At 38.9% G+C, this 72,089-nt stretch overlaps 1 protein-coding gene and 1 pseudogene across 13 annotated transcripts; both read right to left on the bottom strand.

Annotated features, from left to right (window-relative positions):
• Positions 1-18,702: 18,702 nt before the first annotated feature.
• Positions 18,703-69,017, bottom strand: PHF6 (PHD finger protein 6). 13 transcript variants are annotated; one of them, XM_072744152.1, is made up of 12 exons: positions 68,756-68,944; positions 64,615-64,798; positions 64,286-64,387; positions 50,244-50,377; positions 49,928-49,971; positions 36,396-36,565; positions 36,094-36,237; positions 33,868-33,972; positions 32,985-33,092; positions 31,181-31,314; positions 22,176-22,305; positions 18,703-21,851 (listed from the first exon to the last, which is right to left on the bottom strand). In XM_072744152.1, the coding sequence occupies exons 2-11, from the start codon at positions 64,750-64,752 to the stop codon at positions 22,176-22,178; spliced, it is 1,209 nt and encodes a 402-aa protein (XP_072600253.1). In that variant the 5' UTR covers positions 64,753-64,798; positions 68,756-68,944; the 3' UTR covers positions 18,703-21,851. The 13 variants fall into 13 exon arrangements, with proteins under 13 accessions (XP_072600253.1, XP_072600254.1, XP_072600255.1 ...); XM_072744153.1 differs by having other exon boundaries at positions 18,703-20,817; XM_072744154.1 differs by having other exon boundaries at positions 36,396-36,562; positions 68,756-68,937.
• Positions 35,483-35,625, bottom strand: LOC112907873 (small nucleolar RNA U3; annotated as a pseudogene).
• Positions 69,018-72,089: the final 3,072 nt, after the last annotated feature.

The following is a 72,089-nucleotide window of genomic DNA, read 5'->3' as shown; positions in this document are numbered from 1 at the left end:
GTTTATTGCAAATAGTGCTGCTGTGAACATTTCATACCTATTTTGTACATAAACACATGAATGCATTTCTATTGGATATAGACTTTGAGGTTCATATCAGCACATTTTTATTACTTATCCTTTTAACAAACATTGTGTTCCACTAGGAGTTAGAGCACTTCCAGTTATATGTTGGGCCCCTGGCACATGTGGACTCAGCTACATTTGTTTCTCTCTTTTTTATGTTTTAAAGATTTAATTTATTTATTCACGAGAGACACAGTTAGAGAGAGGCAGAGACATAGGCAGAGAACCAGGCTCCATGCAGGGAGCCCGATAATGGGACTCAATCCTGGGCCTCCAGGAGCATGCCCTGAGCCAAAGGCAGATGCCCAACCACCAAGCCACGCAGGTGTCCCTCTCTCTCTTTTTTTTAAAGTAAGTTCCATGCCCAGCCTGGAGCTGAAGGTGGGTCTTGAACTCAGGACCCTGAGATCAGGAGTTGGACACTTAAAACAAATGAGCCACTCAGGTACACATCCAGCCCCCACCCCCACCCCCACCCCCACCCCGCCTACCACATTTGTTTCTAAATTAGGTAATCCAACACTTCAGAGCCCTTCTGGCTTGTTTGTGGCTTGCAGTTTCTTCTTTCTCCAACCCCTGTGGTAGCACATACTCCTGAATTCTCAGGGGTTTGAAATAAACAGTGATAGCCTGCTAACTGTAAAGACAAATAGTACTATTATTTCCATCCTGTTACTCTATGACAGCTTGGAGCTTTTATTTGTGTTTAAGATTTAAAACGGCAAATAGTGCAACTTGCAAGATGTAATACTTCCGTTTGGTAAGTGAAAATCCGGTTCACAGATGAAATATATTGCTGAATTTGGACAATATATTTAAAATCAAAATGTTATTTTTTTAATTTAAAAAATTATTTATTCATGAGAGACACAGAGAGGCAGAGACATAGGCAGAGGGAGAAGCAGGTTCCCTGCATGGAGCCTGATACAGGACTCGATCCCAGGACCCTGGCATCATGACTTGAGCTGAAGGCAGATGCTCAACTGCTGAGCCGCCCAGGTGTCCCTGAAATATGTTATTTTAAAATTGTTGGGGCACCTGGCTGGCTCAGTCAGTAGAGCATGTGACTCTTGATCTCAGGGTTGAGAGTTAAGCCCCACATTGGGTATGGAGACTACTTTTTAAAAAATTGAAAAATTAAAATTATAATTGTCTTAAGTCCTAAAAAGAAATCAAGAAAATAGCTATTACTATTACAGGAAATAAAATTTTCATATAGACAAAATCATTTTGTCTTTTTTTTTGAGAGAGTGTGCAGGTGCACACCAGGAGAGGTGGGGGGAAGAGGGATAAGGAGAGAGCATCTCAAGAAGGCTCCACACACCCAGCGCAGAGTCCAACTCCAGGCTTGAACTCACAACCCTGAAATCATGACATGAGCTGAAATCGAGATTCAGATGCTTAACTGCTTGAGCCACCCAAGTGCCCCAATTTTGTCATTTTTTTAATTAAAAATTATTCTGTGTGTCAAATATGCTAAGTATGCCACTGTTTTACTAGAATATTTGCATGCAGGAAGAGAGAAGGAAAGCATGGGTGTAACCCAGGATTCCCCTTTCTCACTCTTGCCTTTCCAGAAACAATTTTGTAGTCTACTTGTTTAGACTTAATGAGGAATTATTTACATACCACAACCAATTTTGAGTGTATTTCTGCTCCACGTTTCTTTTTTTAAAAGATTTTATTTATTTATTCATGAGAGACAGAGAGAGAGAGGGGCAGAGACACAGGCAGAAGGAGGAGAAGCAGGCTCCATGCAGGGAGCCCAATGCAGGACTTGATCCCAGGAATCCGGGATCATGCCCTGAGCCAAAGGCAGATACTCAACTGCTGAGCTACCCAGGCGTTCCTAAATGTTGAATTTTTCAAAAAGACTTTTCTTTATTCATTTGTCAGAGAGAGAGAGAGAGAGAGAGAGAGAGAGAGAGCACAAACGGGGAATGGCAAACAGAGGGAGAAGCAGACTCCCTGCTGAGCAGGGAGCCCGATGCGGGACTCGATCCCAGGACTCTGGGATCATGACCAGAGCGGAAGGCAGATGCTTAACCAACTGAGCTACCCCAGGCATCCCTCTAAGTGTTAAATTTTTAAATTAAATTTAGAGTAGCCTTCCTAGTGATCTTGGATGTTCCACCTTCATCAGAATACATTTCTCTAAGCTTTGCTTTGACTCCATGAACTGCATGAAAACTGAACCAGTATTGGAATCAACGAAAGTGACAGTTAATTTTATGTGTCACCTTGGCTGGGCCACAATACCCAGATATCTGAACAAACATTATTCTGACTGTTTCTGTGAAGGTGTGTTTTTGGGTGAGATTAACATTTAAATCAGTGGACTTTGACTACAGCAGATTACCCTCCACAATGTGGATGGGCCTCCTCCAATCATTTGAAGGCCTGAATAGAGCAAAGGCTGACCTCCGCTTAGCAAGGAGGAATTTTGCCAGCAGACCGCCTTCGGACTGGAACTGCAACTCCTCCGGCAGTGTCCAGCCAGCCGGCCTCCCCCATCAGATTTTGGACTCATCAAGCCTCCACAAACGTGTAAGCCAATTCCTTAAAATAAATCTCTCTCGCTGTCTTTCGTTTTCTCCCCTCCTTCTCTATCTCCTCCCCTCCCCCTCCCCTCTGTCTCTGGCTCATACAGATATGGGGTTCTGTTTCTCCGGAGAGCGCTAATACAACTGATTTTCTATTTGAAACATCTAATGATATAGATGGCATCATATAACTGACATCATTTAACTGTGAAGCCCTGCAAATAGAGCTACTTATTTAAAGCTCTCACTTCACTTTTTGTCGTGTACAGGACACTTGATCGCTTCTCGGCCTTTTGGCTAAGATCAAGTGTGGTACAGGACACTTGAAATCAAAATGAGCAAATGAATGTTGAAGAAAAGTCAGTTGATCTAAACAAGCCATTCACAGAGCAATACGTATATACCCGCTCTGCAGCTGCACCCCATTAAATCATCATCTTTGGGCACAGCCTCCTTAAAATAACTACAAACCTGTGAGGTTGATGCTGAAACTGTCTCTGCAAATTTATGCCTCTGGTTTTCCTGTGGTCAGTGATAGCCACGTGCTCCGTGCGCATGGATGATAAAGCGTTGCCAACTGTTTTGTTCATGTTACACAGTCCTGATCAATGTCTTGAGTAACAAATATGGCATTTAATTTTGCATTAATCTTGCACTTTAGTTTTTGAACTCATGTGCCGAAAAGGGTGAATTGCAAATTTGTACGAAAAAAAGGTATTGTAGATTTGCACCATATAATGAATGACATAACCACGGTACTGAGAGCATTCAGGTGACTTACTCTGTTCTATGGCAGGACACCTCAGTCTCTGTTTCCTTAATATACTTTATGTACATGTAAAGACGTAATTCGCTACGTCCACTGGCCTACCAACTCGTGGCCAGGCAGCTTCCTGTATCTCGTAGGCTTTGGCATGGGCACAAATGGCCGGCATACCCTTCTGGAACCCCCAAGTGTTCAGCAAAGGGGCACACAGTGGTGAATGTTCCCTCTCGTCCCTGCCTGGGACAAGCATGAGTCGGTTGTCTTTAACTTCTAAGGTCTGAGTGCACTCTGTTATCGATGAACACCCAGCATGCTGTCCTTGAGAGGGTTACATACTATTTGGAAAAGATTAGAGAAAGGGAGAAGGGTTATCACTGGTTGCCATTTAGGTCTAACTGTATTAAAGTGAGAATTTGCTTCTTTCCGTATGTACTGCACAGGCTGGTAGGCAAAGAAGACCGAGGCAGAAGCTGGAATTAAAAGGTGGTGGTCCCACAGACCCATCCTGGCTTATGTCGATTCAGTTATGAATACTTACCCTGGGTGGGAAAACAAAACCTCTCAGACAAATGGTGAACTGGATAAGTTGCTGCAATAACAATCCCAGGCAAACTGGAATGTATAGCTCCCCCAGAGTGCTGTAGGGCTGGCGGCGGGGGGACTGTTGATGGCAGCTCTCCACTATGGTGTCCCAACTTCTCACCCTGATTTCCTTCCTCTCTGGGCATCCTGGACCACCTTGCCTATCATAACTGTGCTTCAGGCCCATGGGAGACTTCCCATTCCCTGATCAGCCGCTCTGCCCCCGGCTTCCCTCATTTCCCACTTCGCTCAGGATCCCACCTGAACCACTCTCACCAACTGCTGGAAGTCCTTTGTGCCCTTCCACCTCTGCTTTGCCCAGATGGCAGAGCCACGCCTGTTCTATCTACCCCGCCTAGGCACTGGAGAAAATCCCACAACCGTGGAGACTGGTCCCTCCATAGATTCATGGGCTCAGGTCTCGACTGGGCCCTAACACCCCCTTCACAATCCTTCACGAGTCCTTGTTCAGCATCCTGTCTTACTCCTCTCAGGAATGTTCTGAATGTCCCTGTTCAACTTCATCATCCTCACTCTAGAGGGGTTGACTCAACCCAATAGCTCATGAAGAGAGTGGAAGAAACAGGAAGCACATCAGTCCCTGCCATACACGTCTACACTGTGTCTCTTCTCTCCTCCAGGCCCAGAGCTGAGGATCCCCTCGTCTGACCAGCAGACCCGTCTGTGGCCTGCAATCCATCACCTGTGGTACTGGTCTCTGTCAAATATCTACTCTTATTCTCCCATAGCGTTTGTACCTCCTTCTTTCTAGTCTTTCCCTTCAGGCCCATAAAGACCCAAGTTTCTTTTATCCTAGAAATAAGTAAGCAAATGAATAATTGAGTGAATGAATGAACGCATTTAAAGTCCTCTCTTGATGTCATAGCTCATGTTCTCAGAAAAATTTCCAGGAGGTTCTGAGAAAAATTTGATTTTGTAAAATATTTTATGACAGGAATGTCAAAATGGCAAGTTAACTGCTGTTGTTAAGTCGTGCATGCTGGCTTTAGTTTGGAACAAAGAAATGAGTTTATAACAAGTAAGGCCAGGTGCTAGTATAGGACCATGTATTCTTTTCTTTTTTTAAAGATTCTATTTATTTATTCATTAGAGACACAGAGAGGCAGAGACATAGGCAGAGGGAGAAGAAGGCTCCCTGCAGGGAGCCTGATGCCGGACTTGATCCCAGGATCTGGGATCACAGCCCAAACCAAAGGCAGATGCTCAACCATTGAGCCACCCAGGTGCCCCTAGGACCATGTATTCTTATCGAATTCTTTTAAAATTCTGTATCTATTCATCTGAAAGTTGTCAGCCACCAATCACCCAGAGTTTCCCTCATTCAATCTCTATGCTAACTAACGTTCCATGTCTCTATCAGGGTCTTCTTTTTTTTTTTTTTTTTTTTTTTCAGGGTCTTCTTAATGACCATTAAACTATGATTTGCAGAGCTTAATTTTCTAGCAACTACCTACTGTCCTTGTCTTACATCTTTTATAGCCTTCTGATATTATTGCAAATGGTCTTTTATATAGACCGATTTCTAAAACTCTCAAAATCCCACATGGCTAATGGAAGTTGCTTTCTGCTTCCTTAGGATTTTAAAAAATAAACTGTTTAATTAGAAAGATTCTTTCTTTGGGGTGCCTGAGTGGCTCAGTCAGTTAAGCATCAGACTTTTAGTTTCTACTCAGGTCGTGGTTTTGGGGTCGTGGCATCAAGCCCCGCATTGGGCTCCATAGTCTGCTGAGATTCTCTCCCCCTCTGCTCCTCCCCTGCTCTCTCTCCCTCTTAAATAAATACAATCTTTAAAAAAAAATTTTTCAGCCTACAGTGGTTTTTATCAGGGCATAACGCCATTGTAAGTGGAGCAAGATGTGTATACCCTTCCCCAGTGTTAACATTTAATATAACCACACCTAGTACAATGATCAAAATCAGGAAATTAACACTGATACAAAATTATTAACCAATCTATGATCTTTATCTAAATTTAATCAATTGTCCCATTACTGTTCTTTTTGTGAACCAAGATCTGATCTGGGAGTAAGTGTTGTATTTCCTTAAATCTCCTTTACCTCTTTATTCCTGGAACAATTCCTATCTTTGTTATGACCTTCACATTTTCAAAGGGCACTGGCTAGTTATTCTGTAGAATTTCCCTCCGTTCGGGCTTGTCTAATGTTACCACACCATGGAGTTTCAAGTGTTCCATTTTGGGCCAGAAACACAGCAGTCATAATGGTGTGTTTTTATATATATATTTTTAAATGATTTTTTAAAATTTTTTATTTATTTATGATAGTCACAGAGAGAGAGAGAGGGAGAGAGAGAGAGAGAGGCAGAGACACAGGCAGAGGGAGAAGCAGGCTCCATGCACCGGAAGCCCGACGTGGGATTCGATCCCGGGTCTCCAGGATCGCGCCCTGGGCCAAAGGCAGGCGCCAAACCGCTGCGCCACCCAGGGTTCCCTGTTTTTATATTAGGAAGAGCATGTTTGTCAATTTGTCCCATTATTGATGCTACTTTGGATTGATTACTTAAGGCAGTATCTGCCACATTGCTTCACTACATACTCGTTTCCTCTTTGTAATTAATAAGGATTATTAGGCATGCTAGTTTGAGACCCTAAATATTCTGTTCCTCATCAGATTTTCACTGACTGATTCTAGCATCCATGCTGATTTCTGACTGTAACAATTATTACTGGGGTGTTTGTCTAATCTTGCTTTTTCCATTAACATCATTCCTTCTTCACTTGTTATTTGGAATGCTACTGTAATAAAGAGCTTTGCCTTCTCCTTACTCATTAGTTTTAAAATTATTTAAATCGCCATGGACTCAGGAACTTTATCCTGTAGGTAATGAACCATCAGTAACATTAATTACATTTTGCCCAAATTGCCCAAAATTTGGCTATTGGGAGTCCCTCCATGTTGGCTCCTGTGTCTTTGTAGCTATTTCCCATTTCCCTTTGTAGTTATTATCATTCTTTTTTTTTTAAGATTTTTCATTTTTTTATTCAGAGAGAGAGACGGAGGCAGAGACACAGGCAGAGGGAGAAGCAGGCTCCACGCAGGGAGCGCAATGTGGGACTTGATCCCGGGACTCCAGGATCACGCCCTGGGCCGAAGGCAGGCACTAAACCGCTGAGCCACCCAGGGATCCCCAATTTCCCTATCATTCTTTTAGCACTTCCTTAATTTCTGGCACCACAAGATACTCCAGGCTTATCTTGTACTTTTCCGGTCCTAGCCTTACAATTGGCTGTTTTTTCCAAAAAGCACTGGTTCCTTTCATTGGAGAGTAGTATTAGAAGTAATAGAAATTATTAGTATTAGCAGTATTAGAAACCAAGCTCTGGGCATTACGTTATAACATTCAAATCATGATATGAAAATCCAACAGTGTCTTATAATAAGCTTAAGAGTAATTTTATTTTAAAAACTAAGGTTTAGGGCAGCCCGGGTGGCTCAGCGGTTTGGCGCCACCTTCAGCCCAGGGCGTCGTCCTGGAGACCCGGGATCAAGTCCCACATTGGGCTCCCTGTGTGGAGCCTGCTTCTCCCTCTGCCTGTGTCTCTGCCTCTCTCTCTCTCTCTCTCTGATGAATAAATAAATAAAATCTTAAAAAAAAAACACTAAGGTTTAGGGGCACCTGGCTGGCTCAGTCGGCGGAGTATGCAACTCTTGATCTTTGTTTGAGCCCCACAAAGAGATTACTTGCAAAAAAGGGGAGGGATTTTTTAAAAAATTAAAAATAAGGCTTAAAGCTTAAATAATGCCACCTATCATATTCAGTACGTGTATGTATGTTTAAATTTATATATCTAAATATGTGTATATTGAGGTATATTTAATTTTTTCTTTTTTGTTTTTTTAAGATTATTTATTTATTTATTTATTCATTCATTCATTCATTCATTCATTCATTCATCAGAGACACACACAGAGAGGCAGAGACAGAGGTAGAGAGAGAAGCAGGCTCCCTGCAGGGAGCCCAATTGAGATTCTATCCAGGGACCCCAGGATCATGCCCTGAGTCGAAGGCAGATGCTCAACCACTGAGCCACCCAGGAGTCCCTTGAATTCTTTTTTGGAAAGAGAACTTTATGCATAATAAAATTCAAGTTGACTTACTTTCTGCATAGAGAGTTGTTGCCTTACCCAGCTTAAATATAGACTCTTAAAAAGGTTGGCTAACTCTCATGTTCCTGTATTGCATTTGAGTGTTTCTGCTATAGACAAATGTAGAAAAATCAGCAAATAAAACAAGATTTTATAAGGGTTCTTTGCTTCTACAGAAAGTAGAAGTCCCTAAGGTTAGGTTATCACCTGTTGGGGTTTTTGGAAAGCACTGTTACTCTGGTTATAGAGACTGGCATACTGACCTCTTTTTCCCCGCCAAGTTTTTATTTAAAGTCCAGTTAGTTAACATACAGTGTAGTGTTAGTTTCAGGTATAGAATTTAGTGATTCATCACTTATGTACAACATCCGGTGTGCTCATCACAAGTGCCCTCCTTCATCCCCATCACCCATTTCACCCCCCTGGCCCCCACCCCCACCCGACATCTCTTTCTAATGTTGCTCTTTTCGGATCAGGTTGCAAATTCAGAATAATAAAACTGATGAGAGGAGCACGTGGGTGGCTCTGGTTGAGCACCCGCCTTCGGCTCAGGGTGTGATGCTGGGGTCCTGGGATTGAGTACCTCACTGGGCTCCCCACGGGGAGCCTGCTTCTCCCTCTGCCTATGTCTCTGCCTCTGTGTGTGTGTGTGTGTCTCCTGAGTAATAATAAAAACCCACGATGAGATATTTTACCCCCAAACCATCCTTAGCACTCTCCTGGATGGCCGTTCGCACCAAAGGTTTGCTCTCTCTTCCTGACTCACGTTGTGGGCTCACAAGCAAAGGTGGGGAGGGGTGTTAGAGAAATAATGAGGTATAATAGGTATGCTTCACATATTTTCAATGAGACTAAGAGCAAACTGTCTCATGGTTTAGGCTCACAATACAGGGAAAGTTGTCAAGTCAAAGACAAGCTCAAGTTACTTTATGTTACTTTTTATTACTATAGGAAATTCTCTTTGCAAGCATCATGGTGATTGAGATTCACATTTATGTGTGTAAGGGCTAATGACGTGACCATTATCAAACTGACTTCTAATGACTTTTCTTGCCCAGTTTAAAATAGTTCTGTTATTTGAGAGCGATTATAGCACACACTATACAGGACAGATTTTAACACCCTGAAGATTTACCCAAGGCCTTCTCTGTTCATAAAATGTGCTTGCCTCAGGATTATCATACACTGGTAATTACAAGCAGGTCGGTTCACTTGTATACTGTTCCCTAATAAGGTATTCCATTCCCCTCCATTCTGATACTTTTGCTCACTGTAAGAAAGAAATTGAACAATTTGGATAGTCTCTGCTCTCCATTCATGCTTGCCTAAAGGTCCCTGCTATGACTTAGATAGAGCTGTGCTATCCAGCAGTACCCGCTGTACCCACACGTGGCTATTTAAATCTAAGTTTAAATGAACTACAATTAAATAAAAAATTGGGCTCCTCAGTCCTACTAGCCACATTGTAAATGCTCAATAGCTACTTGTAGCTAGTGACTACTGTATTAGACCAGATGGACATAGCACATTTCCACCACCGCAGAAAGTTCTGTAGAATAGCCCTGGGCTAGAGAGTGGGACTTGCGGAGAGAATAACAAAACACAGTCCCAGAGCTTGGTAGGAAGGGCTCTACTGGAAGCTGGTTTCTCTGGAAGCTGATACTGCTACCAGGTGCATAAAACTGACAGACTGGGGGCGCCCGGGTGGCTCAGTCACTTAAGGGTCTGGCTTCGGCTCAGGTCATGATCTCAAGGTCCTGGGACGGAGCCCAGCTTCGGGCTCCATGCTCAGCGGGGAGGCAGCTTCTCCCTCTCCCTCTCCCTCTGCCTGCTGCTCCCTCTGCTCCTTCTGCTCCTGCACATGGTCTCTGTCAAATAAAATTGTAAAAAAAGAAAACCTGGCAAGGTCAGAATCAAAGCAGGATAGAGACAGGAGTGAGCTGAGCAAGGACGTAGCCTCAGGTAAAGTCTAGCCCTGGCCTGACTCAACAGGGGAAAAACTCGCAGTAGTCCTGTCTTGAGACAGAGGACAAGGACTTTGTATCTTAGAATCACTGGCTACCTGGGAAGAGGGACAATGGAGCCTCCCAGGCTCCCATAAGGCAATGGCAAGTAAAAAAAAAAAGAAAGAAAGAAAAGAAAAAGGCAATGGCAAGTAACTAGAGAAGGTCGCAGGTGGAAACTGCATACCAAACAAAGGTGCGATGAGGGCTCTAGCTGGTCATGGGAGCTGGATAGGATACCAGCAGCATCCACCACATCCAGGTCCGCAGCTACCAGTGAAAATGAGTTATCATAGGACTTTTAGAAACATTTTCCTAATATAGGAATCAAGTTGAAAGGAATATTATATTATTGTGAATATAAATAACTTTAATAATGATTTTGTGTGCTACATAATTAAAACTATGTCTAATTTCCACCATTTGTTAGAAATTTAAAAGGCAATTGCTCAGGCAACAAATTAATTGAATTTTTATTCATTTTCGCTGGTAGCTATCTAGTAATAATTTGACTCGAGGTAACATTCTGAAATTTACATGAATATATAGAAATGTTTCTACTCAGCCTTGGGTGTGGACTTTTAAAGGTATATTATCTGATGCATGGTTGTAAAAATTATTTAGCAATTGTATTTTATCTCTATTTTGCTATCTCTCAATATTCTTAAGTGTCTTTGGGGAGTTGAAATTAGCATAAAACTAGATTAATAAGCATCTAATTTTATATGATCTACGAGAATTGCCTGGAATATATGCCTGTAACACATATAATATAGAGATGGTAATTATATATAAAGTGAGTGTTGACCTCAAGATGATTTCAAAAACCTCAAGAACTTGTGTTTACATCTCCCTTCCCCCTGAGAAAATTGTGGAAATTTAGATAAGAATAGCAAACACTTAAGTTCCACTTCCACTGGAGAAATTTAAACATCGTATATTTGAAGATAATCAGGGATTATTGTTAAAAACTGAGTAGTTCAGGGGTGCCTGGGTGGCTCAGTCAAGTGAGCATCTGACTCTTGATTTTGGCTCAGGTCATGATCTCAGGGTCCTGAGATGGAGCCCCACATGGGCTCCACTCTCAGCAGGGAATCTGCTTGGGATTCTCTCCGTCTCCCTCTGCCCCTGCCCCCCCCCATTCAATCTCTCTCTCTCAAGCCTTTAAAAAAAGAAATTTATCTTAAGGATATAATCAGACAAGGGCAGAAAGCTCTATGTATAAGAATGTTCATCTCAGCATTATTTATTTTCAAACATTTGTTACCCATGCTTCCTATAGGAAAAAAAGGAAATGTTACTTCAGCAAAATGAAAAAAGAACCTAAGATGGACGGAGACCCTGAAATACAAACAAAACAGTGGCAGCTGAAGGGTGACAACAGCCCAAAAGATCGATTTCCGATAATAGGGTGTGTTCAGGCAGAAAAGGTTGGGAGTCACCCTAGGTGTTGGGGAGGGAGATAGTTCTCTCTGGGCCACCTGATCAAAATATCGTTCACACTCTTTCCTCCAGATGTATTTGCTTAGTGGCCTTCCTCTCTAGGCTACTTGATCCAAATATAGCTCATGCTCCTTCCACCAGAGTGTGGTTCCTCTCCTGTCTCCATACCCTTGGGAAGGATTTCTCATGGCTTACTCCTGTTCCCTGAGTTTGGACTTTCTTCAGGCTCCCTTAATAATGGCTGCTACTTCTGCTGGTGTGCCTACCTTTAATTTTTTTTTTCAAAATTATAGAAAAGTTGCAAGAATAGTACAAAGAACTCCTGCATATCATCCACCAAGATTCATCAACATGTGATATCTTGCTCCATTTGCTTTATCTCTTTACACACACACACACACACACACACACACTTCTTTTTCTGAACCAGGTAAAAGGCAGACATAACACCTTTATTCCTAAACACTTCAGTATATATTTTCTAAGAATAAGAGTATTCTCTTATAACCACAATTACCAAATCAGGAAATTAACATTGACCTAATAATGTCTAATCTTCAGTCCCTATTTACATTTAGTCATTAGTCCCCAGAATGTCCTCCTGCACAGCAAGAATTCTGTTTTGCGGAACCAGTTCCCAATTCAGGGTTACACATTACTTTTAGTTGTCACGTATTTTTATCACCCTTAATGTGAAATAGTTCTTCGGCTTTTCTTGGATCTTCGAGACATTCAGGACAAGTACAGGCCAGTTGTTCTGTAGAATATCCTTTAATCTGAGGCTCTCTGCTGTTTCTTCATCATTATATCAGCACTGTTTCCAACAGCAAAATAATAGCAACAACAAAACCTGGAAACTTAAGTATCTAATGATAGGGAAATGGTCAAACTCTAGGATACATCCACAAAATGGACTAATGCAACCATTACGAGTGACAGTTTATTTACTGAACTGTGAAGATATTTCTGATTTGTAGGTGAAAAAGGCAGAGTACAACTTACTAGGTATAATATGCACCCCTTTTATATAATTACATATATGCACAGAAATGTTTGAAGATTTTACAAAAAATATAATGGTGGCCTTATGGTTCATAAGATGATGGGAGATTTGAAATTTTTTTTACTTCTCTGTATTTTCTAACTTTGGTTCAATGAGCATCAATTCATATATGACTAGTGAAAATATAAAACGTTTTTCCAAGTTGACTTGATAGATTTACCTTTATAGCTGAAGGATCATGGAAGTCCTTCCATCAGCTAGTCCCCTTACCACACCTGATCCTTCAGGGATGTTACAGTCAAGAAGGCAAAGAAATAAGAAGTGAAGAGTACCCACAGGATTTGGCAAAGGCCACCCGTGGACTTTGCTGGAACAGTTTCCGTGTAGTTGAGAAAGTGGAGAGGTGTGAACAGAAGTGAGTGCAGTGAAGCTGAGGAATGGGTAATAAAAATACAGATGCAGAGACATCAAGTGGGGACTCAACTTTCAAGAAAATTATGTGAGAAGAGGAGAGAAACAGGGTACAACTAGAAGGAAACACAGGAGCAAGGGCCAGCGTGTCAGGGGATGGGAGAGTCTTGAGTCTGTTCTCTCCTTTGATCCTCACAAGTCTATGCAATGAGTACTATTTTTACAGGCATTTTCAAGATGAGATCATGGAGGTGGAGATTCAGTAACTTCAGGATTACATAGGATCCGAGCCAAGGCCACCAAAACCCAGAGTCCATATGCTTATGTTCGTAACAGTTTGTAAGGATAAAAGGAAAGACAAGTTAAAAGGATTGAAGACTGATATGGAGAACCTGGGAACAAACACCAATATTTGTGCGGCACCAGGCCACATGGGTTGCAATCTCCTCTGGCAGGTCACCTTCCCCAGATGGAACAGTAGAAGGAACTCTAGGCACAGGGGAAGGTAAAAGGGTGGATGAGAATTGAGAGAAGTGGCAAGTTGAGGCCAGTGATGTCTAGAGGTAGTGGAGGTGATTAACCATCTCATGCAGGTTGAATAGTAAAGGAAGTGAGGGCAAGAACTGCCCCATGAAGAAAACCAAGGAACGAAGAGTCTGAGGAACATGGGTCCAGAGTGGAAACAGGAGTCAGGATTCCGGGCAAAAGGTGAAAGAGAAAAACCAACAAACACCGAGGAAAATCACAAGTTTATCAGCAGTAAGAATGGAGAGGATGGACCCAAAAGACAGAATAACAGATTAGCAAGCTGACATGGAGATGTAAGCAGACCCATCGTTAGCCCCATCACCTGACAAAGAGAGAAAATCCAGGTCAGGACAGTTCAGTTTGGGATTCATGCTTGAGTAGCCAGCAGACTGGGTAAAAATGTCCAGGAGCGTAGCTGAAACTACCCAGTGGGTGGAGCCGAGTGTGGATAAGGATGGGGACTCATCAGCAGAACACACAGCTGACAGCTGTAGCAGCAGATTACGGCTGAGCGAGAACAATCCAAGATGGAAAGACCAGAAGGCTGCGGACCACTTACATCGGGGCTGGGGAGAAGAGTCAGGAAAGGAGTCGTCTTGAAGGGGTGGTAGAGACCATGGGAAGTCAGGTAAGTGAGTTCCCAGGAGGGCATCAAAGGAAGAAAAGAATAAAGCGCAAAGTGTTCCAAGTTTTGTGGCGATCTTTCTAGGATGTGCCCTAGAGTTGGCTGCACTTCCGAGTTTCATGGAATGAAGTGACCCCAGTTATGAAATGCCGTAAAGGCTGCCGAAAACTTCTCTCTCCTACCCTGCCTCTTCCCAAGTGAGAAAGGACATCTGCCAAGCCTTCCCCTTAAGCCACATATGTTTTCTTTAACCCCTCTCCCTGTGTCCCCACCCCCAGCCCCCGCGTACTGGATAGCTGCCCTAAGCGGTCTGGGCACACGGAATAGGTTGAAATGCTTAAGAACAACTCTTCTAAGGGAGGTCCGGAAAGAGTGCTGTATTTGAGGATAATGCCAAAATTCCAGCTCTCTGATCTGCAAACTTTCAGAAATTGCTTATCTTTTGTGCTTGCTCTCTAACCGAGAACATATGAAACCAGGGTCCCGATAATGATTGCTTCCTGGTAATACTAAATCAATACTAAATATAGAACATAAGCCTATTTGGGCTTAAGGATCAGGAACATTTGAAAATAAGCCTTTGTGTTAAATTGTCTGGCTAACCTCCGAAATGAACATAACAGCGGTCTCCATGACCACTGAAGTTCAAAGTTGCAAAAAAGAACTAATGGAGTCGTGGTGTTGTCTTACCCCTCTTTACAGACTTTGTTATTTCATAAACATATGAGAAATGAGTGTAGAGAAACATGATCAAAGGTTGGGTTATTGGTAAAACATTAAAGAATTCTTTTTGTAAGGTTATACATCTGACTTAAATCTTCTTAAATAAAATGGTTGTTTGGCTAATGTCATACATACCTAATTAGCAAAAACTATGATTTTGAGAATTAGAAAAAACTAGTTTTCAGGTGGTATCAATCATCCTTGACTACATTCAATTTATTCTTTACGTAGAAACTGGCAGGTTGAATGACCAGCATAACTGAATATCTGTGTTATTTTTTATCAACAGTTTATTTTTAGATATGCAGGTAACTTGCTTGAAATTCTTAGAGAACAATAATTTTTTAGCAAATGAGTTAAAAGCATGATATATACATCAGTCAGTTTTTCTGGTTTGTCTTACATTTTATTCATACAAGGATAAAACAACTAGTTGAAAAGTGAAAAGTTCAAATGGTTTCATCTTGTTTTTACATAACTGACGGGTGGTTAGACACATTCACGGTTTGGGGAGTAAGAACCATCACAATAGATAAAGGCCATAGGAATTCTTCAACAAAACAGTACACGACCCCTTCAAGTGCACTGAACTGAGCCACGTATGACCCTGGACACACAGAGAAGTAGATCCATCTGGCAACAAGGAGCAGCTATGAACAATCTGTCACTTTTCAGAAAGTAGGAGGAAGGGAAATGATTCACCAATTACTACTGTTGCTAACATGTATGAAACAAAAACTTTTGACTTCATTGTTTCACAAATGAGATATGGCGTCCAGTTTCCCCCAAATAATCCATATGCTTCCTTGAGATATAGTCTAGATGGGCTTTATGACAAAATGAAAACCCTATAATTTTCTATAGAGCATGTATCATGTTTTTTAAAGAAGATACCATAATTCTTTCCGTTAAAAGGCACTTCTTTGGAGCGGAAAAACAGGGAAGCTTAATCCCCATAGAGTGAACTTTTCAATTGGTGAATATTTTTTGGATGGCAATTTTTATTAAAACTTTAAATGTATATACCTTTTACTTAGTTCCACTTCTGAAAATTTAGCCTAAGAAATGACCTGCATAAGAACCTGTGAGACCAGACAGAACAATTCCAGTTCATCCATACACTGCCATGGAATGGAGCTGCTGAACAGAAGGCAGGGAATCTAGTTGTTCTGACACCTTACAGTGTTGTTCAAGTGAAAACGACAGGTACAGAACTGCATGCAGAACATGATCCTATTTATGCTAAAAAGTATGTAAGTTATATATGTACACAAGCAATTTAGAAGGATATATGTCAAATACAGGGGAGTAGGCTTGTGGAGAAAGGGGGAGTTTCACATTTTGCCCTATACATCTTTGTATGTTTTAATTTTGTACAATGACCATGAATTACTTTTTTAAAATTGAGGTGGAATTCATGTAATATAAAACTCACCCTTTCAACGTGTATAATTCATGGCTTTTAGTATATTTACAAAGTTGTGTAGCCATCACTGCTACCTAATTCCAGCCATTTGCATCACCCCAAAAAAGAAACCCTGTACCTGCTAACAGTCCCTCCCCTGGGCCCCCTGTCTGTAGCCCCTGGCAATCACTAACCTGCATTCTGGCTCTATTGATTTGCTACTTCTGGGCATTTCATGTAAAGGGCATCAAACAGGGGCGCCTGGGTGGCTCCATCAGTTAGGTGTCTGCCTTTGGCTCAGGTCATGATCTCGGGGTCCTGGGATGGAGCCTCACACATGTTGGCGGGGGTAGTCCCTGCTCAGTGAGGAGTCTGCTTCTCCCTCTGCTCCTCCCCACTCTCGTACATGCTCTCTCTTTCTCTCTTTCATAAATAGATAAAATCTTAAAAGGGGGGGAGGCATCATACAAGATGTAATCCTTGGTGCCTGGTTTCTTAGCATTAAGTTTCCATGGTTCATCTAGGTTGTAGCAGGGATCAGTACTTCAGTTCTTTATATGGCTATGTATGACTTCAATAAATTCAAAAAATCTGTAAATAGCTCTGATTTAAGAAAGACACTCAGAAAAAGAAAAACCTCATGCTTCTTTACAAATAACTTTGTAGAAACTCAGTAGCTCTAAATCCAATGTCCATATTAAAGCACGGTTTATTTCTATTATTCTGCTCCTAACACTCCCTTGAATATGCACGCCCTCAGGTCCCATTCCAAAGATTTGCCCTTTCAAACAGCTTTTGTTTCCATGTAAGTCTGTTTATGAGATTAGCATTCACAGAGCAGAGCTAGTTACCTCTTTGCCCAGATGCATCTTCTTCCCTATCTCCCGGGCACTGCCCCCACCTCCAATACAAAAACGCATTTATAGCGACACAGAGATAGAGACAAAGGCATAATTTGGATGTTTATGGACCTCCTATCTTTTGACAAAGATCCAGGTCTCAATGAGTTCAGTACACTGACCATGGGCAGAACATGTCTGCTACAGTGTAACACTCTAAATGTTCTCAGTAACTTTCGTAACTGGCATTTTATAGTTTTCATCTTTTTTATTTATTAGAGAGAGTACGGGGGAGAAAAGCAGAAAGGGAAAGAGAGAGACAAGCAGACACCATGGTGAGATAGAGCCGGATGTGGGGCTGGATCTCATGACCTGAGCCGAAGCCAAGAGCTGGATGCTTAACCGACTGAGCCACCCGGGTACCCCTAGTTTTCACTTTCTGAATAAAAATCAAGAATCCATTTTTGCCTTACGTCCTTAATTTCCAGATACCTCATTATCTAAACTAGGCAAAATTATGTAACATAAGTTGATGTATAAAGCAGCATTATCTCTATAGCCAAGGACTCTAATATATAAATAAAGAGGGTTTTCCCTTAAAAATATGGACTGGCCCTTGCTGGCCATAGAATTTTCCTAGGAAATTCTACCAGGTTTAAACTTTGGAATGACCTCAGCAACTGCTGATGACTAGAGCTGGAAAAAGAAAACAAAACTCTCCCCAAAGCCCCCAGCTGTCAGTAATTCCAATTAGCTAAAGAAAACAACATAACCCCCTTCTCCATATCTTTCTGGTAGTCATTAAAATGAAGCTAAATAATGGCTGGCTCAGTTGGTAGAGTGTGCGACTCCTGATCTTGGGGTTGTGAGTTCGAGCCCCACCTTTGGTGTAGAGATTACTTAAAAATAAAATCTTTTTTTTAAATCAAAATGCAACTAAATAATGGACTTTAAACACACACACTCACACACAGGTGCATGTGTGCCCAGCACAACTAGGTAACATTTGCGGTGAGGCACACCATCCCATAGTTCCAACATTAATCAGAACCTATTACATAATTTTTTTCTTCTCGAGTAGAATGCAGGTGAGGACTTGTGTGTATGGAATGAGCACATTCCACTAATCAAATATTCTGATTTCTGCCCTGGATACGACTACCTCAATCTATAAGCAGTGTACTAGAAGTAAGCTGTCCATGACAAAGGGAGGACATTTAGATCTATAAAGTGGAATCCCTTCACAAGAATATTAATCCTCACCCTTATTACCAACCAGATAAACCATAGTAGGAGTTTTGGTTTATTTTCAAAATCACCTTCTGGCTAGGTTCCAGAGGACCCAACTTAAGCCAAAGGTAGCCGAATCATGTAATGATAAAAAAAACCAAGGTGTAACGCAGTTCTGCTGTACTTGAAAGATTGCTAGTTCTCTCCATGATGCAACCTTTATGTTGTGAGACCTTGAACTGGACTCAAACTCACTCTTTGTTCTCTCTCATACTTGTTTAATGACAAGTTACTAAACAAACTAGGCATTTCATTTGAAGTGAAGCAAGACTAAAGGGAACACAATCTTACTACCGCTACAGATAAGCTTCATTACACCCTTTCACAAAAAAGACATACATACAAACATGAAAGTCGTAACTCATTTATTGAATGAATAGTATATGCAAGAATACCAATAAAAGGAAACTAATACTACAAACTACAATTTTGAAAATAAAGCCAATATAACAGGAACAAAATATACATAACATGAGAGGAATGTTTGATTTTGACCCATAATGCATTCCTTATCTTTACAATTAACCTAAATGTCTGTTAGAACAAAACTGTATACCTTGGTCTAACCTTTAGTGCTTTTCAAAAAAGCAACAACATTCTAGAACACTTTTCGTTTTCTTTGAGATATTTAAGATTCACACATTTGTTCAAGTACATAGATTCTGATTCAACAGTAGATCTACATAGCTTGTTATTCTCTTAATATCTTGAGTAGCATGTACTCCTGAGCAAGTACTATCTGAAATTCTAAAATTGCTGATCTTTGAAATAAAATGTATTTCCATTGTGGGTTTTTAATAAATTGAGATGAAAGTAAAATTCACACCCCCACCGCCCTCCCCCAAGGAACAAATAGTTCTTATTAAAGTATAGAAACTCAAGTCTATCTTTCTACTCTAAAGAACATTTCTTACTAACAGTTCTGGTAAGGCAATAAATGCTCCAGAATAATCTTCAATATACGCTTGCAAAGATTACACTGTTGAATATCAGTAACGAAAACAAAACAAAAAAAAGGGGGGGGGGAGGAAAGAAAGAAAAGACGCTTCAAAATTTCAAGCTAAAATATGCGTCAAAGACAGTCATGGCAGTATTTTTTGAAATGATGTACATGTTATATACTTAGCAAATAATGTCATGCTTATTAAAACTACAGTTAAGGACTTAAGAGATGAACAGTAAATACACTGCTGAGGTCCATTTTTCTAAATATTCATACCACAATGTCATTACTACCCAGAAGATGATGATGCTACTTGGGAACATAAGTACTGTACAATTTTTACATTGTAAGGCACTTTTTACTCAGCATGTGACGAAAACATGGATGGAGAATCAAAGTATGAGAGGTTTACAACCAAAGGTGATATTTTATGTGACTTCAGTTTACATTTCAACTTTTGATGAAAGACTGTTTAGCCCATCACACCACAGTGAGAAAAAATAGGTAGCCAGCCACTTATTCTAGCCAACCAAAAGGTAAAGTGCTATTCTGGTTGCTAGTGGCAGAAAAAGGGTTGAAGACACCCATACAAAGTTATACACTTGATTACATGACAAATCCATCAACTGACAGGTATAGTATTTGAAGTCCATGATATGATCATTGGCTGGCCACTATTACCCTGGCACCTTCCATTTTTCCTAAAAACATCATTACAGTAGTTGTCCAAAAATGAAGGTGCTCTATTGTTCCATGGGTAAGTCTATGGCACACAATGTAAAAATGATCAAGACACAGTGATTCAAAGATTTTAAAATAACAGGTTTCAAGCTGTCGTAAGGAAATAAAGTACAGATCCTTTGGGAAAAGTCACATAGCTTGGTAAACAAACATCTAGATCTGTCGTTGCACTTCAAGTCATGGTGAATTTTGAAAATTCATCACATACACACACACACAAAAAAAACCAATGGCATATTTAGAGCAAAAAGAGAAAAACGTATAGGGCAACCCCACTAAAGCTAGTTTCCTTCTAAAAATAATAAAAGATGGTTAAAATAAAGCAATCATGAGTCCCTTGATTTAAATGAACGTGTGAATACACACTTGACAAATGTGACCTTAAGGGACTAGCAGTTAAAAAAAATCAGTCATTGAGCACAGTGTAATTTTCCACCTGTTACATTTTAAAAATGCTTCTCCATAAGCTGCAGAATATCTTGATGTACAGTCAAGTTAACATATTATTTCTTATTTGCTAATTTGCTTTAATGTGGTAGGTTAACGAAGAATTCAGAAATCAGAATCCCTACCCTTGGTATTGAGGTGCTATGGTAATATTAGGCAGACCACAACTAAAGTTTTTTGGTTTTGCCATAAAGAAATATATAAATGTGCTTCAGCAGGTAAGTGGAAGAAAATATCCCTAGCAAAAATGCCAGTGTGAAAATCCTTTCTAAACAGCTGGGTTCTTAGGCTTCAAAAAACAACTCCAATGATCAAGAAAACACCACCAAGCCCTACAAGAAAAAAGTAGGGCACGAGAGCTTATTTAATAGATAAGCAAAGCAATGCATGAAAACATTAAAAATATTAAATAATTTTTTTAAAAAATAGTGGTCACAAAATGAAAAATAAATACTGTTTTCTGCAGACTGTTTTTTACTCCTACAGCGCATGAGACCTCCTTACATACTTTGGGCCAATATATGAAGTGTTCCACACAACACGGCACTTGAGAGGAACCAGTTTCAGACATGGTGGCTGAAGTCCTTAATGAGTAGTAACCCATTACATCTTAAAGAGGTTTAATTTGCTGTTGCCAAATGTTAGTTTAAACTTGCAAGGATCCAATCATTTTGCTGGAAGCTCTTTGTAGGGCATGATAAGAGAAGAGGTTTACTGTCAAGAGAATTTTGGCATAAGCACTGGAGCTCACAACTTAAAATCACCAGTCGCCCGAGTGCATGCTGGTCAGTGAGAGCAAGTTTAACAGGAACGAAATGAAAAGCTTTAGCACACTTCTTGGAAGAGATTTTTAGCATGTGCTGTCAAAGCCAAGAGAAAAAGAAGGTTCTCTTCATTTCTAGCCTCCGTTACTTGAGTGTGAAAAAAAAAAAATCACAAATTCCCATGTGTTGCCACCAGAGGTGTGTTTGCACTGTAAAGTGAAATTCGCTTATGCCTTCCTTTGAGTATGAATCCACTAAACAAACTTAGACACTCTAAACAGTAGAACTTTGTTCAGTCCAGAAATATAGCTTACTTCATTTCAATGTCTGCTTTAACTGTTGACACTATACACAGGGTTAATAGTGTTTCAATTGCTTCCCAGAAACTGCAAACTACAGCTACGTAATATCAACATGTCAAATTCTGCCATCTAGTGAAGGCTCATAAAACAAACAAGACGTTTTTAGGCAGTTCAATGAAGGATCTAAGAGCTGGGCAGTAAAAAGTTACAAACCCTTTTTGATTTTAGAAAACAGTGAAAAAAGAATAGTAGTTATGGATGTCTTATTCATTCCCAGTTTTCTAACTCTGTCCCATGAACCTGTTTAAAAGATGATAAAAAATTGTAAAATATGATGCTTGAGGGGAACACAATAAATATAATGTTATTGAGGAGCGAGAACATCTTATTGGTTCGACATTACAACTACACTTATTGATAAAGTGGATAGCTTGTTTTTACTGTTACAAAATCAGCTAGTTAAAAAAACTATGCAAGCCTACACAATCCTTTAGCATTCTAGTAACATGCTTAACTAAACATAATAGCATTAAAAAATCATACTGCATATACCATTTCTCCAACATGTATTTATCAGCGAGTTTTGTATCCTGACAACAGATCCGATAGAAGTAACTTTCATACCTAGTTTCCATTAAGTTGCTGCTGAGTTAGTTGTTGCTGGTCAATTTCTACTTTTCCCCGGCTTTTACTCTCTCGTTCCTCGTCTTCTTCATCTCTCTCATCATTTCCACTATGATTTTTACAATATAGTCTACAATGACGAAAGATAAAAGTCTCAAAATGTTTTGTCACATGTTTGTCACAAGTTTCTAATATGTGAGTAGAATAAATACAATATTTATGCCATTAGTAGATGAGCTTGGTGCCCATTTAAAATAAGAGTTTCCTCATCTATGCTTTTTAAAAACACTACATTTAGTTACAGGTCCATTTCCAAGTAAATGATAGGAAAGCACTCTATTAATGAGATCATAAAAGTTCATCTGAAAGAAAACCTATGGTTTAAGATAAAAGTTGTACATATGCCCAAAGATGAGGCAATGCCTCATTTTGCCCATTGAGATTAAAAATGAAGCTTCCAGCCACCTTGAAAATATGAACTTGCAGGTAGATAGACAAAATGATCAAATTCTAGGTTTCAGATACAGAATTCAAAAGCATTTTAGGAAATAATATAAATATATACTGCTGCTCTCTGCTCAAATTTCATGAGACATTTTTATTCAAACTCCTCAAAATGTCTTTTCCTCAACAGTGTCCTGGCCCTTCCTTGGGCCCCCTCACAGTTTTCCCGGCCCTGCATTTGGCTAGGTCTCTCTTAAGCCAGCCTGGCTCCTCCGACTTCTTTTTCTCCCATGAGCTGACTTTTTGGGAAAAGTCAGACCAGCTATCTTTTCAACTATGCCATTCTGGATTTGACAAATTGTGGTACTATTTTATTTGGTTCTCTCTTATCCCATATTTCCTAGAAACTGGAAATAAGGTCTAAGGGCTTGATTAGCCTTAAGTTCAACTTTCCTAGTTAGTGCGGGATATTTGATAGGTGACCCTGCACATTCAGGAGGGATGTTGATTTCAGAATACCCCACTAATAGTGATGCTATCTGATCACTTGGTTAAGGTGGCAGTGATAGCCAGACTTCTCCATTGTAAAGGCAGGTTTTCCCTTTTAAAATTAGCAAATAGCCACTGGTCTCATACTTGGGCATCGGGCTGTTTTGAGAACCTTTTATGTGGGTATATATATCTTGACATCCATCCATTTTTTAATAAAAATAGCAATATGAGTTATCTAAGACAAAGGTTTAGGTAGGCCAATGAACATATACATACCATTATGTGTTTTATAGTTAAGCACTCCACCCTAAAAAATGGGTGAGCTGATCTCAGCTCAGTTTTAGGTCAATTATACACAAGATGACAAGATGGAATGCTTTAAAAATGTTCAATGGATGCCCTCTTGTGGTCATCAGTAAACACTCATATATGAATTCTGACACAAATGATCTACAACTAGGTTTAACAGGAAGGGTTTCTAACATGTGAGTAGAATAAAAGGCAGGGACAGGTGGGGTGGGGTGGGAGCCACAATAGCTACTGACTTTCAAACCTAACTTTGCTTATTTTTTTATTCTTAAAACACTTTCAATTATTCCCAAAGAACTATGGAGACGTTGTTCTCTTCAAATGCAGCATATTGGGGATTACTTAAAAAAAAAAAAAAAAAACCTGAGTTCAAATATTAAGAGTGAATTCCTACATAGTGCACCTGTAAAGTGTCTCCCTCCAAAATATAACCTGCATCTAATCAAGCCTTTGAGCCAACCTATAAATTATGGGGTAGAGAAGGTAAATGGCATCCTGGAAAAGCAAAAGGATAAATCTAGAACATGGGACTTTCACAGGACAACTTACCAGGTTCTGCAAGTAGAGGGGAAAGGTGGGGTGTAGTGGGGATTGCTTTAAATTGAGAGACTAGGAAACATATCCATTAAATGCAATGTAGGGACCTTGTATGTATTGAGATTTGAAACAAATCAGGTCTGAAAAAACATTTCCAACACAACTGAGGAATTGTGAACATGGACTTGGGAGATGACACTAAAAATTTACTGTTAATTTTACAAAATGTGATAATGGCATAGTGATACTGAAGTATGTGGGGATACAATGGCAAGAGGTGTGGGGTTCTGCTTTAGCAGATCTCTGAAAGAAAAACAGTAGATGAAACCAAGTGTGGCAATAACTTGGGAGCTGCTGAGATGGGGCACTGCTACACCATCCTATTTTTGTATATTTTTGAGATTTTTCATAAGAGGTTTTTCTAAAAGGATGAGCCCTTTGTTGTTAAAATGGATGGGATTATTTCTCACTAGCATAGACCCATTATATAGGTTTTCACCAATCTAGACATCAAGACCACAGGTGTCAACCAAATAAGATCTCTATCACAGAATTTAATTTTTATGGTGGGTGATTGACTTTTTTTAGAAACATATTTTTAAAAGTTTAGTAATAGAGACAATAAAACAGGGTAAAGCAGAATCACCATGAAATCTTCCCTCGCCTTTTTAATGAACAAATACATTTAATCTAATGAATAGATTAAAAAAATAATTTAATGAATATATCCAGGACCCAGAATTCTGGAGCCAGTAAAGAAGGAAAGCCACATGTAGGGGAGGGAAGCCACTTCATTCAGAAGTATTTCTCCTTGCATTTCCTCCTATTTGTGCATTCTTCTATCCCCAAACTACTTGCATATGGACTCTCATTTGAACTCAATAATCTCTAAGAAAAAATCTGGAATCTGCACCATAAGCAGATTTTATTTTTTTTAAGATTTTATTTATTTATTCATGAGAAACACACACACACAGAGGCATAGAGACACAGGCAGAGGGAGAAGCAGGCTCCACACAGAGACCTCCCAGACCTCTGGGTCCCCAGGATCAGGCCCTGGGCTGAAGATGGCACTAAACTGCCGAGCCACCCGGGCTGCCCGTAAGCAGATTTTAGAAACAAATTTTAATGTGAAAAAATAAAGAGTAATTCAAATCATTGTGGATCCCAGTGTAAATATTTTCTTTAGAGATGGTCACTGCAACATGGTTTTCTAAGAGCTCAAGAGTAAAAACCATCTGAATGTCTAAAAAAGGAAATGATTAGGGATGCCTGGGTGGCTCATTGGTTGAGCATCTATCTGCCTTCGGCTCAGAGCGTGATCCCAGGGTTCCGGGAGCCTGCTTCTCCTTCTGCCTGTCTCTGCCTCTCTCTGTCTGTATCTCTCATGAATAAATAAATCTTAAAAAAAAATAAAAATTGGGACACCTGGGTGGCTTAGCAGTTGAGCATCTGCTTTTGGCTCAGGGCGTGATCCTGGAGTCCCAGGATGGAGTCCCACATCAGGCTCCCCACATGGAGCCTGCTTCTCTCTCTGCCTATGTCTCTGCCTCTGTGTGTCTCTTATGAATAAGTAAAATCTTTAAAAATAAATAAATAGGGATGCCTGGGTGGCTCAGCGGTTTAAGCGCCTGCCTTTGGTCCAAGGGCATGATCCTGGGGTTCCGGGATCGATTCTCACATTGGGCTCCCTACGTGGGGCCTGCTTCTCCCTCTGTTTGTGTCTCTGCCTCTCTCTCTCTCTGTGTGTCTCATGAATAAATAAAATCTTTTAAAAATAAAAATAAATAAAAATTAAAAAAGGAACTGTTGGGGATCCCTGGGTGGCTCAGCGGTTTAGCACCTGCCTTTGGCCCAGGGCGTGATCCTGGAGTCCCGGGATCGAGTCCCGCGTCGGGTTCCCGGCATGGAACCTGCTTCTCCCTCTGCCTGTGTTTCTGCCTCTCTCTCTCTCTATGTCTATCATGAATAAATCAATAAAAAAAATCTTAAAAAAAAAGGAACTGTTTAAACTGATAGACCCATACAATGGAATACTATGCAACCATTCAAATGGTGATGTAAAACTGTTTAATGTCACAGAAAAATGTTTCAGATATAGCAAGTAGAAAACAGATTATAAAAGGTGTATATAAGAAAATCTTTTTATGAATATGTGCATACACAGAATCACTTAAATGTCTAGAAAATATTCTGAAAGATTTAAAATTCTGTTTGCTGGTAAAATTAAAGTTCCCATCAAACCTTCCGCCCCTTATCTCTATTTTCCTTTTATCCCTAAGTGAAAATGGGTAACTATTACAATATCTAGATAGAGCTGAAATTTAGATATAGTAATTTTCCACAGATCTAATTTTAGATGCTTAACATGGGTCTGTTAAAGTATTAATGCTGCTTTAAATAATGTATTGCTTACACAAATATTCAACCACTGAGCTATGTAAATACAGAATCACTTCTCTTTTATCCCCAGGCAATGAGGTAACAACTGTTAAAAGTTGCTGAATATACCCCTCAAAAATTTATGTGTAGACACATATCTTGTACACGTATGTGCACGTGATATTTATAAGCCAAAATAGATCATACAACTTGTTTTCACCTTAATCATAGAAATACCTCTGTGACTCTCCACATATTATCTACTTCGATCTTTAATTGCTGCATAGTATTCCACTAAACACAGCTACTAAAATTTAAAAGTCTCTTGATAGACATTCTGTTTTGGGCTCAATTTATGCTATTGTGGGTAAAAGGCTAATAAAATTCTTTTCCCATTTCATCTTTAGTTAACTCTAGTTATTCTCCTGGCAACTGAGTAAAAAGTGGCACGGTGAATCTACCCCCTCAACCCCTGTTTGTAGACTGTAGCTAGATTGGGAGAATTCTATTCTGATGAGCCCTATCTCTGGTCCTGTGCAGTATAACCTGAAAATGACCTATGCCTATGTAACTATACTGTGATAGGTGCTGGCTCAGATGGGGTAGGAGGCATCTAAGGCAAGGATTCACCCACTGTGAATCCAAGCTTACTGGGCCTGAGCTGTACTGCTAATACTGACCACTGCAGGGACTCCCTTGGAGTATCAGATGTTGCCTTGCTGGCCAGCTGTGGTTCCTGTCTGTATTCCTGAGTAGACTGATGCCACCTGTGCTAATCTCATCAATCTGAAGTACAGGGGAGTAAAAAAAAAAAAAAATGCCCCAGAGGGTACCGCAGCTATCATTAACGGTACAGTGGAACTTCTTGCACATACATCTTTGTGCTGTTTTCTGTTCGCTTCCCTGGCGGAAATCCCTACAAAGCAGAGTACTAGCAAAATATACACATTATTTTGTTAAAGACTGTGGTCTCTTTTCTGCTTACTTCCCTGGCAGAAAGCCCTATAAAACAGACTAGTAGCAAAATATACACATTATTTTGTTAAAGATTGTGGTCTCCATTGCTAAATTGCTCTCCTAAATTGTACCAAGTTACAGTCTCAGTATCAAATGTGAATGCCCAGGTCTCCAGAACCTAGCTGATATGTGAATCCTACTAACCTTTGCCCATCAGATACGCATGATCTTGTTTTAATTTGCATTTCCTTCATTACTAATAAGGATGAATGGCTTTTCACATGCTTATAACACATGGCTAGTTCTCCTATAAATTGCTTTCATGTCTTTGGCCATGTTTTTTTTCTAAACTGGGCTGTTTTTCTTAAAGATTTGGAGTTCTCTTTAGCCTAATTTTACTGTAGTCAAAAATTCTGAGTTTCCTATCATGCTTAGAAAGGTCATCTGTACTCAACAGATCCTAGAAAATTTCTCCTACATTTCGTTTTACTTAGGATTAGATTTTTTTAACCCATCGAGAATGTATTCTGGGGTCTGAGGTAAGGATTCAAATTGTTTTCTAAATGGATAGCCAACTGTATAAGGATCAGGTATTGAATAATCCCTCCTGTCTCCACAGATATAGTACCACCGAAATTACCCAACAAATACATGAATATTTCCTGTGATCTGTTACTGTGCCAGTACCAGTTTGAATTACTAGGTGACTGGTTTCAATATCTATAGGGGATCTCTCCTCTTGATCTCATTAAAATTGTTCTTGGCTGCACCTGATAAAGACTAGTTGACTGCCCCAGTACCTATTTTTCCCTTCTTCCCTTCGGAGCACTGAACCAGATTTGGGTAGCAACGTGCCCACCAGGGGTGCATTTCCCAGCCCTGCTTGGATGGGTGACTAAATTCTTGCTAATGAGATGCTGAGAAGTATGTGTGGAACTTCCAGGAACGTGAGTTAAAAACCTATCAGTTGGAAGAATAGCTCCTTTGCCTTCCACTTCCCTTTGCTCCCACTTCCTCCTACTGCCTATGGAAGGATGCCCCAAGGATGAGAGAGCAGAGAGATGGTAATCGGGGTCCCTGATGACACAGAAAAGAGCCTAACACATCTGGGCTGCTGTCCTTGGAACATCTTTGACGGGAAAAACAAATTTCTATCTTGTTTAAGCTTGTAGTTATTCTCTGGTGCATAAGTTAACTTAACCATTACTGGTAGAAAATAATATCCCATTCACTCTTCTGGATAAAAAACATCAGAATTTTCTATTTCATTAAAACTATGTTCCATGTATAGATTAATTTGAGAAGAAAAGGTATTTTTCAGTGTTGAGTCTTTTCATCAAGGAACATAATATATTTTACTATCCATTTGGGTCCTGTGTAAAACAGTTTTTTTTTTTTTTAAAAAAGGTTCAACTAAAAATAAATAAAAAAATAAAAAAGTTCAACTTTGGTGTGTGTATGTGTGTAGGGAAGGGGTGGAGGGTGATGTTTTTCCTTTCCATTGTCTAACTAGTTATTACTGGAATTGTTTTTAAAACTTTATCTCAAAAAAAAAGTAAAACTTCATCTCATATTCAGCAACCTTACTAAGCTCCTATTAATTTTAGTAAATGGAGTTGGCTCCTTTGGATTTTCCTGGTAGACAATGACATCAATAACAAATATTGACAATTTTATTTTGCTCCTTCATGGTATTTATTACACATTTTTCTTCCTTTTCTTGTTGCACCGGCTTAACCCTCCAGAAGAACGCGGAAACGTAACATTCAGAGTTGGCACCTTGTCTTGTTCCTGGATCTGAATGAAAGTGTATTGGTACAGTGGTTCTCAATTATGGATGAACATGAGAATAACTTGGGGGTCACATGGTCTGGCATCAACCCACTGAATTCAAAATCTGAGGGTGGGGCCCAGGCATGAGCATTTTTAAAGAGGGTGCAATCCACCCTCAGGTGGTTCTGAGGCTCAGCCCTGGTTAAGAACCACTGTCCCTTTTCTTTAACACTAAGTAAAGCTCTTTGGCTGTTGTCCTATCATAAATGCTCCGTTAGGACTCCTGCTTCCCAAGGGCACTCTTGGTATCGCACTTTAAAAATTCGGAAATGGATGTTGAATGCTATCAAATGCCTTCACCATCCACCAGGAAGGTGATAGGATTTTCCTTTCTCTATTAATTACAATGGATCACATTAATATATTTCCTAATTTTGAATGGTCTTTAAATTGTTAGAAGACAGCACTGGATTTGATTTTCTAACATTTTATTTAGGACTTTGGTATATTATTTATAAAAGTTAAGACTGGTCTATAGTTGGGACACCTGGGTGGCTCAGTGGTTGAGTGTCTGCCTTTGGCTCAGGAACACTGCAGTTCCAGGATAGAGTCCCACATGGGACTCCCAGCAGGGAGCCTGCTTCTCCCTCTGCCTGTCACTGCCTCTTTCTGTGTCTCTAATGAACAGATAAATAAAATCTGTAAAAAAAAAAAAAAAAAAAGACTGGTCTATAGTTTTCTTATTTTTGTTTTAAATGTGATCTTTGTCAGGTTTGGTGTCACAATTATATAAAGTTTTATAGAATGAACCAAGTTTTTCATCTTTTGCTATGTGCTGGACCTCTTTATTTTTTTTAAGATTTTATTTATTTATTCATGAGAAAGAAAGAGAGAGAGAGAGAGAGGCAGAGACACAGGCAGAGGGAGAAGCAGGAGCCTGATGCAGGACTCGATCCCAGGACTCCAGGACCATGCCCTGGGCTGAAGGCAGGCACCAAACCACTGAGCCAACCCAGGGATCCCCTGGACCTCCTTAAATAGTATTAGAATTCTCTTTTCCTTAAAAGCTTGATAGAACTCACTTGAAAAACATCTCTGCCTTTATTATTAAACAAAGTTTGGCAAATTCTATAATACAGTGTTAGCACCTCATCCAGTCACCCAAATACATGGTGACCGATATATGAACTGCTTTGTACACAGAATGGAAGAGTGTTTACTCTTTGGTTTACTGCATCCTGGGAATGTAAGGAAGTGCTTTACAACTTGCAAAGGCAAGTTGAAAAATCCACGGATCCTCACCAACTTATTCTCCGTTCAATTAAATAATTAGAATCATTATAGATGTGCACTGATATAGAAGACCCGGAAAACAGATGGTAAAACGTAATCCCAAATCTTCAAACCTTATGCTTTCATCATTCTTCCAAGAATGTCTTTGGCCTTCTATCTTCACAAATATGTCCTGTTCTAAGCTACCACAAATCCTCACCTGGACCCTGAGTAGCAGCCTCCTAACTCACCTTCCTTTTGGCAGCCTTACTTCTGTCCTGCCTTTTGGTCTTGCCCATGCTGTTCCTTCTGCCTAGAACCCTGTCCCAACGCCCACCTGGATCTTTGCTCAGCTCAAGCTCTATTTCCTTGAGGCAATTCCTCAGCACTCTCCTATTACGGACTAAGTCAGATCTTCTGGGTTACAGGCTCTCATAGTGCTGTCAGGTATCCTTCCTAGCACTTAATTAGATTGTAAATGTAGACTTGTTCATGTGGCCATTGAATTCATCTGTCTATCCTACTCGACTATAGGCTTCATCAGGACATAGTCTGTGCCTGTACTGATGGCTCTTACATGCCCAGCTCTTGCTCTTAGCATAATACCTGGCACTCAGGAAGTGTGATACCTACTGTCTCAATGAGGGCAAATCCAAGGATGTGTGTAGCCAGAGGGAAATGTCAATCATAGCACTTGTTTCTTTATATACAGAGTCCTAAGTATTTTACACTTGGCTCAATACCACCTAGGAATAGTGACCAAGTAAACTCACGCCACCCATTTGAGGGTAGTTACTTACTGACAAGTTTAGGAAAATGGACAATGGTTGTTCTCTTACTTGTAAATTCCTCGTGACATATTTTCAATGTATTTAGCTTTGTCTTGTACTCCACAGTGGTAATGGTAAGTCTTAACACAGGCTTTTATTTCACATCCAATAGTAGCACCGGGCTGACTGCAAAGTGTACATTTCTGTTTGAGGGAAAAGAAAGAATAATCATAAGCACTATTTCAAAGTTTTGCAACCTTATTTATTCTATTTTAGCCAGACTTCAGCCAAACATTCTAGTTTACAAAGAAAATGGCCAGTTTTCCACAGCAAAAAAAAAGAGTACGCTGAACTTACTGTTTCGCATACCTGTTAAATTGTGCTGCAATTTAAACCATACTTTGACAGGCTTCCTGATATTAAGTCACTCCCTGAAATTTCCATTATTTACCTATAGTACCCCTCAAAGATTTGACATCTAAACATTAAATAAGACACTCCTCAAAACTGCCAAACACAAAAAAATTCTATCTTTAAGTGGTTGGCTTATTCTCCTCCCTGGGACCAGTTCCTTTCCTATTATAACTAGAATAAAGAACGAGAAGCTGGGAAAGCAATCCCCCATCAAGAGGGATTGCTACCAAGTAGGTAAAAGGGCAGAGGGAAGCTAAAGGGGCTGAAATCTTTTCAAGATATCACAACTTGGCCTAGATCAGGCTTGCCTTAAGAATGTTCTGATATTAAAAGGTGGTTGTTGACAAAAGGGTTTCATAGTCAAATAAGTTTAAGGAATGCTAGTCTTAGATTGCTTGATTGCAGAACTTCTCACAGCCTTTCTGCAATAAGGAGGACATGGTAAATAGTTCCCAAATTATTGAACTCCCGATGCCCTTATATTTTTGGGGGTGTGGGAGCACCTTGATGGACTAACTTTCTTTGGAGCAGACTTGGGAAAATGCTAGGTAGGTCTTTACATGAATATTTAATTGACCAGGAGAACTGAATTGTTATCCTAGTCACGTATGTGGACTTCAGCTGTACGACACAACAACACTGCTTGATATGGTATGTTGAAGAGATTTTTCTCTCACATATTTTTTAAGTAATATACATTCTGATTTAAAAGAGTTTCATTCTGAAGAGAGTAATTAAAGTATCAAAACTGAACTGGATTTAAATGGAACAGATAACATCAACAATCTTCACACCTTCAAAAATGCAGTTCCACAAAGAAAGGGTCATCTCTAATGGATTCAGATAAAGCTCACCAAAGTCTGAAACCACTAGATGAAAGACTGAAGGGGAACTTCACAACTGAGGGGCGGGGGGATTAGACTCACCACCTGAATCCAAGGATCAGACATTATGACAAGTCTGATGTGACAAAATATGGATGATATAGTCCCACCTGTGAAGTATTCTTACCCCCAAAAATCTTGAAACTGAATCTAATCAAGCCTTTACATCTAACTTCCACTTTAAAAGAAAATCTGGCGGATAGAGGGACAAGTTAAATGGCATCATGAATAAGCAAACGGACAGATAAAACATATGAGATATTCTACAGGACAATTAATTAATTTTCTTCAACAAGTCAATGGCATACGACAAAACAAAAACAGAAACAACAAAGACAAGAAGGGGGGGAGTGCCCTAGGTTACATCAAGGATATAGAACAACCAAATGCAATGTGTGATCCTCCTTTGGATTCTGATTCACACAAATCAACTTTAAAATGATACCTTTGAAACAATTGGGGAAATACAAATACAAACTGGGTATTAAATGACACTGAGAACTCATTGTTAATTTATAAGATGTAATGACATAGTGGTTAGGTAAGAAAATGTCCAACTTTTAAGAGATACATACTGAAATATGTAGAGGTGAAATGATATGAAGTCTCAGCTCTGCTTTAAAACACTTCAAGCAACAAGAATAAAAGGCATAGATGAAGCGAGTGCCGCAAATTCTTGATAACTGATGGGTCAAGGTGATGGACAGACGTGTGTTACTAGTCTTTCTAATTTTGAGATGTTTGAAAATTTTCACAATAAAAAAATTTTAAATTCAAGTCATCTCTAGAGACAATTGCGGTCTTAAAGAAAAGATTTTGCATTCCATTGACATTTTATAATATTCATCAACTGTAAAGGAGTAAGTGATCAATAAAGATGCCAATATTTCTTAAAGCTATTTATTAGTAATTCAGTATGTTTAAAAACATGAGATTTAGGCACATTTTATAAAGAAAACTTAAAGCTATGATAAACATTTTAAGAGACATAACTGTGTATGTGAACTTTAACTAAACAGAAGGCTCTGAAAAAAAATCTTTTCCTTTTATTTGAAAAAAAAAAAATGAATAACAACATGGGGAAGTTCCCGATGCTCTAGTAGGGTTATGAAATTGTTCTTTAAGCAAGCTTAAATAATATAACATTTTAAACTTAGTAATAAGGTGTGTCACATTCACATCTTCATTTATTTTATTAAAAGACCCTCAAATATCCTGAAATATAAATCTCAGTGTAATTCTCTTAAGTAATGAAGTTACATAGAAAGAGGAATAAGTTCCAGAAACATCAGCATCCTTTATTATATTACAAATAAGTCAAATATATACTTGCTTTAACATATGAACTACTTTATATATTAAATGTTTTGATGACTGGATAAATTTGAGATGTGTTCTAAATTTAAAGCAGAAAGTCAGAAGAGTTACGTTGCATAGCATAAATATAAAACCACAGACCATTCTTTTTCCTCGCTTAATCTCCTGAAGTACAGTTTTAATATCAAAATCTCCAAATTCTGCTCTTGATGTTGTTGTGAGCTGGACTGTGCCAGAAGAAAATAACTAAAAAAGAAAAACGTATGAACATTTAATGTTCAGAAACCTTGTGAGAAAAAGATTAAACAACAGGATAACAAATATGTTCTATTACTTCAATATCCTGAGAAAGAGAACTTTTCCTTAATAATCAAGTACCAACTCAAGTATTTTTAATACATTTATATATCTGATTAAGATATAACCCAAATTATGGACAAGAGGGGTGCAGGGTGGTTCAGTCACTTGAGCGTCCGGCTCTTGGTTTCAGCTCAGGTCGTGAGATTGAGCCCCACGTCAGTCTCCATGCTCGGTAGAGTAGTCTGCATCTCTCCCTCCTCCTCTGCCTGTCCATGCACAGGGGTTCTCTCTTCCCCCCCCTCCTCAAATAAATAAATAAATAAATCTTTAATTTTTTAAAAAAGGACAATAAAACAAAACTAATGTTGCCAGCGTGGAGCTAAAATTATTTTTTTTTAAGATTTTATTTATTTATTCATGAGAGACAGAGACCGAGGCAGAGACACAGGCAGAGACATAGGCAGAGGGAGAAGGAGGCTCCTCAGAGGGAGCCCAATACGGGACTCGATCCTGGAACCCTGGGATCACGCCCTGAGCCAAAGACACTCAACCATTGAGCCACCCAGGTGTCCCAAGATTAAATATTTCATTCAACAATGAAGATTTCAACAGTGTTACTTACCCTGTCATCTCCATTGTTTTACGTTTCCACAAAGTTTTAAAAAAATAAGTTTAAACCGGCTAATTTCAACCATAGACGCAGATCAGAATTACCTACGGATTTTTTTTAAGATTTTATTTATTTATTCATGAGACACAGAGAGAAAGAGACTGAGAGAGGCAGAGACACAGGCAGAGGGAGAAGCAGGCCCCACAGAGGGAGCCCAATGTGGGACTTGATCCCGGGATTCCAGGATCACACCCTGGGCCAAAGGCAGGCATTTAACTGCTGAGCCACCCAGGGATCCCCCGGATTTGTTTTTAAACTAGACATGTGGGATCTATTCCAAGGGTGTATATTTCAGAAAAAGCTCCCCGGGTAAATCTGATACCAATCTCTGGTCAAGAACCTTAAATAAAAAAAATCTATCATTTTAAAAACCTAATCATAAATGGAATGAATTCAATACAATCCAATTAAAAAATGTTTATGTATCCTATATGTCAGATGTGGATCTAATGATGCAAAGATAAAGCCCAGTTCTTCTCTTCAAGGAATGAACAGTCTGTTAAGGGAGAGGCTCATAAATGAGTAACTGCCATACATTGTGTGAAGGACAATGATACAGACATCTACGAGGTTTTAGTGGAGGCTGAACACGTATCTTCCATGACTAGTTTATAAAGCTGAAATTTTTACAGTTATGAAATAGTTAACTATCACTTATCTGGAATATGGTAACTATAATTAGAATTACTTTAAATCCTACTAAATCAGGGCACCTGGGTGGCTCAATTGGTTAAGCATCTGCTCAGGTCATAATCTGGAGGTCATGGGATCAAGCCCAAGTATGTAAGCACTGCATATGTAGGACTCCCCGCTCAGTGGGGAGGCTGCTTCTCTCTCTCCCTCTCCCCCTCCTCCTGCTTGTGCTCACTCTCTCAAATAAATAAATAAAAATAACAAACTATAGAAATGATCCCTGAAAGTATAGTCCTAGGGATTAAAGGGGAAAGGAGAGAAAATGAGTGGGAAAAATCAGAGAGGGTGACAGAACATAAGAGACTCCTAATTCTGGGAAACGAACAAGAGGTGGTGGAAGGGGAGGTGGGTGGGGAAGGGGAGGGGGTGACTGGGTGACGGGCACTGAGAGGGGTACTTGACAGGATGAGCACTGGGTGTTATACTATATGTTGGCAAATAAAACTCCAATAAAAAATACAAAAAATTGTTTTTAATTTTTAATTCTAGTTAAAAATAAATAAATAATCTTTAAAAATCCTACTAAATCAAAAGCTGTATTTTTAAAACTCTAAAGTCTATAAAGATTTGGAACTATAGGATATGCTATTCATAATTCTACACCACTAATGTTGGGGAGAAAAGTACCCTATTTGGTACCAGCTAAGTGCCTTAAAAATATAAAAACCTTGGGTTTAAAAGCACATAAAAAGGACCATGCTTACCATGCACTTATAATGTGCAGCTGCCTTCTTGGCATTAAATATATGCAGTTTTCCTCTTGCTTCATTTTCTTCCTCCCCTACATGACAAAATCCACATTTAGGCCTGGTGTCACTAGGGCTGCTTCTATGTGGAGACCTATCTCTCTGCAAATGTAAAAGAGAAAAAAAATAACTTAAAAATATGTTATCAGTTCCTTCAAGCTTAATTAACATTTCAAATGATGAGCTTTACCTATAAACACAGTTAAAGTGAAATATTTGTGGTGCTGCAAAAAGTAAGCATCCCACATTTTTCTACTTACATAGGAACTACTTTCCATTTCATCTGTTCCATGGGAGGATGTGGACCTGGTATCTTCCGACAGCCCTTTAAAATTAGTTTTTCGTGGCCTTCCTTTGCGACTTTTCTTTTTACTTTTAGGTGATGCAGGCTCCAGTTCATGTTCATTAAAACTTTCTTCTAAGTCAGCTGCTTAAAAATGAACAAAAGCTTTACATGGACCAATCTTAAAATGAACATTATTACTTCATGGGTTCTTAGAATACACATTTCTCCTTAGAATGAAATCCCCACCAGAAATGAGGGGAAATGGTCTGTAGTATGCTCAACACAGCAACCTTAACATCTCATATAAATGCAACAAAAATCAAATAAAAAAATAGTTTTATTATAATCATTCTAACAGTAATTATTTCTTCTGAATTTATAATTCTATGAAAACAAGTTTTGGGATCTTGACTGTGCACTAAGCCTGTAAACATTTTCAAACTCTAATAAGTCCATTTTTAGAATGAGCTCTTATATATTTTTTTACCATAGGTTTCAAAGAGTTTTCCCTCACATTGTTGGTGAAATCAGAACACTTAGCTAGAAAATAAACTTACTATAACTTGGAAAGTTAAATGAAAATAAAATAAGTATATCTGGGCTGTCCATTATAGCAGCCATGAGCAAAAGGGTAGCTTTTTACGATTTTAGTCACTTATAATTAAATAAAACCAAACCTCAGTTTCTCACAGAAACCACATTTCAAGTGCTTATTAATCAGTCACATGTTGGAAGCTGCATCTGTACTGAATATCACAGATATAGAACGTTTCTCTCATCACAAAAAATTTCTATTGGACAGCACTGTTCTAGGATAGCTTCTTAAACTATCATGAAACTCAAATGATCATATCCAACAAGGAAGTCATCCGTAAGTGAACGAACCACTGATCAAGTAATTAAAACAAACATTAAATATAAAAGGAATCTCTAATATAGATGGTAAAAAAAACTATGTTGCAAGTTAGTTGTAAACTTTAATGGATTAAACAAAATGTATGTAGAAATTTTAGAACTGCATTTCCCAGCAATTTGAAAAGAATTTCTACCATTAATGGAAGGGTGTTTCATTCAGCTATTCACTACAAACATTTTCTTTACTGAGGGCCCACTGTACATAAGACAATGTATTTAATGTAAAAGGGAATAAAAATCAAATGTTCACTTGTCTTTTAGGATCAAACTAGAGAAAGTTTTAGGCACAGCATTAATGCCTTCATTGTTTTTTATTTTAACATAAGTTTTCAATTCCAGGGACTAATTTCTCAATGAGAAAGTATTATCAACTTCTATTCATAGATGCCAATATGTTTCCTAATAAATACTTCAATGGTTTTTAATTCTTTATTATTTCAGAAATAAAAACATAATCATTATGGCAAGAAAAGGGTAATTCAATTAGTATATCTGAATACATAAACTCAAGGAACTGAAAGCATTAGATTGCAAAACAGTTAATAAAAATTTATATCACTGCAACTTCACATAACCACCATAGGATTTGAGGAAGGAAAAAAGGGGAAAAGGTAGAAGTGGATAGCGTTTTGTAGACAATGAGGCAAATTCATGTAGCTAACTCCCTGTGAAGACAGAGAAGTCAAAGATACCTTCTGGTGGGGGGAATAAGGTAACCAGATGATGGGCATTAAGGGAAGGCATGTGATGGAATAAGCACTGGGTGTTACATGCAACTGATGAATCACTGAATGCTACCTATGAAACTAATAATATACTCTATGTTAATTAACTGAATTTAAATAAAATAAAATTTCAAAAAATAAAAAATAAATAAAAAAAGATACCTCTTGATCTTAACATTATAACAAATTTCCTATCAGGACTACATCACCGACTTTAAACTTCAAACTGACAATTTTTAAGACACAGAATTTCATTAAAGCTGTTAGAATTACTTGCACTTGCCCCACATTAAATTCTTTAAAATTAAAAATCCTAAGCAAATGTTACATTCTAATACATGTTACACATGTGATATACACAATATTCTGTTAAAATGAAAATAATAACTACTAACACTGTAACACTACATTCTTAAACACTCTTAGAGAAATTACTTAACTGATTCCATTCCATTATCAGGCCAACATGACTAGTTTTCCACATGGTTTTTTTTTTTTTGGTCCTAAATATGGAACCATTTGGTGTAAAATTTTAGGGGACTTTAATAGCAATCATAAAAGACTGACAAATTTTACTATATTAAATTTTCAAACTTACATAGCAAAAAAAGGTGCTAAAATTAAAAGGCAAACATAAACTAGAAAAACTGCTGCAATTGTGAAAAAGGATCAGTATACTTATGATGGAAGCTCATAAGAGATTAAAGTCCCAACTGAAAAAAGGACCAAGCATACGATCAAGAAATTCTCAGAATATAAGTAGTTAAACAGACTTACAGAAAATTTGACTTGTCTAGAATCAAATTGTAAATTAAGGGATAAATCATTTTCACCTATCAAAATAGCAGACTTTACTTATAAAAAGCAACAATAACAGAATAAGAGAAGTGTTGAAATAAAAATCTAAAAGCCACCCCACAAAACTATTGAGCTATACCATGCTTCTGGATGAACAGGATTAACATCAAGATGTCAGCTCTCACTAATCTAATTAATGCAACTGTAATAAAATGGTTGATCCCACAGTTTTCTGGAAGAGTAAATATATAATACCCAAGAATATTTTTTAAAAGAATCAAAATGTACTATAAAGAAACAGCAGTTAAAATCCTGGCACAGGAAGAGACCTATATCAGCAGAAGAGAAAGCAAGGTTGAAAATAGACCCATAAGCATATGGGAATTCAGAGTATAATGGTAGCATTTCAAATGAGTGGGGAAAAGGCATGATGGCATAAATGGCTATCCATTTTTTAAACACTGAGATTCCTTTCCTCATGCCACATGAAAAAAAATCTCATCATAAAATGACAAACTATAAATGTAACAGAGAAGAAAATGGAGGAAAGTATTCTTTATAATCTTGGGTCAAGACACCTAAGAAGTCATAAAGGAAAAAATTGAGATCTGACTAAACATTAGAAACCTTTGCATGGGGGTTCCTGGGTGGCTCAGGTGGTTGGGCAGCTGACTCTTATTTCAGGTCCAGTCCTGGAGTGGAGCACCAGGTGGGGCTTTGTGCTCAGCTTTGTGCTCAGCTTTGTGCTCAGCGGGAAGTCTGTTTGAGGATTCTCTCCCTTTCCCTCTCCCTCTGCCCCTCCCCAGGCTGGCCTATACACTCTCTCTCTCTCATAAATAAATAGATCTTAAAAAAAAAAAGAAGGAAAGAAACATCTGCATGGCACAAGGCACCATAAACAGAGTTAGAAGACAAATGATAAACTGGGAAATCATTTGCATTTAGTGACAGAAAATTAATACCTCCATTATAGATATCACTCACCACAAATCAATTCCAAAAGGACAAGCCTCAAAAGAAAAATTCACAAAGGATAGAAACTGGCAATTCACAGAAAAAATATAAATGACTGAAAAAAAGATAAACAGAAGCCTAATTGTACCAGTTGATAAGAGAAGTAAAAATTAAATGAGATAATCAGATTTGCAAAAATTAAAGACTGATAACGTCCAGTGCAGAGGCAGGAAATACACAGCACAGTTGGAGGGAGCATAATCTGTATGTGTGTGACAGTCCTTTCCCTAATGTTAAATCCAAACTCCTTTTTAAAACTTGACCCTATAGAGGGATGCCTGGGTGGCTCAGCGGTTGAGCATCTGCCTTTGGCTCCGGGTGTGATCCCGGAATCTGGGGATTGAGTCCCGCATCGGGGTCCCTGCACGGAGCCTGCTTTTCCCTCTGCCTATGTCTCTGCCTCTCTCATGAATAAATAAATAAAATCTTAAAAAATAAAATAAAATTTGACCCTATAGAATTACTTGTATAAGTATGTAAGCATATATGTACAAGGAAAATCAATGCAGTCTTATTCGTATTAGTATAACAAATAAATGTAAATGATTTTTATCTAATAGAGAAATTCTTAAACTGTGGTTCTATTTATTCTATGGGATATAACATAACGATTTAAAAGAATGAAGTCGGGCAGCCCCGGTGGCTCAGTGGTTTAGCGCCTGCCTTCAGGCCAGGGCGTGATCCTGGGGTCCTGGGATCGAGTCCCGTGCTGGGCTCCCTGCGTGGAGCCTGCTTCTCTCTCTGCCTCTCTCTCTGTGTGTCTCTCATGAATAAATAAATTAAAATCTTTAAAAAATAAATAAAATTTAAAAAAATAAAATAATGAAGTCAATCAATGGGAAAAAAAGACAAGATTACTTCAATGGAGGAAAATAAAAACAATGAGGTCAATCTGTAAACACCAATAGGAAAGGAGGTCTGTGATAAATCACAGAATAAACAAAAAGCAAGTAGCATAAGAGAGTACATACATATTCTACGATGCTACTGTAGTTGTGTGCATAGATGCTATCTACATAGGTTTATATGGAAGTAAACAAGGTTCTGGGAAGATGTCCACCAAACTTATTACCAGTTACTCCTAGAGAATGTGACTTCAGTGTGAGGGAAGGGCTTTTAGAACTGCTTTAATTTAATATTACTGTACTATTTTAATTTTTGAAGCAATGCATAATGCACTACTTCTGCAATTAAAAGAACTCATAGGGAATCCCTGGGTGGCTCAGTGGTTTAGCGCCTGCCTTTGGCCCGGGGTGCGATCCTGGACTCCCGGGATCGAGTCCCGCATCGGGCTCCCGGCATGGAGCCTGCTTCTCCCTCTGCCTGTGTCTCTGCCTTTTTCTCTCTCTCTCTCTATGTCTATCATGAATAAATAAAATCTTTTAAAAAAAATAAAAAATAAAAAAAATAAAAGAACTCATAACATCCAGTGTGGTGAAAGAAGTAAACTTATCCACCATGGATAGGACTACAATCTAGCACAATCTTTACAGAAAGTAACATTGGCAACGTGTCTATCAGGAACCTTAAAAAGACTGAACCCTTTGACCCAGTGACTGGACTTTGGGGAATTTATCCTAAAAAATAAATTGAAAATGCACATGAAAAAACAAGTATGAGACTAGTCACAGTACCTTTGTCTAAATTATTTATGGTTACATGGTTACAATAGGTTCCCCCCCAATTCAGAAGTGTGAAAATGTTTTAATATTAATTTTTTTCTTCTTCAAGAATAATTATAAAAGAACTCTGCATAAAAAGTAAAAAATCTTTCTTTCCACCTTCTAGTTCCACCTGCTCCATGCTCCCAGCTGGTGTGCTAGCTTTCTATGCCTCCCTTCTTCCTCCCTCCCACCCTTAACTGCTTTTCTTTTCAATCTCAAGGGCTGAGAGCCTGGTTTTGAATCCTGGAACTGCCAAAGACTGTGTCCTCTTGCCTCAGAGCCACCTCACAGGGCCCATGAATGAACTGAGTGAGTTAGTTTCCATAAGAACTGAAGTTAGAACAGTGCCTGGCACATGAAACACTCTCCATACCTGTCACCTATTATATTCCCTGTGTGTGCAAATGTGTTTTTTAAAAGGATACACAAACAAATGGCATTCTAAGCATACTATTCTGCATCTTGCCCTTTTCTACTTAATTTATAAATTGGAAATATGCCAAATCTAAGAGCTAACATTTGAGCTTTTGGGATGCTGTCTGTGCCAGATATGCTATGCAGTTTATACACACAATCTCATCTGAGCCTCACGACCATCCCTGCAAGTTTGTATATGTCACCACCCTAGTCCCTCATTTTACAGATAAGGAAAAGTTCAGAAAGGTTCAAGAATTTTAGCCAAGGTCACAAAGCTAGGAAGGGGCAGAGCTGGGACAAATATATGCCAGTGAATTACAACTTGCTTTTAAAGTGGTAATACCCGGGGATGCCTGGGTGGCTCAGCGGTTTAGCACCTGCCTTCAGCCCAGGGTGTGATCCTAGAGACCCGGGATCGAGTTCCGCGTTAGGCTCCCTGCATGGACCCTGCTTCTCCCCCTGCCTGCATCTCTGCTTCTCTCTCTCTCTCTCTCTCTCCCTCTCTGTGTCTCTCAAAAAAATAAATAAATAAAGTGGTAATACCCAGGATGCTTGGGTGGCTCAAGTGGTTGAGTGTCTGCCTTTGGCTCAGGTCGTGACCCCAGGGTTCTGGGATGGAGCCCCGCATCCAGCTCCCTACAAGGAGCCTGCTTCTCCCTCTGCCTATGTCTCTGCCTCTCTGTGTCTCTCATGAAGAAATAAAATCTTAAAAAAAAAAATAAAGTGGTAATACCCATTGTCATGGAAATACACAATTTCCAGTGCTCCTGGAATTTAGAAAAAGGATACTTTTACATAAGCTCATGTCTGCAGAGAAATGCTCTGGAAGTATACTTAGGAAACTGACAGTGGTGGTTGCTTTTAGCAAAGTGGTTTGGAAACAGATAATAAGGGTAAGGGTGGGACGAAAGCTCGCTAAAGATGTGTACTCTTTCGTATTGCTGATGTTTGTACAATGTTTATATACTTCTTCAAACAAATGAATGCAATCAAAAACCAAAGCCTTACCCTTATATTCACAGCTGCAATTCCTAAAACTGCAGGCTGGTGAGGCAGGTGACGAAACAAGGCTGTGCTCCTTCAGGTAAAACGGAGCATTCCTAACCTTTATGAGCACAGCTCCTAAGTGCCTAGGTCACCTGGGAAAGGCCGAGCCCCTCCCTATTACCCGAATGCCACGATGAGGCACAGGAGTGACTGACTTACCGAGACCCCATCCTCCTCGTATGGCCAAGCCCAATATGTTCCTTTATCAATTCTCTTCTTCCTGATCAGTATCTTTCTCATCTTCTCCCTTCCTGGCTTAAGCTCCATTGCCTTTCCTCCCCCAAAGTCTCACATCGGTTAACCATATGAAGTAGAAAGGACTCCTGAACAGAAAGTCTTAAGACTGACACCTACGGGTCTTAAAACTTGGTAAAGTTAGTTAACGCTCACAAAGCAAAGTCTCCTGATGTAACAAATGGAACTAATGATAACACCTTCCTGAAAAGGATGCCTCAAGAAATTGTGAAAAATGCCTTGTAAACTATAAAATTCTATTCAACTGTTAGTTATTACACTTGTCATACCTTGTGTAGACTGTGAACTCTTTGTCAAGAGGCTTATTTTCTAAATTACCCAATGCCCCCACACCCAGGAGGCACTCAATAAACGTGTATTGGAATTATTTTGAAAACAAAAGCAAAATGACAAGCATTATGATTAGGGTAAGCATCACCACCTCTCCTTTGAATCTTTAGGGCTGAAACAAAAGGAAGACTGGAGTTCGCTTGCCCTGCCTTCTCCAATGGAAATTCAATGTGCATGCGCTCTGCATAAACTGCTTTTTCAGGTAGGAGATAAATGATTTTGTGCATATTCATATACATATGCACATATAAACATGCAGCATACATCAAAAATATTAATACTTATTTTAAGTGTGCTAAAATGAAATGGATCTGGAATTTCATTCAAAATAATCCAGATGGACAAAGTAGGTAAGGGGTGTAGATGAAACGAGACTGGCCACAAGCTGATTGATGATGGCTAAAGCTAGGTGATCGGGCTTTTTTTTAAACATACTTTTGTGTATGTCTGATACTTCGATAATGAGTTTGTAAAGTATGCTAAATGAAAGATGAGGGTAAATAGTGCCTAGCACAGCACTTTGCACATAAGTAGTCAATAAATCTGGTTAATCAAATAAAAAAATGTGGAATCAGTTCTAGCAGAGGGCACAATGTGAATACGTTACTAAAATTTTCTAAGTTAAATCACAAATACAATTTAAATTCTATTATCTTCTAAGGAAGAGCACACGAATGTACTATTTACTGAGCACTTTACTATGTGCCAGAAACATTGCTAAGACCTTTAAGCATATTATTTCATTTAATTCTTACAATAATTCTACGAGATAGGTTTTTTTCCTAAATCCCCATTTTACAAATACTGGCTCCAGGAGATACTAAATAACTTGCCCAAGACCACGTGGCTAGTAAGTGGCAGAAATGAGATTCAAATATAGATCTGATTTCAGAGCCCATATTCAACCAGTATACACAACTGCCTTTCTGGTACTTCATAAAGCTATTCAGTGCTACAAAACTTAAAAGGTTTTTAGAGTCACTGATATCATAGTAAAATCTCCCTAAACTTACATTTGATAAAAGTAATGAAGATTGGAAGGTGCAGTGCATTCTAGAAAAACCAAGGGGAAGAAAATATTAAGGGAATATGAAAGCAGGCAAAGGCTTTGAATCTACATAGATGATAACACACTTTCAACATACTTCTAATATAACTATGGTGACTCTAGTTCTTGAAACACAAATTGAGTCATATGATTTGACAAGCAATCTCTAAAATAAAGTTTCCAAACTGTTAAAGGCGAGCTCTTCCGAGGTTAAGCACAGGAGATTTCTTTATGCTGTCCTTTATGGTCCCTGCAAGTCATTGTGGCATTTATCACTAAGCTATTTCTAAGTAATCTTAGACTTATAAATTCCTATACACCCTCCACCCAAATGTTAGAACCTTACCACATCTGCTTTATCACTCACTCTTTCTTCATTCATTTGTATACTATTTTCTGAAGGGTTTAAGATGCAAACGTGATGCCCCTTTATCTCTAAGTAATTCCATGTGTCACCCCTGTATTTCAATCAGTTGGTCACATATCTGTCACTAAATGGTATCTTCACCCCCCCCAAAAAAAACCAAGACCCTGTTTTATTAATTCACCTTGTTCTGCTAACACCGATACAAGAGGAGTCACAGGAGGCAGAAAGGTCACCCTAAAATAAGTGATGCATTAAATACCATATGCTTTGTTTCAAGTCAAAGAAAAGAGATTACAAACACTTCTTGAGCACCCATACCATGCCCATCATCCAGTATTGGGTAGTTTAACAAAAATAATAAGCCACAAGTTTGGCTACTTACAATGTCAAGAACCTAAACTGAGCTGAGCTTATGTTTGTGATCACGACTTAAGAATTTACACATTCTTGCTGCGGATAGCTAACACTCAGCATCTACTCTACTGCTTTCTATCTCATCACAGATGACTTTGCTCCATATAAATTATTAAACAGAAAAGCTTTAACCCCTTAATGAAAAGGATTTTAGAAGAACCACAAGAAAGACGTAATCACAGTTCCTTGTAGGTACTCAAACATATACTGATGACAAGCTGTCATGTTCAAGTACTCCTACAATACAGAAACTAGCAGCAGTTATAAGCTAGACCTATATGTTATTACTATTGTTTGACATTTTAAAAATATTTCTTTAAAAAAAAGGTAAAGAATATACCTATTATCTAAATACATAGGCCGAAGGGGAGAAAAACATAAAGATGCAGGATTTAATTCTGGCTTTTCCTGTCCATTTTTTTATGTATAAATTCCTATTAAGACTAGGACGGCACTACACCATTTTAGGTGCTCAACAACCACATGTGGCTACTGGCTACCATACTGGATGATTCAAATACAGAACACTTCCACTGTCACCATACTTTCTACTAGACTGCCTTATTGAACCATTAAGTCTGTATCCCCCTGTAAAAACCACTGCACCGGGATCCCTGGGTGGCGCAGCGGTTTGGCGCCTGCCTTTGACCCAGAGCGCAATCCTGGAGACCCAGGATCGAGTCCCACGTCAGGCTCCCGGTGCATGGGGCCTGCTTCTCCCTCTGCCTATGTCTCTGCCTCTCTCTTTCACTGTGTGCCTATCATAAAAAAAAAAAAAAAAAAAAACCACTGCACCTAAAGTTCACGTCACTCAGCTAAATGACTGCTTCTCAAACTTTAATGTGCAAAAAAACCACCTGGGATCTTGCTAAAGTGGCGATTCCTATTTAGTAGGTCGGGGTGGGGCTTGAGATTAGGCGTATCTAACCAACTCCCACATGATACCAATTTTGCTGGTACACCAACTATGCTACCTTCCCCCCTTCCGTGTTGCTAACAATTACCAACTCCCAATCATTCTATCCCATGCATCAGATTTTCTTTAGCATACAGCTTACAGCTCTTTTTTCCTTCCTCACCCCTGCCGCATCCTGGGTGACCTTCAGTGGTATCTTCCACCAACTACCCAATCCCTATAATCACACCTAGACACCTTTACAATCACCTAAAAATGGTTCTGATCACTGAAATCACTATAAATCACGCACACTTTGGTACCACAAAATGATTGCTTCCCCAAGTACTTTCACTCACATTGCTCTTCAACCTTATCAGGACCCCCTGTTTATTAATTCCTTCCTGATTCTTTTTTTCCTGTCTTCACTTCCTTATCTTAGATTTTTTGCCTTGCAAATATCCTGAACTCCCTTTTACCTTTACTTCTTTTTGGAACACACTTGGCAAAAATCCCACTTCTGAACTAACCAACTAACCCTTTTCTCTGTGCTATACACAGGATCCTGAATTGCTAGAGGAAGTCACACAACCTGAGGGTATCACTATATACATTAATGGTTAGCAACCTTAACTGAGCCCTCTATCCAGTCTGGAAACCTTACGTTTCTCTAGGCAAACTTCCTCTCCCAGTCTTCACAACTATTCTTTCAAAGTTTCTCCTCTCTCCTTCAATTTCCAACCCTCCTGTCTCCCCCTACATTCTCCTTCAAACAGACCAGTTAGGAACTACCTCTCCCTTTTCCTTCTCTCCTATTACAATGGAAATTGTAATAGGGCAATTCTTCTGTTTGCACACTGAATCTCCCTCCTTCCTGGACCTTTGATCTCTTCTTGCCTGTCAGATACTTTCTCATAAGCATTTATATATCAACCATTCTGCTGCCCTCCCAAAAAAAGGCCAACTAAGTGAAAGAAGCCAATCTGAAAAGGCTACATATGGTATGATTCCAACTATATGACCTTCTGGAAAAGGCAAAACTATGGAAACAGCAAAGATTCTCAAATTTAATATTTCAAAATTACTACATCAAACTCACATGAACAGACTGAATTATGCAGTATTTACCATTTTAAGTTTTAGCAAACTAGGTTATTGAGCCACTGATGGCAAATGATCAAGACATTGCCATCCACAGGTATCAATGCCTTTTTGCTGCACAGACCACTGCCGTAAAATTCTCAAAGGTAGTCCCTGAAATACAACCCTATAAACCCCAACCATAATTACAATTGTTAAGTAGAACATAGGTTTCCCATTAGAACAATGACACAGGGACGCCTGGGTGACTCAGTGGTTGAACGTCTGCCTTTGGCTCAGGGTGTGATCCCAGAGTCCCAGGATCGAGTCCCACATCAGGCTTCCTGCATGGATCCTGCTTCTCCTTCTGCCTATGTCTTTGCCTCTCGCTCTCTCTCATGAATAAATAAACAAAATCTTTAAAAAAACCAAATAATTGAAGTTGTTTCTGACAAAGCAATCAATATCAAATAAATTTAAGCTAGATAAGTGATAAAAGCCAAAATTCAATAAATACAACTCTGAAGTGCCTTTAAATTATAAAATTATGCTTCCAGTTCTACAATACGAGTATAAACACATTGAGTAATATCAATGAGACAGGGGTCCTAAAGTGCTCCAGAAGTATACACTGAACCCCAAATTCAAAATAACTGTATCACAAATTTGACCTGCAGCAATCCTGCCAGTTACATTTAAAAAGTCATCTGAGGGGCACCTGAGTGGCTCAGTCAGTTAAGCATCTGCCTTCAGCTCAGGTCATAATCTCAGGGTCCTGGGATCAAGTCCCAAGTCCCAAGTCAGGCTCCCTGCTCAGGAGCCTGCTTCTCCCTTTCCCCCCAGCTTCTCTCTCTCTCTCTCTCTCTCTCTCTCACACACACACACACACACACACACACAAATAAACAAAATCTTTAAAAAATAAATAAAAAGTAAAGAAGTCATCTGAAAAGTATTATTTTCAATCTTTCTCAAAGCAAAAAGGTGGTCAAAATTATTCTGCTTTATGCAGTCTGCAGTGACTTTTCTCTACCACTAGATGGTACTATCAGCTTCAGAAATGTAAGGAATAAAAGGGGAGCCTTCTACATTAATCCTTGCCATCCTCAACTATCCTCCTGCAGTGTGTCTTATACTTGTATTCATCAGATCCTAGCTTCTAACCCTTGGTTTTACCACACACGTATGTTCACTACAGTCTTCAAGAAAATCAAACACGTTTTGAAAATCTGAAGTAATGAAAGGTGGGCAAGCTTCCTCTTAAACTTTGAACAAAAGGTTTTTCAATTGAATTCCTGAACTAAATAAATGAGGAAAAAAATAAACAAGGAAAACATTGTAAAGGTTTCTGAGTTGCACTTTATCAGCTCTAAAACATTGTTCTTATTATTTATACAATCTGTTTAAGGACAAGTTTTGCTGAAGAACATGTATTTAAGCAGCATGACACATACATTTAATTAATTAATTAATTAATCTAGAGTCTCAAAATGAAGGATATAGCCATGATCTAAGATATCAAAAAGGGTCACAAACTTTAGTATGCTAACACGATAATTAGGTAAGTCTTTACACAGGAAACTACTTCCTAAATCAATAGGCTCAAATCATTCTAACTTCTAAGCGACATGTTCTCAGAGGCTAACAAAAACTAAAGATCTCTAATTTAAATGGAAGGATAGAATGATCTCAGACTAAATCTAAGCCTTTTAGTGCTAGTGAAGTATCAAAACCATCCGTTTGCAGGAGTATAAAAAAAAGTCAGAATTCAACTTAAGAACTTTCCCATCCCTTTTAAAGACCAAGTACAACTTGGCTAATTATAAACACCCTTAGCCTTGTTTTATATACATTTGAGAAATAAACTATAAAAAATTTTTAAAGTTAATATATTTTAAATTTGATGACTTCTTATGAACATGTCTGTATTTTCAAAAAAAAAGTACAATGTGAAAACTTAACAGAAAGCCTGGTGATCACAAATGTACCAGTATCTCTAGTTCTCATTTTCTTTTTTTTTTATGATAGTCACACAGAGAGAGAGAGAGAGAGAGAGAGGCAGAGACACAGGCAGAGGGAGAAGCAGGCTCCATGCACCAGGAGCCCGACGTGGGACTCGATCCCGGGTCTCCAGGATCGCGCCCTGGGCCAAAGGCAGGCGCTAAACCGCTGCGCCTCCCAGGGATCCCTAGTTCCCATTTTCTATATCTGACAGTAGTAAGGATCCCAATTACTATCTTTACAGTCTGCTAACACTTACATGAACACAGAAACCCAAAATCCCTAGCATCATTTTTTCCTAAAGATAAAATATGTTCTCAATGTACTCCTTACAAGAACTTCAGGGGCAAAAATTTTCTCAAAAATCCAGATCTTTTTCACTATGTACATCAGTTTACATCAGTACATCAGTTTTCTAACACTTTTCTGGATTCTTTGCAGTGTATTCAATATTGAGATACATCTATGGCAAAAATTTGTATAGTAAAATTCACTCAAATTTCTTCTTGATATTGAAAAGTCGCTGCAGGACATACCTTCAGAGTTATGTGCAGTTTTCTTGTGTTTTCGGCAATACACCCTATAAAAAAAATGAAGAAATCAAAAATTATCAAGTTAATAAACTAAACTCGTTTTTCAAATTAAGAAAATGAGCAGTACACTTCACCCCATTCACAAGCCGGATTCCAGAAATCTTATTAAACATCCTATGCTCTTCTCTAACCATTAAATTCCTTACCAAAACACCCTTTACAATGATGATGAAATGCTTCAACAAAATGGGAACTTTTACAAAAGCCTAAAGTATGACTGCTTAAAAAAAAAACACTTAAAGAGAAGTTAAATAATTACATGTAAATTCCTTGTGAAGGTTTTTCTCGTATTTGAGCTTTATCATGCAATGCACAGTGGTAGTGGTATGTCCTGTGACATGTTTTCACATCACAACCAATTGTTGCTCCAGGACAATGGCACAAAGAACACATCTACAGGAAAACAATAAAATAATTATCATTAGTGGGAGATTGTACTAAGGCCATGATGTCAGGTTAGAGGCATATCAATCTCTGTCAAGGAAAATAAATTGGGTTATTGAAAAGTTTTGTAACCGATAAATGCTAAGTTATCTTGTTTTCTCACCTAGAAATACTTTGAATCAAATTCAACCAGGGGTATTTTACCCCCAGATTAAACAGTGACAAAACTAATGGAATATTATTAATGTCTATTGTTTCACTGTGGTCAAGAGAAAATTTGAAATGTTGCAAATCAGGAATGTAAGCTGGGTATAACTTAGACCTTTCAACAATCCAGATTTTCCTGGAAATGAGTAACTGCGAGAAATGTCTCATACCAGAAAAAATGTTTCCTTCACATTTCCACTTAATGAGAATCTTTGGGAAAAAAAACCTCACGTACTATTGGGGGACTTGGTAAAATCATTTTCAAGTGAGGAAAGAAGGATAAAAAGTTAAGGAGACTTTTAAATCTCTCAAGCTCTAAAAATATTTTGTGATGTCAAGTTGATTATGAAAATAGGCTCATCTATTTTAAATTTAATCTGTTACTTACCTCTTATGCATTATGAATTCAGGCACAGAGATAAAAGAACGGACTCTTTAAACATATTTTAATGTATTTACCTTCTGACTTTATTAGATAATTCCTATTGTTTAACTAGCTCATGCTCTCAATTTAGGAAACAGTTCTTTAAAAAAAAAAGTACATAACAATGACTGTTAGTGGTTTTGATTAACATATCATAGTATATGGTACTAGAATGGACTTTCAGGTACTGAGTGGACTTTTAACAGGGCTATCTCCTAAGCTATAAATGCCATGCCAAAATAAATTCTCTATAAGGTAAATCTTAAAAACTTTGTTTCTTGGTTGCTAGATACCTTGTTCGGAACTGTTCTCATTCCTCTATTAATTTAACATAAAGAATACTTAACATCATAACTTCTGGATTACTTGGCTCCTAAAAAATTTTGGTATACTGAGAACCTGATATAAATTCCAATAAATTCCTTACACTTCTCTAAGCAATTCACTCAACCTCTCGTTCAAACTATCATGTAAGAAATACCCCTAAGTCAGAAACATTCTCAATACAGATACCTCCCAGAAAACATGAGGGCCAGTGGACATGATTAGTACTAGAGAAATACTCCATTTCCTTAAATACAGGAACTTCAAAGTATAACTGTAAAAAGAATTACTGTAACAAATTACCAAGCAGGAAAAGCTGTTAAATACTTTTGGGTGGGCTTATAAATTCTTGAGAAGGTGTAGCATTTCTAAGGTTACTTAATTATGAAGCTTTATTATTTTAGCAAATTATATCTTATTATATCTATTATAGAAATGTTGGCAAAAAGAAAATTAAAAAAAAAAAAAACTCTCATGCTTAGCAAGCAGAGATGCCCTTACAGTATGTTACAATGTTTATGTGAAAGTGTTTTTCTACGTAATTCTGTACAAACTATTTTACAACCTGTTTTTTTATTTAACAAGTTGAACATCACTTCATCAAGAACTCTACTGCAAGTAGTTCATCTTGAAATTTCATCAAAAATGGGTTTGCACGGGTACATTTTGAAAAAAAATTGAATTCAATTAGCAAGCAAAAATGAGAGAGGAGGTAGTTAAAAATACTATACTTGGCTCAACACTGGCAAAAATACAGTGAAATGGGCACTCTCATATCCTGCTGGAAATCACTATACTCTGAATAGCAGCTTGCCTTATTTATCAAAGAACTTTTAAAAAGTTATTTCCTGAGCCACTAACTTTACTTCTGTTAATCTAGTCTAAAAAAGAGATTCAAATGATTTATATACATATCTTCATTACAAAATTATTTACAATAATCTAAAATGCAAAATCACTCATGGAAAACAACTGAATAATCTTTGGATTCTAGCACACCCATATGTAGGAATATTCTACAGCCACTCTCCAAAGAAAACTTAACGGTATGGGAAAATGTTTATGTAAAATACTAAATAAATAATAAAGCAGGATACAAAACTATTATCTTAATTATGATCACAATTATGATTATAACATAAATTCTTTGAAAACTGGGGGGGAGGGACACGTGGGTGGCTCAGCAGTTGAGCGTCTGCCTTCAGCTCAGGGTGTGATCCTGGGGTCTGGGGATAGAGTCCTGCATCGGGCTCCCTGGGAGGAGCCTGCTTCTCCCTCTGCCTATGTCTCTGTCTCTCTCTATCTCTCACGAATAAATAAATAAATAATTTAAAATAAATTAATAAATAAGAAAAGGGGGAGAGTAGATATAGCAAAATGCTGAGGGGTTATTTTCTTTACAATTTCCTGTGTTTTCTGATTTTTCTACAATGGGCAAAAGTACTTTCACATACAAAAAATTATTTGGGGGGAACACGCTAGCAAATGCTTTTAATACTTACCATCTTATCAGTTGAGAATAAGAAGGAAATCAAATGTCCAAAACATACCAAAATTTGTTTTTGCTGGTTCTCAGTTTAAATCTGCCCAAAATATTATGAGTTAACTACAGCACTTTAGGACAGGTAAAATTTTTAAGTGAGAAAAGGCTCATTCTCACTTTTGTCAGTTCCTCTCAAGGATGAAAGGAAGAAGATAGACCAATAAAAATTATTTCAAAGAGTAGAAAATTCTTTTCAAGGTTAGCAGTAGGAATTTTTCTCAATTAGAATTTACTGGATCTATTTTAAGCAGCATTCATATAAAAGCCGAAATACCCACTTGTATATGAAATTCTGACAAGATGCTAACAAAATAGCAAAGATTATACTAAAACTAAATATAAAATTTACACATGCTTATGTACCTATGAACACAAAATGGAAACAGAACTGTTATCTTGAAGTCTACTACACTATATGCCCCCAACCCCTAAATGACTATTTTTTCCCTGAACTCCTATGGTACTTAAGACACAGTATTCATTTTGGCTCTTACCATTTTACTTCCTTGTACAGCTAATTATATTTATAAATGTATAGATCTTATCCATCAATTGTTTCTAGACTGACTTTTTTGGAAGACTGACACTGTGCTTTACAAAGTAGTGTTCGATAAATGTGTTGACTTTAAGCTTACTGTTATTGAAGATTTCAATATCTTCCAGTATATTTTTTCTGATTTGTGTTTCTATTATCTGCAGACTTAACATAATAATCTTCAAGCGTATCTACAAATTTAAACAGTCTGATCTAGAATTTGGAAAGGTAAAAGTGAGAACACAATCCAGTGGAAGGGGCACAGAATGAACAGAGGCAAGAATATTTGGGAGGAAAAGATTTAGCCCTGTGAGATACCAAGTTGAGAATCAATAGAGAAAAAGAACAATTAAAGAAGTTGGGAAACCAGATAGGTGGCTGGTTAACGTTAAAAAATTTTTTTAGGAGGATCCCTGGGTAGCTCAGCGGTTTAGCACCTGCCTTTAGCCCAGGGCACAATCCTGGAGTCCCGGGATCGAGTCCCACGTCAGGCTCCCTGCATGGAGCCTGCTTCTCCCTCTGCCTGTGTCTCTGCCTCTCTCTCTCTCTATGTCTATCATGAATGAATAAATATTTTTAAAATTTTTTTAATTATGGAAAATAAAACAAAGATTACCTTTCTTAAAAAAAAAAAGTGGAGTGATAGGAAAATGGGATCCCCAACACAGCAAGGCAGCAATTGGTTGGTCCCAGGTAATGTTATCCCGTATTTCTCTTTACATAAAACATTTGACCTCAAATTTGTTATGGGCCTTACTGGGCTCTTAACAAGACTGTCAGCTGCCATTTAACATCAAGTTTGCACTACCCATGACTCTTGAACGTGGGGAAAATGAAAGTTAACCTGACAGGAACATGGTGAACTAACTGTGGACCTTTTCCCCCTGCAAAACGGTCTGTCCCACACATCAAATATTCTACTGAGGGCTAATTTCCTGCCCCTGATAGAAGTATAAATGTCAATTGTCAGCTAATCTGTTCATACTCTGACTTCAAGATCTTTAAGTAGAGGTGAAAATTTGTTGATAATGATTTTTCTTTTACTTTTTCTCCCCTCTTCAGGTTGCTACCCAGTAGACCTAGTAAGCCTCAAAACTCAATCACCTTTTCTGAAATGGGGAGACTGGAAAAAAGACCCACCCTATTACAGATGTTTGCACCTCATCTTTATAGTATGGCTAGAAGTGATAGTATCCTTAATTTTTTTTTACTAAAAGTTATATATATTTAGGATGTATGGCAAGGTATTTTAATAATAGCAAAATGATTACTACAGTTGAGCTACTGAGCACAGCCAACTCTTCATTCAGTTACCAGTTTTGTGTGTGTGGTAAAAGCCCCAGAAATCTATTCTCAACAAATTTCCAGTATACAAGATAGTGTTATTAACTATAGTCATCGGGCCAAACATCAGGCCTCAAAACTTCACTACACAATTACAACTTTGTACCCTTTAAGCAACATCTCCCTACCTTCCCTGCTTGTGGTAACCACCATTCTAAAATCTGTGAAGCTATCCCATATTAACGTTAAGCTGTACCCAAAGAACCAAGTCTCAAGGAGCTGACCCACTAACTAAAGAGGAACCAAGTCACACATGAGAGCTAACAAAGGGAACCGAAAGGACTATGACTTAGCTAAAGTCCCGCGGGAGCCAGAGGCAGGGATGTACCCGCTCCTCAGGCAACTGAGCCAGGCCGGGGCTGAAATTCAGTTTGTAAAAGGAAGAAGTCCTAAGGAATAAAAGGAGAAATACTGATTTCTCAGTAGTTGTGGGCAAAGCTCAGGGACAGTTTAACCAAGACCATGAGACACAAAGTAAAACTAAAATGAGATCGCCAACTTCTAAAATGGGCAGAAAGGGATGGCTTTGGGGGGAAGGGAAAGCTGGAATCCAATGGCTAGATAGAGCCACAGGGATCCATGGGGCAAAGGGCTTGCTAAGACAGCCTTGCCCAGCCAACTGCTGCATATTGAGTGTGCCTCAGTGACTGACTGACCACCACTGTATAGATATAAATCCTCACAGCCAAGTAGTTACTACTCTCAAGACATCTGCTCCAAGAAAAGGGCTATAAATGCATGAGAATGCAAAAGAGGTTCCAAAATGAGACCATATTCTTGGTCTGTAGGTGAAGGAAACAGGCCCAAAGCACCTGAGTTGGAAACAGGGTACCTAGGCTATCTGCACTGGAGACAGGATAAAGTTAAGGGCAGTTCACCTTACACTGCTGTCTATTGTTTTTAATACCAGATAACATCACCTCCAGGAAAAACCAGAACTCGGGATGAGGCAGTTGGGGTAAGTTTTCAGAGCTGCCCAAAAATGCTCCTCAACAACTGCTTTATTTATAGGAATACTTCACATATCCAAAATCGTTAGAAAGCAAAGAGTGGCCTCTGAATTATCTGCTTAAGTGACAGCTGTCTGATTTACCTGTTAAAAATGCCTAAAAGAAAGGCACCTAGGTGGCTCAGTTGGTTGAGCGACCAACTCTTGATTTCGGCTCAGGTCATGATCTCAGGGGCCTGGGATCAAGCCTGGCATCAGGCTCCCAGCTCAACACAAAATCTGCTTGAGGCTGGTCTCTCTCCCTCTGCCCCTCCCCCCGCTCTTGCTCACTCTCTCTCTCTCTCTCTCTAAAAATAAATAAATAAACCTTTTTAAAAAAAAGTCCTAACAAGAATACCACTGCATGGCAGAGTGGAACATGAACTCATGACTGTTTCTGGTTTATGCTATAGCTACAATTTAAAATAAAAAAAAGTTCAGGGCAGCCCAGGTGGCTCAGCGGTTTAGTACTGCCTTCAGTCCAGGGTGCATCCTGGAGACCCGGGATCAAGTCCCACATCAGGCTCCCTGCATGGAGCCTGCTCCTCCCTCTGCCTGTGTCTCTGCCTCTCTCTCTCTCTCTCTCTCTCTCTCTCTCTCTCTGTGTATCCCTGATGAATAAATAAATAAATAATCTTAAAAAAATAAAATAAAAAAGTTCAGCATTTTGAAGAGGGTCTCATTAAAATAAATAACTTAATATATTATTCTGATGACCAAAGTCATCAGAAAAGGACACACTTGATAGGTTAGGAACTTAAATTCCAAGTGCTTCTAAAAAACAGGGCCACTGAAAAGTACTTTTTTTCCTAGAGTAACAGACTAAATGTAAGCAGTTACTGAACAAATCAGTCCAGAAATCTTTTTAAAACGGAAGGCCATGAACTAAGCAAGCATATTAAGTTCTTACTTAACCTAGTCCCCTGGCCTTGCTCTGAATATCACATTCTCCATACTCATACTTATGAGTCATCACTGATAGTTTAAATTCTCTATATTATTGTAGCTTTTGAAGGTTTTTTTGTTTGTTTTAACCTGAAACATTCAGACAGAGTTTTTCTGAGCTCAGATCTATAGGTTCAGGCTGTTCTCAAGTGTAGGTCTTTCAGACAGAGGGTACTTTAAACTGCCGTGCTGCGTGTTATATACTTAATCAGTGAAGAACTTCATATACACAACAAAACATCCCCCTAAACCAGACACAGATTATTTTACATTACTGGTTTGGGTTCTCCTCCACTGGCACAAATAAATGGGAATTAGTTACATAATGACATAAATTTACAGTATTTCCAATTACAAAGAAGTATTAAATGAAGGCAAAGGAAAAAATTTTATTCAGTAATAGTCAAAGACCTGATTTTCTCCATCATTGGACTTGAAGTTTCTCTTTCACCTTACATTCATTCTCTTTAATTACCTCCAAAGTAAAGCAAAATTCATTTTAATATAAATGACAGGTAAAATATCTGCACATATTAAAATTAATCTGCATGCCATAATCTGAGCTTTATTAAAAAAATACATGTTTAGATTAATACATTCGTGATGGATGTACACTTAGTTACACAGATGACAATGAACAGGCCTGTTTGAATTTACCTGTTTTTCCACAAAAATACCCTAAGGCAGGGCTCCTGCAAGCCCAATCCAGCCCACCAGCCATTTCTGTAAATTAAGTTTTATTGGAACACAGACATGCTTATTTCTTTGTGTATTGTCTGTGATTGCCACTGAAACAATACGGCTCGCAAATCCTTAAATATTTATTATCTGGTCCTGTATGCAAAGTTTGCTGACCCCTCTTCCTAAGGTGATGGTCCATAACAAAAAGCATCTACCAAAAACCATTTGGGGGGCCACCTGGGTGGCTCAGTCGGCTAAGCATCTGTCTTTGGCTCAGGTCATGATCAGGCCATGATCCTGGGGTCCTGGGAGAGAGCCCCATGTCAGGCTCCCTGCTCAGCAGGGAGACTGCTTCTCCCCCCCCCCCCTTCCTTGGCTCATGCTCTCTCTCTTGCACTGTCTCAAATAAATAAATAAAATCTTTTAAAAAAATCACTTGAGAACCCTTTTCAAAAGATACATGCCTGGAATCCCCCGCCCACCCCCACTTCTTATTTCAGCTGGCTAAGGACCACTGCTCTAAGGATTTAGTAGCACCATGGACCACCTGGCAGCTTCTGCTTCTCTGTATGCAGTAAGCAGTTGTAGCATCTTATGCACTGTGGGCACTCCGTTTTGCCCTTACTGAACGCTAAATGAGCCATTCGCTCTACTTTAAATAGCACTGGCATTTAATACTTACCTAATACTTTTGCCCACTTCCTCCTCTTGAAACTCTTCCCCCTTTGACTTCTACAGCATCACTTTCCGACTGGAACATATTTCAAACGTCACTTGCTATGAAGCCTTCTGACTTCTAAAACAGAATTAATGATGGTCCTCTATCCCAGCTCTCCTGTGGCATTCTCTACACACTCCCAAGGCTAAACTGTATGTATTCCTAGAAGCACCCATCAAAGTGTCTCACATTGTACTTGGTTCAAAGTAGGCACTAAATTAAGTAACTGATAAATGGACAGAGAGATGAATTCTAGATTCTAGGAGAGGGCCTTAACAAATCCCATGCCTAAAGAAACAACCAAAGTAACACCATACTGAGCCAGGGAATGTTGAAGAAACAAGCAAACCTTCATGGGTAAGGCATACATAGCTCTCCCCATCCTGAACAAATAACCAACCAGATTTTTTCCACTAGATTTCTCTCCTTCCTTTTCAAACCACTGGAGCTGCAAACCCCACTAAAGCACTGATTAACCAAAAAAAGAGGAATTCTTTGCTATACCATTACTTCTCTGGCCAATTTACACCTCTCCCGGTATTAAGGTTTCACACTATTATCCAACTGAAGCTCTTCTCTCCTTCAAATCCAATAATTAATGAGCACCCACCTATTTATTAGAACACTACTGAGCACAAATGAGACATCAAGTACTGTGCTAAGTGTCTTCCATGCATTATCCCCATTTAATCCTATGCTAGACCAAGAGAAGAGTGTCTACCCGTCCAGATACCAGAAGATAGTGGGGAAGGAAGGCTTGCTTATATCTACCAAATACAATGCATATCATGTGAAAATCTATGAAAGAGGTGAAGTTTGAGCAGAATTCAAAAACAGAACTGATAGGCAGCTAGGATGCATCTAGGATGAGTAATGTCAGTACGTGCACAGCAGTGGGGACAAACAGAGGATGTTTGGGAAACCAAGAGGAGAGAGGATGAGATCGAGAATGGAAGAGGTGGGTTATGACTTCTGAATGGCAGGCTGAGGCCTCTGGGTATGATTTTGTATACACTAAGGCATCAGTGAAGGTTTGGAGTCAGGGAAGAAGAGATCAAGTAATTACCAGCAGTATATTGGAAGGATGGGGAGAGGAACACTGGGTATAGGGTAGTATTACAAAAGAAAAGACAGCAGAGACACCCCAGAATTAGAACCAATGTGACATGTGGAAGAAGGAAGAGTTGAAGGTAAAGGATTCAGAAAGAGAATCAGGGTTCAGGGCAGGGAAGATGATGAATAATGGTTTAGACAGGTTGAGTTTTAAGATGTCCTTGCAGGACATCTATGTACAGCAGACAAATATACTGCCATGATTATATTTCATTCTCCAGTGATTACTGCATATCCCTTTTCTCCTGAAAACTCCTGCTTCAACTATCCTCATCCCCTCCTATCCTAGGTGTGTAAGGTTTAAAGACCCTGCCATTATCCCACCCTACTCAACTCGAATCCATTACTACCAGTCTCATTGACCCATTCTGGTACTTAATCTATTTCCTGGACTCATTCTTTACTCCCTTACCATCTCTAGGAAGCAGTCTTACTTACCGAAACAGGCAAGGCTTCTCCCACACAGAATAAAAAGGTGTTATCTATAAATCATCATATGTGCAGATTCATGGCATGTCCAATATCTAGAATGTCAACTCTCAAAATCAGATACCCCATTTCTCTAGGGTGCCAAGCACTCCACTGGTACTATGTAAAATTGGTCTTTCCATTTTTAGAGGCCACAAAAAGTACCTGAGAATAATAGAGAATCAGAATATTCCTACCTAGGACATATATCTTGGTCCTAAAAACTAACAATGCTATTAATATATATTAAAAGGAGTCTATGTCCTAAATCCAGTAGTATTTTCATATTTGTTTTAAAAACTACTAAGCTCAGGGGCAGCCCTGGTGGCTCAGCGGTTTTAGCGCCGCCTTCAGTCCAGGGCGAGATCCTGGAGACCGGGGATCAAGTCCCATGTCGGGCTCCCTGCATGGAGCCTGCTTTTCCTTCTGCCTGTGTCTCTGCCTCTCTCTCTCTCTCTCTCTCTCTCTCTCTGTATCTCTCATGAATAAATAAAATCTTAAAAAAAGACTACTAAGCTCAAATAATTATGTTTTATAAAACCTGATTTTGGATTGGGTGGCTTAAAAGGCACTGTATTAAAACCTGGGGTGATTACGAGTTCTAGCTGTGGAGTTCACTGCCCTCAAGTCAAATGGCAGCTCTGCCACTTACTAGTAATAGGACCTTAGGTTACTTCTCTGGGCCTCAGCTTCCTCATCCATAAAGGGAGAATTAATACCTCCCATCTTACATTATGATTGTCAGGATTAAAAGGAATCATGTATTTAAAGTAATTTGTCCACATATTAAGTGTTCAATAAATGTTAGCTATTTCTACTGTTGGGGAAAAAAAAAAAAACAGGAAAAAATGTTCAGAGGATTTCTTCAGCCATGTGAGCAAAATTTAGTTCAAAAAGGGGAAAGTTTAGGAGTGACCTGAGGATAGTCATCAAGTATATGAAAGATTTTCCATTTTTAGTAAATAAAAAACCCAAATACTTCCTTTAATGGAAGGAGATAGACCTAGAATAAATGGCTTAAATTAAGTGAGATAATTAAATTATAAAGAAGGATGAATTTTTCAATTCTGAATAATGTCAGAATTATGGTCATGATTCAAGTTGCTTTGATAGAATCACAGCCTCTTGATATATTTAAGAATAGTGGAGATGAAAATCTTATGTTGGGTGGCTTGGAAGCAATCTTGCATATATAGGGGTTGAGGACTAAATGGCCTTCTGAACTCCTGTTCTCAGACTGATACATCTGATACAGTTACCAATTTCAACAGTAACTATCAGATGTAGGTACTCTAGGTGGTGATTTCACCACCTAGTTTCATCCAGAAAGAGTATGTTCTTCAAATGTACTCCTCTCAAGTATCTCCTTAAAGAAAATGAAAACGGTGTCGATGATTCATAATTTTACTTGGAAACTTGCATTTCTTGGCTAGATGGCTGAAGAATTAAGAGTAGATGGTACAGATGTGATGTCTCCTTATGGCTGCAATAGAAACTGGAAACCATTCTGGAAAAACATGTATCGGTCTTAACTGCAAAAATAGAGACTCAAATGATAAAATCCCCAGTACTCTGGCAAATTCTTCCTGGTCCATCCTGGTGCCCAAAGGTAACGCAAAAGAGATGGATCTGTCTGTACAGGCTGGCTTTCCTCCCCTGATCTTTGTGACTGACATAAAAAAAACACTCAGAAAACTCCCTGTGGCAGCAAGAACACAGAAACCACATACCCGTACCTCCTGTTGTGACTGCCCCCTCTCTCAAGACTCTGACCCATCTGGTCACCTAAACACTTTCACCGCAAGCCCCAGCCTCTTCTCTCTTTACTTTTTCTTGGGGCAAGAGAGCACCTATCTTAAGCCAACACCAGGTATAGGCCGAAACTGGACTTGAAAGCACCCGGGGACCAGCACTGCTGTTTACTTTCAATGGGTATTCATGACTTACTTTTCACCCAGAAATCAAAGTTAAACATACGAATGTTACTCTAGTCCTATCCCCTATGTAACTTATTTAAATTCTGATATTTGGGAGAAGGAAAAGGAACAAAACTATGTACCTAGGCTTAAAAGTTCTTTCCTTTTGCCCTATTCCTTATACTAGATGCCCACAGCTTTAAAACATCTTTGTAAACACCTTTCCTAAGGTAACTCTTTCTATCTTTGATTTTAGTCATGGAACATCGCTGTTCAGTAAGCAGTGATACAGCATTATCTGTTTACCACTGGGGAAAAGATAAATAAGTTAACAACCTGTCTAAAGTTACATAATGTGTCAGTGGCAGAGTTATTAAAAATACAAGCCTCATGACTTTCCCAGTGCAGCATGCTTTTCATTAGTCTACAATGACATTAGCAGGATATTATTATTTATAAACAATAACTACACGGGTGGCTACCACTTACCAAGTCCTAACCACGTGCCAGGTACCATGCTAAGTCTTGTATAGTCTTTTAAATCTCACAATATCCCTATGAGACAAGAACTGTCAGTATCTCCTTTTGGCAGGTGAGGAAAATGTGGTACAGAGACGTAGATAACTTGTCCAGGGTCACTCAGCTAGTCAGTGACAGAGCTAGGACTCAAATCCAAGTCTGTTACTATAGCTTGTGGTCTTACCCTCCAATGTCCTTCCACTCCCCAGATCAAAGGATAAATTCAATTCTTTAACTCACTACACTTCGGAAAAAATCAACTCACTATACTATACCATTAAAAATTAATCAAAACCATTTATATTAGTGAAACTTGTACAAAGTTCTGATGCTCTCTCCACAAACAAGTCCAAGTAAATGAAATCACCACTGGATTTAGCAATGCTGCCAGATGTGTACTGCTGCTGCATGTAAAACTAGGCACTGCATTTGTTAATAATAAGTAACATTAGGGATCAAAACTGCTCCTGTTGTGACTAGAGCAGCCATTCCAAGTGACAAAAATGCTAACAAGTCAAGATGCAGAAGCTTTTCCCAGGCCTATTCATGATGCCAAGGAATAAATAATGGGGCAATAAGGTTTATAGTACAACCACTTTCAGGTAAATAGTATTCTTTCTTTACATCTGAATTTGTTTTTAAGGATTAGGAAATAAAAACGTACTGCTCTGGTTCTCAAAAATCAGCAAACCATAAAAACATGAAGAAATCTGAAACCATCAAATAAAAATCACATTTAAAAAAGCTGAAGCACAGTGCCTGGGTGGCTCAGTGGTTGAGCATTTTCCTTTGGCTCAGGTCGTGATCCTGGAGTCCTGGGATCGAGTCCCACGTTGGGCTCCCCACAGGGAGCCTGCTTCTCTCCCTCTGCCTATATCTCTGCCTCTCTCTGTGTCTCTCATGAATAAATAAATAAAATCTTAAAAAAAAAACCTGAAGCATTCTATTACTATTACCACTTTGGGGAGCGGGAGAAAAGAGACTTTCAGTTAGGGTCTTGCCACCACAAAAACCGACTGGCCTCTGGGTTCCCATTCGTGTCAATACTGATGTAAGGGTTTTACACTATTTATCCTAAAGCAAGTCTCAAATCCTTGAACTTCTTCATGTTGCTTTTTTTTCTAATACTACAAGACTGACAACTTTTTTTTTTAAGATTTTATTTATTCACTCATGAGAGACACAGAGAGAGAGAGAGAGGCAGAGATACAGCAGAGGGAGAAGCAGGCTCCATGCAGGGAGCCCAACATGGGACTTGATTCTGGGTCTCCAGGATCACGACCTGGGCTGAAGGTGGTGCTAAACCGCTAAGCCACCGGGGCTGCCCAAGACTGACAACTTTTAAAAAATAGATTATTTCTGATCATCAAAATGACAGTTCCTACCTCTGCTCATCAGATTCTTCATGAGATATGAGATTATTCAGTGCCCAAGAACATAGATGCACATTCTGCCAAACCCATCTTTAAAATAATGGAGCACCTGATAGTGAAGCTACTGAAGGCACATTTGCAGATGTAATTTTAATAAAGGGCTCAAAGGAGAAAAATAATAACCAAATAAAGAGAAGTTGTTTCATTGTAAACCATAATGGATCATAAATACCAACTGAAACAACGTTACTTTTCCAACAGAGCAATATAGTATCCTGCCAATCTGGCTACTGGTAGAAGACAACTATAGAAACATTCAGTGTAGCATAGCTTTAGAAATCTGTCAAAAGTTACAAAGTTATAAACGCTGTGTTATATGGCTGAACCATAGTAAAATACAGCAAGTGCTAACATTCTCCTGATGAAAGGGTATTGTCATCTTCATTTATGATGACCACAATTCCTTTATAATAGAAGATGAGAAGACATCCAAATTATGAAAATTCAGTTGAATGAAGACTTCAACACATGATATATTCAAATTAAGCAAACTGCTTGTTTTCTGAGTTAACAGAGCCTCCAAGAAGATTTTTATTCTTTTTGAAAAGAAAAAAATGGAATAATATAAATATTGATTCACTCCTTTTTTGTTGAGTGGTAAATAAGTTAAGCCCAACCTTGGAATTTCTGGATGGGGGCGGGGAAGATTGCAATTTAAAATCATAATGTTAATAATGCAATACACTGCAAACTAAGCAATTTCCTCCTTAGTGAGCTTAAAATAAGTTTTATTCTCAAGAGGCAGAAATACCAACTTACCAGCTTCGTGCCTCTTTTAATTTCCTTTTGGACATCTTCAATAGAAAATCCACCAAGACTTTCGTTATCAGAGTGTGATGATACCAAAGCAGATGAAAAGAGCTATAAATTACATTTAGAAAAAATTAAGGTTCACATTTAAAGAAATTGCAGTGCAACAGTGAAAAAGATGTTAACTTTACAAGGAAAATTTCTAGTAAAAATGGCATAGCATTAGTAAGAAACTATTTCTTTAAAAATTTAACTGAGTTTTTCGTATTCAGGAATATTCATTGTTGGGGTTCTCATGGTTTCAGGTGTCTCAATTGCCAGTTGCCGGCCTTACTTACCATGCACTTATGGTGTGCTGCCACCTTCTGGTTTTCAGATATTAGTAATTGTCCACATTCCTTGTCTCTATTTGACTTACAAAAGCCACATTTGCGCTGTCTTGTAGGCCCTTTTTTCTGTTCAACTGAGCTTGACATGATTTTTAAATTGCTTTTAGAATGCCACTTTTAGCCTCAAGAAATGCTACAGAGAATAAGAAGGGCAACAAAATGGTTAATTTCACTTTAATACTCGTTTGCACAGTCATGTAAGTTGTTTAATATTTAACCTAAGTTTTAACATATGCATTTTAAATGGCTATTTAGTATAGACAAATTAATATCAAAACCTACAATGCCTCTGTAATGAAAAAAATGAACATATGTATAAAGACAAGTTAATGAAATAATTCAGGAAAACCAAGCTGCTTCCAAATTAGGAGATATGTGAAATAATTAAAACGATTTCTGTGTGGATAAATAAAAATGTACAATGTGTGATATTAAAACAATCATCTGCTGACATTAATTAATATAAAATATTTTTCATGTATAGTTAGATGCCACTTCAAGGAGACAAAGAATTATGTATCTAAGAGCAGAGCAGAAACTTTTAAGGACACAGTATTCCGAGTGAACAGAATTCTAAATTGCACAATTCCTTAAGTTCACATACTGATAAGTCAACAAAAGACAAATGGATGCACTTAACCGTGACTTAGGAACACTTATCTTTAAAATCTGAATTATTTTCAAGTTTAAAAAAATCATGTATACATCTTTAACAATTTTTTGCTATTGTATTCCTTTTTAAAGAAAAAAATTAAGCTTATAACAGTCTATTCAAAAAAGCATACTTTAGTAACTACTATTTATTTTTAAATCCTGTATTATCTGATTTTGAGGCTTACTCCAGAAGCCTGCTTATTAAATTAAAGTCACAAACTGACAGTGGTATTCTAAATGTAGTAACTTCCACATTAAATCTGCAATATTGTATAAAAGGAAAGAAAATTTTTCTGAATGACTCTTCAGTCTAGTCAAATTATAGTTATAGGTAGTAGAGTTGAACAAAAAAAGGGAAGAAAAGTTCTAACAGAGAAGGTTTCAGATTTAGATCATCAATCTCAACATGGATTCTTCAGAATAATCTAAACAAGTGTAAAATCAGTTATGTGATTTGTGTAGTTTTCCCAAATCAACCAAACTAAGTGGTGCACGATTCAAGTTGCTACAACACACATCACAATCAATAACATCTCCAATTTTGGTCTCAAAATGTACTAAAATTCTTTTCCCTTTCTCTATACACTTGAATACTTGCATGATACTATGTTAAAACTGGACTCACACTACATTGTAGCTTTCTGAGAAGCACTTATTCTCCAACAAGAACAGTAGCAGCTGGATGCCAGCAAGGTGGTAGCTGTAAACCATTCAGGGCTATATAATATAAAAATGCAGACACTTGTTCAAAATTTAATGTGAAGCCACATATAAACAGGTCTTTTTATCAATGTATACCTAGAGTTGTTGTTGTTGTTGTTTGTTGTTGTTTTTTAAACAAAACTTCAAAGGCCTTGGCAGTCTCTGCGTTGATGTATTTAACAAACTCTTAATGCTATCTACCATTTTAAATACCTCAGTCTTCCAAACAGCATCGGATACTTTACAACAGTACTGTATTCATAGCACTGGCTATAAACCATGAAACTGATTGAAAACAGGCAGCAAATACTTTTAGGATTAAAGAAAAAAAGGACATAACAGAGAAACAAAAGAAACAAAAGGGGAAGTGTGTTTGCACAGGCAAATATGTGTTCAGTTGCTTTATCAAGAATATAGCTGCCAAAATCTTTAGAATTAACCATGCAAAACACCAAAATTCACAAATAGCACCAAAATTTGCTATGTGAGTTTTAAATTAGCTTTCTTTACTACTATGCAATGAATAGCAGGGACTCTGAAACCAGTGTAATGTATTCAGCATTTCTCTCGGTCATCCTTCACCAGTTCAAAGGATGGCACATTATGAATCTAATCTGTATAGACATCTTTAATGTGTAATTTCTGTATAATCCTAGCATAGGCTATAAACCTGGTTTAAGATTTTTAAAAAAGTCCTAGAGTAGTAAAACACTTTTTATTCTTGAAATTAATTCTGAAAATGGTGTCCCTCAAATTATATCCATATTGCATTCTGACTCTTTGAATTCATAAGCAGGTAAATTTCTCATCCGAATTTTGAGAATTTCCTTTTCAAGATATCAAAGACCCAAAAATCTAAGAGAGAAAATAGGTATGTTTTATTTTGCATTCAAAAATATTCTAGTGTTCTAATCAGTTTAAATTGGCAAAGTGAACAGAAACACAAAAAAAGTGCACCAAATCAATTAAAAACTTTCCCCAATGTGCAATGACTAAATGGATTTTTCCATTAAAATTCAAATAATGCATCTGTGCATATCTTGCTAATTTTTTACAGCCTCCTTGTAAAACATGAAGTGGGGAACATCATGGAAACAATGACTCCTAACAAAAATGTCTTTATCATAAAAATACAGATTTTTATCTAATGCTGTCTCATTTGTGGTCTCCAGTTAAGGAGAATAAGGGCATTCCAAGGACCAATATTAAAGGGTTCATAATGATCCACACAGCTATATGGCCTTTTAATTTCGGTCTAAAGGGCTTTTCAGCGCATGCAGAGATCAAACTTTGATGCTTTCGTCCAACAATGAAACCCTTTCCTTAAAAGAAACAGAACAGTATGGGTAATGTTATAAAGCAGAAATTAAAAAAAAAAAACAAAGATAACAGCGTGAAAAACATAATTTAAATGTCTGGCAAAACATAAAAGCTCGATTAGTTAGGCTGAAACAATCAAGGCGTTCCTGATTTTACAAGATGCTGTAAAGCACCAAGGTAGAAATAACCTGAAACATCAAGGAGAGCATTCAAGAACCAAGTCGAGAGCTCATTCAATGTCTGGTATCTGAAAGACCATTTTCACAGAAAAACAAAACAAAACAAAACAAAAACTGCAGTTCCGGAAGATCAAACCATTCCGTACGCAATCAAGCTGAAATTCACAGTTCAAAATATATAAACGCGATCCCCAAAGAAGCAGTATTTCTGTCAGGAAAGTTACAGTGAAGAGAAATAAACGAGTAAGAGATGAACCGGAAGGGCACCTGAATTTGGTTGCACGATATTATTACATGCTTCGCACTGCTTTTTGCGGTTATTCAAAAGGAAACTGAAGGAATTTTCCAGTTGTTTCAAACCCAAGGGTAAGAAAGAATTTGAACTGTATGAATAAGACCTGCTATTACGTAGTAAGCCGGTGGGGGGGGGGAAAAAAAAAAGGTCCTTCAAAAATAAAGGATTTTTCAACTTCCACGCAGGATATCGAAACGAACAAATTTCAAAAGAATGCCGTGCGGTTCGTCCACATAATAAAGGATGGTACACGTAACGTACCGGATCCTTTCCCCGTTATTTATTCCTCAATACACGCTAGACTCCAAGACCTCCCTCTAATCAAGCGCTAGATAAACTCGCAAAACTATCTTCCTCTAAAACACTTCAGCAGGTCCTTTCGGCCGGTCGTCAAGTCAGGGTCCCCTAATCGTCCTTTTCCAATCCTCCCGAATCCAGGAAGATATCCCACCACTTTCTTTAATCGTCCTTCGCCAGGAGTTCGCCCTCAAAGTCTTCGTTTCGGATCTCAGTTTCGCCCCTGATTTCCCCCACCCCAGAGTTTTTCCTCATTCCGTAAAGCTCACCCTCCTGCCATCCTAACCATTCTTCCTCTTACGCTTCCCAAACTGGAAGTCTCCCTCCTTCCCAAATATGTCCTAAGCGATGGCAAAGACTAAAAAATTCCCAGTATTTTTTCCTCCCTAAATGCTGCGCCCCCTCCCCCGAAGTCCAGGCTTGAGCCTAATCTCTCCCCCAGCTCCCCCAAAGCACTTTTCTCAGCAGCCTCTTTGCCAGGCGCCTTCAACGAGCGGCGCTTCTGGGGTCCTTGACAATAAAGCGAGACCACCAAGAGTCCCCCTTAACAACGGGCAGGGGCGGCGGCCTGGCCACCGCCATCCTCCTTGTCTTCTCCCGCCGGGCAGAGAATGGGGGGCCCCAAGCTACCGTGGGGACTCACCGGCGGGGCCCAGAGGCGAATGGCAGCGGTGAAGCGCCAATGAGGGGAAAGAGAAAGAAGTCGGTGTCGGTTCTCCGGCAGCGCCTGGGAGCGGGGCTCTGTCGCCGGAGGTTGTTTCCTTTCATTCGAGGAGAGACGGGCTCGCGGAGCGCCCTTACGTCGCCCCCCTCGCACGCAACGACTCCACACAGCGTTAATACGTCCCGAGCGCGCCGCGCGCCCCCATTGGCGGCCCGACCGGGGCAACTGAAGCCGCAGAGCCACGGCGCATGTGCGGAGGCCACCCCCTGAACGGATCGGGGCGGCAAGCTCCGCCTCCTGCTCGCGCGCGTACCTTCTATTCTCCGGTCCGCGGCTCAGCCAAGTGTTTGGGGGCAGGATCCGAAGAGATAGAGAAAGAGATTGCAAGATACCGCTGTGGGTCGGGCGGAGAAGGGGCAGGACTGGGACTAGAGACCACTGGCCACGGACCCTGGGCAGCCAGTTTTCAACAGTGATTCCAGGGGCTAGGCCTGATCCCTTGCACTTGTTCACCGAGGCCTTTTCACATCCATTATTTCATTGTACTCTCGTGGCATCCCTTTGAGGTCCTCCGTTCTCTCGTTTTACTGCCAGGAAAGACTGAGAAGCTCCTAGTGGAGTCAGTCTGCCTGGATCTCAATCTTCGGGCAAATCACTTTCATCTCTGTACCTGAAACAACAACAACAAAAAAAAATTTCTTTCTTTTTTTTTTTTTTTTTTTTTGTCTTTAAGATGAGGATTAAAAATAGGATCTCACGGGTTTATTCTGAAGAAGAAATGAGATAATGCAAGTTAAGCGTGTGTGAGCGTCCCTGGCATATAACAGGCCCTCTGTAAATGTGGACATTATCATAATCAGAAGAGATAAGTGATTTTCTTTGTAACTCACACAGGTAAACGCGACAGCTAACCGAGCGCTTTCCTCTTTGATGTATGTAAGGAGCCAGAGTGTTTGGGTTTGAAACCCAGCTCCCTCACTTCTAGCTCTGTGACCTTGAGCACGTTGCATTACCTCTCGGTCCCTCAGTTTCAGCACGTCCAAAATGGAGATCACAATGGTATCCATCTCATAGAGCTGGTGGGAGAAATGAGTTAATACATGTAAATCACGTAAAATAACACTTGGGCACATAGTATGCCCTATGTAAGGGTCAGCTTTTGTTATTTTCTCCTACGCTCAAAGACTAAAAGCCAGTGGTTAAAAAAAAAAAAAAAAAAGCCCTAACAAACGAATGCAAATTTAAAAATGCCCTTTATGTAGCTATTTTTCCTGTAAAAGGGAGGAGGTGTATGGTGGATTTCCATTGTTGCGATCCAAAGCTGTTACTACATTGTTTCATCATTCTTTTTATTTTTCCCTGCAATGTCAACCTTACATTGTAATCCTAAATAAAACAGTGACCATGTTAATGTAACACTGTATCCCATACAAACAGGTACGTATCTAATAAGCTTGTATGAAACAGTCCTTTAGCCGCACAGGACACTTAGACCTTTTACCCAGGCCCTCTACACTGAAAGGGGAGAGGCCAGAAATTTACAGAAGATCCAAAATGTGTGTTCCAAACATTAACTGTGTTTTAAAACAGGTCCCCCAGCATTATTTTCACCAGCTTTAGACACGTGCTGGTGTCAAGATGAGACTGATGATTGTGAAAGTGACAAAATTTAGTGCCTATGCAGTATGTTGTCTTTTTAAATCCCCCCGCCCCCGAGTCCCCGCAAATACCTGCATTTCACTACCTTTTATTCATTCTCTCATCTATGCACTCATTTCAACATATTAATTCAAAAGACATCTGCAAAACTAAGTTCCAAACACAAGAGAGGCACAGATCGACTCAATCCCTAATCTCAAACTCATGACCTAAAAGGGGAGACAAAGAAGCAAATACCCTATGATGTGATAAATGCTATAGAAACGTGTGTGCCTGATACAGACACCTTCTGCCTACTGCCTACAAAGCGCTAGGCGAAGGTACAACAAACAGTAAGACACAGTCTTTGCCCTCAACTATTTACAGTGTAACAAGGAAAAGATGAATAGCCACAATAGAAGATGAACCACAGCACATGCCTTAAGAAGTGGAAAGGAAGTGCAGGGAATGTTCCAGAGGAAAAGCTCAGCAACCGAAGTGAGTTTCAGGCCCCAGATTGGCTAGCCAGTTCCCCATTAGCATGAGTGATAGAGGAAGCCTGTTATTTCAAGGGCTACAGAAAAGAGTCAGATTGTGGTAACACATGATATAAACAATGCCTGAGAATATGGCACAGGATCTCTTAATCTCTTATTGATCCATCAGGCTCCCACCGACACTCTTCCGGTTCTTCAGGTTCTAGATTCGGCTTTCCTGTATCTCATTCTCAGCAAAGGCCTTAACTTCCCGACTTGTTTAGAGTTGGGCCATCTGAGCTGAGTGGCTTTATCTTGTACACCCATCCTTTCTTGCTTCATTCTGTCTGAACAGAATTGTCCTTCCAGCTTTTCCAAGCTAAGGCTATGGTTTTAATCACATCTCTTCCACGCTCTAGACAAACTGCTTCTCTACTTATTCCCGGCTCTCATTTACCTTCAAACACTTGAGATTTTTCTACCTTTATTCCCAGACTGTGCTCTCAGCCTCCAATTCCTTCCCAATCATGCATTCGGCAGGCATTCGCACATATTCTCTGTATGCCAGGTATTATGGCAGACATTGGAGATTTGAAAAGAAATAAGAAGGCTCCTGCCTTCAAGGAATTCTCAGTCTAATGAGGACGAAAACCCAGTATTTCTAAAACCCAAGAAGAAAAACAGAATTTCAGTACAATAGATAAAATGCTATAATGGAATTACATACCACCAAGATTGATGGGCTCTGTCCAGTGGAGCAAGAAATACATCCTTGGGGAGAAATGTTTTGAGTTGGATCTTGAAGGACAGGGCCAGGCCCAGAAAAATCTGGATTCCATCTTCATGACTTTTCTCCATCTTCATTCTTGACATCTCTGTGACATTTGACACTTTGGGCAGTTTAAACTTAAACTTAAGTTCTTAAACTTTCACCTTCTTTGGCTCTTAATGGGAACTCTTGACTCTGGCCCTCTGGCTGCTCTTCAGTTTGTTTGTGGAAGGTTTCCCTTCTTCTTACCTTGTAACACAGACCTCTCCCAAGTCAAAGTCTTAGACCTGCTGCAGTTCTATTGTGATTCCAGCCCCGCGATTCTCAAAATTTGGAAGGGAGAATTACCTGGGGAGCTTGTTAAAAATGCAAATTTTTGGCACACCCCCACCCCCACCCCGGGATTGCTGGAGTGGGTTCAGCCTTCTTC

The sequence above is a fragment of the Vulpes vulpes genome, chromosome X (assembly GCF_048418805.1).
Source record: "Vulpes vulpes isolate BD-2025 chromosome X, VulVul3, whole genome shotgun sequence".
NCBI lineage: Eukaryota > Metazoa > Chordata > Mammalia > Carnivora > Canidae > Vulpes > Vulpes vulpes.
The sequence above is the reverse complement of the archived record's forward strand: the minus strand, read 5'-3'. Positions and strand labels throughout refer to the sequence as shown.

Coding starts and splice junctions, on each gene's coding strand:
- PHF6 (XM_072744152.1), bottom strand. CDS start 64,752: ATGTCAAGCTCAGTTGAACAGAAAAAAGGGCCTACAAGACAGCGCAAA. Junction 64,388..64,614: donor CAGCACACCATAAGTGCATG/GTAAGTAAGGCC, acceptor TGTAATTTATAG/CTCTTTTCATCTGCTTTGGT. Junction 49,972..50,243: donor CCTTCACAAGGAATTTACAT/GTAATTATTTAA, acceptor TTTTTTTTATAG/GGTGTATTGCCGAAAACACA.